Genomic DNA, 61,144 nt, shown 5'->3' on the forward strand with positions numbered 1-61,144 from the left:
AAAACTTATTTCTTCCTAAAAGTTTGATTAAATAATCCGGCTTTTTAAAATAAAGACTTTTGACTTTTCAAAAACTTGGACAAACAAAATATAGGAGCTAGAGCTTGTTTAGATGGGCTTATAACTTATAGTTTGGACGGTATTTGACTTATTTTTGTTGTTTTAGCTTAAAACTAACTATTTAAAAATACTTTTTTAGTTAATCTAAATATTACAAAATTTTATTTGAAAGTTATTTTGGCTTAAAAACATCTAAAATAAGTTCATTCAAACAAATTCATATAGTATGTGCATGTAGTTGATTGGAGAAAACAAATATGTAATATATTAGTCGATCATTTTAAACATACATATAATGGGGTCAAAGAGGCATCGTCTTTATTATAATTTGTTTTGTTTATATACATAGGATTATAGTACATTATCAATTCTGACCTAATTAATGTGTCCTTAAAATTAGGGTTTCAATTAATCTTCATTAAAGCAAGAATCTAGCTATAAAAGTCTTAACTAGGGAAGACAAGTGCTTAAATGCTGCACATGGGATTGGATGGGATGTAGAAGTTTCCAGTGAATGATCTTGTTCATGTACATTGTAAAGGAATTAAACAAAAGGGGAGGGGGGGGGGGGGGGGTAAAAGAAGACCTTGTTCATGCAATGTTTGCCTCTTTAGATCCATTGTTTGTTAATTCGACATAGTGCTTGGTTTCCTTGAAAATATAATTTTTCATAAAGTTATCTATTGTACATAACAAGATTAATTAATTTGTGAAATCGATGAGATTGATGTTTCAATCTTTCTTCTAAGAATGATTGATATTTCTATCACTCTTCCAAGTAGTAATCAACTTCATAAGTAGGAGTAATTAATAATCTTTTGATTGAAGCCAATCCTTTACAATGATTAAGAAACACAATATCAGTGTAGTAAAACGAAATTCACTTTAGGTAGAGTGATCCAAAATACTTCATAAAGATAAATTGAAGTACCCGATGCAAAACGAAGATTACTTATTTAAATGGGTCAACTAGTGATTAAAAAAAAGTTAGCAAATGACAACCCAGGCTTGGCCGCATAGCATTTAAATCTTGTGAAGATGAGTCTCATCCAAGCAACAAAATTTTCTAAAAAAGAAAGTTTATTGTCACAAAAGTGATCAATTATGAGAAGGAACTAGTTGTATATATATTTTTTATTTAGCGTTTGATATTTAATTTGAATAGTGATTAATTCAGATTTATATCGTGTAAGACGGCTTATTAAAAGGAAAAAAAATTGACTAAAAAATTTTTCATTCTTAAAATTTAAATTTGAAGATTTTAATTAAGCGCAAGTTAACAAATTGGAAGAAAGTGGGTCTTACTGATCCAACCATCATCATTTTTGGTTAGATTTTTTTTTTTAAAGAATATTAACACATATATATTGATAGTATAAAGAATTATTATGTTATTATTATTGTTTTATCAATTCTAACAAATTACATTTTAATTCAAAATTATGAATTATAGTAGAAATACTTTTCAAATAAAAAAATGTTATAGAGATATATTTGTAAACTATTTCAAAAATAATATGTACAATATTTTTTAATTGTCAGTGTATAAAATTTACAGAATTTTCTTAAAATTATGTGAGCACCTTTACATATATTTGATATAGATTTTAGTGATATACAATGCCAATGTAAAATGAATTTCCTCTTTCTTTCCATTTACAGTTTTCTTTTTGGATAACTTAATTGTGTAATTTTCGAATCATCGAACTCCTTGCATCGAATTAAAATTGTGTTTCCTCAAAAGGACATTTGCTCGATTAATAATATAGCAACAAGCTCCTGGTATTACGCCTCAAGTTAAGCACCTTAGTAATTTCTAATTGTCCATCAATTTTTTTCTCTTTAGAAATAATGACCTATGCATGTGTTCTGTAGGGTCACATTAAAGTTTATTGAACAGAAATAATACCTTAATTATTTCTTTGTACAGGTGCGTATGGCATTTTCTAAAGCCAAGTGCTATATTTTTTTGGACACCATGGTTAAATTATTTTTAACTACAGAAGACGGACCTAATCTAGTTTTTTCTGCTATTCCAATTAAATGCGTTCGTATAATATTCGAAACTTGGCTAAACAATCATAACATAAGGCATAATTCACTTGTTTGTACACGCAAATGCATGTTGAATTGGTCAATCAAGAATAGGTACCCAGAAAAAGAAAAAATTATTTTTGTTATAGAAAAAAGAGGAAAACCTTGGAAGAGAAAGCATAGATTAGTCAATGTAGATTCCAAAATGTGCTTCGTTGTTTGACCATCGCTTATTAAACAAGCATAATCCATGTTCCTCGCACAGATCTCCATATATATATTGTGTTGAATTCATTATCTATTTGGGGGTCTCAAAGAAAACTTAAATATTATGGTAAAATATTACTCCCTTCATTCACTTTTACTTGTCTATTATTTTTAAAAATAGATTTTCACTTTACCTTTAACATTATTTATTTATTCTCAAAATCATTTTTAAGACTTAATATTAATTATGAATTAATTTGAATAGTATGGTAAATGGTTATGTCTATTATTGTTTTTTAAAGGGTAACTTACACAAATTTCACTATTTTAAGAGCTAATGACTTAGATTCACGTTATAAGTTTCCAATATTACATTTTTTAAAATCATATTTTGGGTCTTAGATACATGGATTTGCCTCTTTCAGATACATGTATCCGAGATACACATATCAATTAATGTATCTAATTGAAAGTCATCAATTAAGGCGTGTGTCTAATTAAGGATATAATTGAAAATCATTAATTAAGGAGAAAATCACACTTGTAAAAAATTTAAAGGACATGACATATTTTTAATCAGATATACACTGATAAAAAACTAGATACATATAATCTTAACTCAATAATGTGTCAGACTCATCAATAATGTGGCAGCAATATTGTGGCAGATCATGCATAAATCTCTAGTAAATGCGTATATTTATTCAGATACGTATACACTTAATTAGATACACTGATAAAAATTATATACATATAATCTTAACTCAATATTATGTCAGATACATCGATAATCCAACTTGATCCAAAAAGTCCCTTTCTCATCTTCTTCCTCATTAAGGTTATCACAATTATTGCATAAACTTTCGTTCCATTTGCAGTAAATTACATACTATCTTTCTCTTTTATTCGTTAAAGTTGTTGCATTTTTGAATTCTCAAATCTGAGCGGATAGAAATATCGAGAATCATAGTGATAATTTTGATGTGTTTTTTCTAGCAACAATAAATGAATATTCTTCTCGTTTGGAGAGTCACTAACCGTGAAAGAAAACTAAAAAAGTTTTAAATCAATGGAGTTTTACCTTAGTTTTTAAAAATTACAAGACAAAACAAATTGAAATCTATCATAGATAACACATACCTCAAATTATTGTGTTGTTGTTTCAGATTTCAATTTTAAGCATTTAATGGTGGAATTGGAGATGGTTTAATTGTGCAGATAACTAATTTAGGCTAATTTTTAGGATATTTGTATCTAAATATATCTTCCTCAATATATGAACTAAACTCTTATTAGTGGTAATATATGTAATTATTTAAAAGAATAGGTAAGATTAGTATATACAACAGTGATGTATGTCTAATAAGATAATTTAGCCTCTTTTTTTTTCAATGAGCATTTCAAATCTAAATATGACAAGTAAAGTGAAAGAGAGAGTATTACAGGCAATGGGGCTTTAAAAAGAAGAAAAACTTTTCTCAAATCAACAAGCGAATATGAAGCTTCTAAAGGAAATGGTTATAAGCGAATTATAAATTTATCAATAAAATATCTAACAATGATTAAGTCTGAATAAAGCAACCATTGAAGAAAAAATTGAGATTTAGCAATAACTGGAAAGCCATTCCTCTCGTGTATCTTACATAAGTTTCAAGTGGGAAAAAAATCAATAAAAATGCAATATATGTAATGTATCAAAATTATATAAATAGTGTATCATATGTATATATAATGTATAATCATGTATCGAATATATATTGTTGGTTTATTTTTTCATTCCGGGCAAACTCAAATCTCTTCTAAACATTGTCAAATAATAGATATGAGCTCTCTCGATATTTCAAATCTTTTGATATATTATTCACTTGCAACGATTAGTGTTTGTGGCACATTGAATTTAAAATCAAGTATCGAAAAAGCTTTAACGACTATGGAGACTTTCAATCCACACCAACTTAAAATCTCCATTTAACAGTTCCAAATTTTTAGATACGATATCATCTCAATATTTTGAATTTTTTGATATATTATTCACTCGAAACACACATTTACAGCACGTCGAGTTTCAAAATCTAATTTTGAAGAAGCCTTTAATGAGTGAAACAACAATAAAAAAGGAAGAAGAAGAAGTAAGGAAAGAAGGAACGAAGGAAGAAAAAGAAGTAGCGAAGTGAGAAGCAGAGAGATGCACTTCGCCTCGAATAACCATTTTCGGTGATTAATGAAAATTGGATTATTTTGAATAAGATATTTTGATCCAATGGACATTTTGTCTAATTTTCTCTTTCAAGTGACTGTGGACTTTCCCGTTGATCCAGTATTGGTCCAATCCCCTTTCTTATATGAGTATTTTCACACAGATAGCCACTTTTGTGGCCTTTCATTTAGAAAATTAAACAAACCATATCAAGGGAACAAACCAAGTGGGCCGGTTTGGTCAGAAAATGAAAAAGTGAGGGCCCAAAAATCCTAACCACTACAATGGGCCGATAAGAGGGGATCGCGCCTAGCTGCTTTTTGTTCTTTTCTATTTCTACTCCTTTTTTCAATGTTAATTTTACGAGGCAAACGCTTACACATAATCTATTGTCTGTTTGTTCAAGATATTAGAGCTCAAGAACGTAAGGTGTCCCTGCTTTTTCAGGGTAAGAAGGGGTAGAGAAAATGTCTCGAGCCAATGTTCGAATACCAGACGCTAAGGCGCTGAAGCAATCCATGCCATACTCTTAGAAAAAGCTCGAACGATTTTCAGCAAGAGGGTACATGTACCCAAAATCGACACAGGTGGGTAGGTAGAGAATACCAGAGGTCCGGCTGGGTACTAACCAGACCAGGCCATGAGAATAAGAGGGTCCTTTCGAACAAAATCAAGACAAAGCAAAGAGGTCTTCGGATTGACTTATAAATTACTCCCTCTATTTCATATTTGTTGAATTTGTAAGGCAATGTACACATATTAAGAAAAACATTCAAGAATATATTTTGAACCATACTTTCTACTATTGTCCTTTGTAAAATCATAAATATAACTTTACAAGTAGTGTGATTTATCTCCTAAAAAATATAAAACTTTAATAAAGAAAGGGCAAATATGGAAAAAGTTTCAAAGATCTTGAACTTTGAATAATTCAATTACTTTGAACAATGAAAAATCCCTCAAAAATTCAATTAATATTGAATAGAGGGAGTACTTATAAGCTGTTTTCAGTTTTTTTGAGTGTTTGGCTGATAAACTTAAAGTCATTTTGTGCTTAAAATAAGCCCCTATAAGTAATTGAGTTTGTTTGTTTGAACTTATTTTAAACAACTTATAAGTTGAAAACAGCTTATAAGTCAAGAAAAATAAGTTGGGCTGCACCTATTTTTTTTAAAGCTATAAACAGTTTTCAACTTAAAAGTTACTTAAAAGAAGCTCATCCAAACAAGCTCTTAATCGCGGAGAATATTATAGTTATGATCGTGGAGTATAGTAATAGTAATAATAGTGTTTCAATTTTATTGTATTTGTGCGCTAGTTAAAGTAGTATAATGTTTGATTAAAGCTTATTAATAATTATAAGAAATCTCATGAGTTAAATGAAAATATCATCTGACAATCATTACTAATGTAAACTTGAAGAAGTGGGTCTCGAATTCAAAGTTGGTATTACTGGAAAAGTTTAACATTTACGATATGAATGAAGATTGATAATTAAATTATTTTTGTTTAAAAAAATATTCTCAATTTTTGAACACACGTGTCTGAAACTTCAATATTTGTTCAAAATTCAAATATATATTATTGAAATTTAGCTAAATTTTAGACGTGTATGTCAGAAATTGCATTACCAAGTTAAACTTCTAACGCGTAATTTGAAGTGGCTAAACATATAAAATTGTATAAATTTAAACCGTGGATTAAATGAGGTCCCAAATTCGTGTATGTATGAACTTTAGTTATATAGTTAGATTTAGATAATTTAGTTCTTTATTTATACTTGCCAAGTTTAATCTTCATGTTACAGTGTAGTGCACATGATTTTCTTTTGGAAATGAAATAGATATAATTCTCTAATGTCTCTTTAAGAATTTTCGGTAAAAAGAATTAGAACTACTTTCCTTAATATACCAGATGCCTAACCAATGTCATAAGGAAAATGTAAGCTTCTTTTCCTGAATGAGAAAAACAGTAACGAAAAGGAATGTTCATTTCCACGAGAAAGAAAAGCTGGTCACATTATTAATTAGTGAATAATAATTACAAGACAATACTCTTAATTAAGGCCAAACAAAATCAACACAAATTTTGGGAAGTTGTTCAAATTCCTCAACTAATTTGAAGTCACCGTTGAAATTAGTTGAGGAATTGTTGAATACCCTTTTGTTGGAATCTCCTTTGGCAGCCACAACACCACAAGAATTAGCAACTGAAGAAGAAGAAGAAGAAGGTGATGTTAAATAATCTGTATTTTCATGTCTAAGAAGCTCAGCTAACAAAAGTACAAGAGAAGCCATTTGATATCAATTTTTTTTTTCCTAATAAGAGATGTTTTCAAGATTTGGCTTTGTTTGAGACGATGAATTCAGGGCACACAATTCCTCATTTATAAGCAGGCAAAAGTAGGTGAAAAGTGGGCGGCCCAACGAAACTAACTTTTTATACTATTAATTATTCTCTCTCCATCTATCTTTATTTGTGTATTATATTAAATTAGTTATCCAATAAAAGATAATTTATCTTCTTGTAACAATTTTAAATTTAATATGTTTAAAGAATAATGTAATAATATTATTTTTATTATAAATTATTTTCTCAGGTGCATGTCAAATTAATAATGAACCGTTTTCTGTTGGGCAAAAGAGAACAACCGGTTTGACTTAAAATATTGTGTGATATTAATACAAGAAAACAAGGGGCAAACAAAAGCAGTTAGCTCAACACTGGGGCCTTGTGGGGGAGAGGGTGTATACCAAAAGAATTTAATTGTATTCGATATTTATATTAATTTAATAAAGATATGATATGTATTTTTAATATGTGGTTATTATTTAATTATAATTAATTTAATAATATATATTTGTCTTTAAATTATATTTATTTATATAAACTAATTATAATTTAGCACAAAATTAAATAAAAAGATTCAAACTATAAGCGTGGCAGTATATTGTTGACTACTTGCAACGACAAAATGAAAGTTTATAAATTTGAAATTTTGATAATTTAAAGTTATTATCTGTTAAATTAATAATTTATATACATATTTTAATAATTCTTAATATAAAATTAAATTAAAATGAAAACTAATAAATTCGACAAATGTGCTAGCTCCGACCTGTTGTTTTCTTATTTTTGTCAACAGTTTTGAGACTCCGGTTTTCATTTATGGACCGACAGCTGTTTCTGAAAAGCAAGTAAAAAACCACCAGCCTCTGCCGCTTGTTCTATTTTCAGTTATTTTTGTTGTAATTTTTACTTGTTTTTTTTTTAATACCATTTTCTTCGGCCAATTCGGGGAGGATCAGACATCGTTTTTGACTCAATTAAGCCTAATTGGGATTCCAAAAAAGTAAGCTTTACTTGGATTAATTTTGCAGATTTAATAACAAATATATAGCATGTTTAATAAATAAACAAACAATATCCCCCACTAAATATGGGATACATGTCGAGTCAAAAGTCAATTCTCTTCTCTTGAATACTTTCGAATTCTTCTATATTGAATTTTCTAATCTTTCGTTGATTATACAATTTCCTGCGGTTAACACGATTCTTCCTATTATTTTCTATTACATAATCGAATTCTCTTCGTATTTCTTCGATCATTAAAGTACAGATTGTTATAGAGATGAACACATCCATACTAGCTAGTATACCTAGAGGATTCCATCAATATTATAAATAAGAATTTGGCTAAAATAGGAAAGAAAGGTGTATAATAAGAATATGGCTACAAACTCAAAGAATTAAATTATGTATTCAGCCAAAAAATTTAAAGTAAAGTGTATATAAAAAATAAAATTAAGAAAAAAAAGGCGCGCGAGAGAGAGACTGGTTGATTTGGCTTGTTCTGTTAATGTGAGCAATTTTTTAGAAGAATTCCAGTTGAAGACGTTTGAGCCGAAGAATTATTGAAAACAGTCTTTCTTTTCCATGATAAAATTTGCATATGCTTTATCCTTTTCGCCCCGACTTATTCTGTTTAAAGAATCGTCGTTACTCTCTTGTATTTCACATCCTCCTTGAAAGATTTCCCGGCTAGTAGTCAATCTCTTTCGTCTCAATTTATTCATCTTTAATTTCAGAAGATATTTTTGGATATTTTGAACTGATAACTGTTGTGGCTTCAAACAAATAAAAGATTTTATATCTATATTCATACCAAATTATAAATTGAAAACAGAGGGGTACCTAATCCTCTGAACCAAGTAGTTCATTGATAAAATGAATTCCACTGTTAACCCTTATGAACTATAGAATTTGTATTCCAAAAGCTGCATAATTAAGCTCTCGTAAATTGATTTCATGTTACTCTGAAGCTACCATGACTCACCACAAAAATCTTGAGGAGCAACAATTCCATCATCTTTTCCATATAACCGAGAAAATCCTCAAATTAGGGGCCGGCAGTTGTGAACTCACATCGACACCTTATACTTCCCCACTTCACACTAGACCTTCGTCTACACTAGGGTTTGAACACTTAATAAACTAACGCGCATATCACCCACAATGCTCTTGTCATTAATAATACATCTCAGAATCAAATATATAATCAAAAGGTGTTTCTTTTCAAACATTGAAGTAAAAGAGAATCCTATCACAAAACTAGCCTTGATGAAAGGTCCATAATCATCAAAACCACAATAGGTGGGAGAAATGAAGCCGAACAAGTTTGCTAAGATGGTAAAAAACTCTCCAACAAGATACCTTCCCGTTTCTAATCTGATCGGACAGACACAAGAGGAAAGTAACCTCAAAAAGCTGTTGATATGAGAAAGCTCGAGATCTACAATTGGTTCAAGCAAATACCACTTTATTCCCAGACAACCTGGATGGCAATTAAAACAATCAGCAGCATATTCAAACGGGAAGAAAGAAGAGGATTACAAAGAAAAGAAAATTGACATTGTTCAAACAATCTCTCTGTAGTAATCCCAAATTACATTATAGAAACAAGAGTTTACCCTCAAAGAAAGGACTAGTTGAAGTGAAGATTTATATGGTTAAACCACCACTAGTAATAAGATTATATAGGCATTGAGTGCAACTACTCATTATTCAAATAAGGCACAGAAACGAAAAACCTGAGAACCGCAAGCAGTTTGATACAACCACCAAAAATATTCCACAAGGCCACAGGCGAAAGTGCAGACCTTAAGAATGAACACTGTAGCTACTTAGTTCAAGCAATAATCACTTTCAAAATCAAGTTACACAAGAACCTGAGGGAAGGAAGAGGGGAACAAGTACATGGACGCATATAGGAAGTGATCCACAAGACTCCTACTCAACATGCTCTTAACATGTGCATTTACAACTATTTGTCATACCTACTATAGCTCCAGCCCACAATTAGTGTCCACTGCATCAGCCCACAGGCAGTGCTCATTCACACATTCAGCAGGCTGCCCCAGCAACACACGACCCACAACAAAGCTGCTGTGCCTATAAGGTTGCTCAAACAAACTTACTAGAATTTCTAGTTCAGCCAGAGTGCTCTACAAATAGTTAGAAGTCCCTCAATTCAAGTATAAGTCCATCTATATGGGGAAAAAGGTACCAAATCCATCTTATTGCATATAGGTGTCTTGTAAAATCTTATTTGAAGCAATTTCATGTCACATCCTTTAAAGCACAAATATCCACAAGATGAATGTTTCAGAGATGTGAATTTTAAGATGAATGTGTTGGTCATAAAAGATTAGCTATCAGATATGTTCATATCTGCCAGAAGGTGCAAGTAGGCATATGGAGGACAAAGTGACAGAATCTTGCTTGAGATGGATAATCAACAAGTTAGGTAGGCTTCGACACTGTTTCTTAGATGTGAAAACGTGATGATTGAAGGTATTATAAGAGGAAGAGTTCGACATGAAGTCACATGGAAAGGAGTTGTCTTAGAAAATTTAGAATATCTAGGAGTCTAGGTAGATCTAGCAAAAAATAGAAAATAATGGAAGTTGAAAATCCATATAGGTGATACAATCTGAAGATTATGCTTACTAAAAGACTCTTAGTATGTTAAAAAATAGAGATGCAACGACTAGAGTATATTAGAGAACTCTAGTATTAGATTGGCTTCAGTAAGACATAGAGATATATTTACCCAAACAGCGCATTTATGTAATTAAAGTTTCATAAAGCCAACTCCAACTAACATGGGATTCACGTGTAGCTGAAATTTCTTGTCAAATCTTGTAACTAGGCACTTCTTTTTCCATAAATAGGGGGTGAAGTAGTTGAAAGCAAGCAGGAGTCTTTTATTATCTTTCTCAAAAAGTGTTTTGTAGTCTTACTCAAAAAAAAAAGTCTTGTATAGTTGTTACCCCTATGCAACGTCCACTTTTATCATGAAGTGTCCTGTTCTCCCCAATACAGACCCCCCCCCTACAGTGAGATCGACACCAAGGTGTTTCAACTTTCAATTTTCCCAAGGCTCTCCAGTCTTCTATAATCTCATTTACAAATTTAATGATTCAATTTCTTCCTTTTAAGAGACTTCACACTCTTGGAGGCAAACGAGTATGAAAATATCCTCAGATACTAAACAAATAAATAGGCAATTATATGGCTTAAAAGTCAATCAAGTCTAGTTCACAAACCCACATTATAGCAAATTCATGAAAAAGAAGAAAATATCAATGTTATCAAGAAGATTACTTATTTAGCTCTAACAAATGGTTCTTAGGACAAATGATAAAGGGTCTATACAATCCACTTCGAACTATATGTATGGGATATGGATGGTCAATTTTTACACCCTCTTCAAAAGAAACAACATTATACACGAGAAATCATTGTACTAAGAATTGCACGTGTGAAAATCATTAAGAAAGTAAGTGAATTAGAGGCATACCATAAGAAACAATCACTCTAAAACTACAAAGGCAGAAAATTAATATAGCAAATATTCTTAAAACTAGAAGGGCGGGAGATTAATATAGAGAGTAAGAATTATCATGCAAGTGCAGTATCAGATTACCCTATGCAGCTTCAGTGCTAATCTCCTTTTCCTCTACTTCATTTGCAGCAGCATTAGCCTCCGCACCTTGTGCATCCTCTGTAGGAGGCTGAACCTGTTCATCTTCTGGCAATGGCTCCTCAACATAGTCATTCTCAAATGCATCTGGAGGGACCTCGTAAATTCTAACTTGAGGTTTGGTTGGGTCCTTAACAAGCACATATTTCCCTTCATTCAACTTCATACACAAGTCCACAATACTTTTCACAATACCCCACATGTTTGATGTGTTCAAATTAATTTGTGTAGCAAAGTCCTTAGGCTTATATCCTACAACAGCTAATATCACATGGTTAAAATGATCCCTAGGATGAACTCTTGATACATAACCCAACTTCATCATATCAGCATTAGCTAACAGTGCTTGTGCAGTCCATTTCGCAAGTTTATTAGCATTGTTCTTCAACTCAGTAGCTAACACTGCACCCCTTTGTGTCTCCAACTTCTGCCTCCAATCAACCCCAGAGTACTTTGGATCAAACTCATTCAAGGCATTCAGAGTCAGGAATGATCTCTGATTGTTCACTTCAGCCACACTCTGCACTTCACATCGTGCCACCAAATATGTATCATCATCCAACTTCCACCTCCTGTATCTGTAACCCACTGATGCCACCTCTTCGCCTTCAGTTGCAAACGGGTTTGGTTCATCATAACTCAACTTCTTGCCATCTCTAATCAGAACCTGTTGAGAGAAATTCTGATTTATATAAGCAGCCTCAACGCTTAAAGAATAAGCTGAATTGATATCATCCTTCACATCGGGCAATGGTTCTTGCGAAGTTTCATGCACAGAAAGCAAATCTAGCTGTGACCCATCACGCTTGTCAAAAAACAACTTATTCCCAACACGCTGAACTACAATATCCCATGAGTAAACAGACCTAGGAGCACACATCAAAGTAGACAAGATTGTATCTGTCGCAAAAACAGTAGCTTTATCCTCATTAGCCAAACGGCGGATAACAGGATCATCAGTAGTAGTAATTTTGAAGAAATTCCTGTTCTTGAACCTCTCCAGACGACGTTCGTTCTTTGGAGTAATACGATCGTAGGACCGGTCGTAAAACTCAAGGCCACCGCAGATTAGCAGGTCTTCAGGCTCTGGAACGGAGAACGAAAGCTTTGAGAAGGTAGAAAAGGGGATCTGATCAAGCATATTCCATTCGGGCTGAATATCAACTGATGACTTGAACACCGCAGATTCTCTTCTCTGGCCAGCATTGGTGCCTGAACGATTGAGATTATACAATCTGTCCCGACGGGCTCTTTCTTTCTCTTGCTCACGCTTTTTGGCCTCGACTTCCTCGTCGCGGCGCTGGGGAAGCTGAGAACGGTTATGATGAGGATTGAACCGCCACCTAGGGTTAAATTTCGGACGATGTTGTCCATGGTGATGGGACTTAGCAGCAGTATCGACGAGACGGAAAGATGAATCTTCGTCGGCGGCGAGTGTAGCGAAGGAGTCATCACCTGAGAAGTCGAAAGCGGAATCAGTAGGGTTTTGCTTGGAGTTGGATCCAGGTCGGTTTGAGATAGACCGAGTCCAGTCAGCGATCCGGCCGAGCTTGTCGGAGCGGGAGAAAGGAGCAAAAGGGGCGTTAGAGATTTGGTTTGTAACGGAGACAGAGGAATCCGGTGGACCCCATCCGTCGGAATTGAACGGTACGGAGCCAAGATCAAAACCTACCATTGTTGATGTGGATAATAACTTTCCGGCGGCTTTCTGGATTATGAAGAAACGAAGCAGAGAGTAGAACTATGAAGAAAGTTGATAAAACCCTAGCTCTAAAAGAGGCTTATATAACTTTGAGAGACAGGTCCCTAATGAATATGTAAAGTTCGATATAGCCCTTGATTTTACATGATTTCCAACTTGCTTTGTGTTTTGTTTATGGAGGAGGATTTGGTTTCACTAACAAAACTTATACTAATAATGAATTAATAATCACTAAAAAACATTATATGTTTGTTAAGAAAATGTTTAGTTTATCAAATAAAAAAAAGAAGATATATCGTGTGTAATTATTTATGTATAATTTTTTCTTATTATTAACCTAAATAAAAATATGAAATTAAAGTTATTTTGATATTCCATATATTTTATTCCCGTAGAGTTCATTCACATGCATTATTATTGGTAGGCTTTGAAACGCCATAAAATATATCAAAATTGCAATAAAAATTATATGATATAATCCAAATTGCAACATAAATTATTTATGTATACCAAAAACGATTTGCCTATTAAATGTAGTAGTATTAAAATATACTTTGTCTTGTATTAGAGTATTTTTCTAATTTCAATAAATAAATTGTTCCTGAAAGTAATAGCAGAGGTGGATCTATATAAGAGAATACGGATTCTCAAAAACTAAGTAAACTTTTTCCAATTCTTATAATTATATTGAAAATTTATTAAAAAAAAATATGTAAGTGTTTTAAGCTAAGAACTCAATAATAAGTAAGATGATTGATTCAGTGGCAAAAACCATTCTGTTCCAATGACGTCCAATTCCTAGGAGGCCTTATAGCTAACCCCAGGTGATCAGACTGCGGGATTGACTCCTCTATGGGTAACTTTTACTTCTTAAACTCATTTTTATTTTTTAAAAATATTTTAGACATCAATAAATTTAAAACTTTAAATTCACCTCTATGATAGAGAACTTTGTATCTTGTTTTGAGCCATCAATAAATAACAAAATAGATTGAGATTATATGTAATTGATTGGAAAAAATAGTCAACTTCATATTTAGGAAAAATTGTCTATGAAGCTATTGTGGTCTGATTTATTTGTCGTCCTACCATAATATCTACCATCTAATGATTATTTTTCATAGTTAATTTATTAGGCGGTGATTTTATATTAATCGAGCTATAAAGATGAGTATCGAATATTATTAAAGCCAACTGAAGTGTGTATAGTCCAGCTGAACATTAGTTGAAAAATAGTTAGTTATAACTAACTCGACACTCAACTCACACTGTTAGGAGTGAGTTTGTTATTAGGAGTTAGTTAGAGCAAAGTTAGAGAAAGTTGTTACTTACAACAGCTAATAGAATGAATTATACAAATAGTTCTTACTAGCAGCTTCAGCCATTAATGAAATGAACTACTTTTTCTTCTCTAATCAAATTCTCTCTAAGATTAATGTAGCTTAGCTTGTTCTATGAAGTTTCATGGATAAATACTAACATGGTATCAGAGCAACGATCATGAAGAACTAATCTACGAAGAAGAAAAAAAAGAAAAAAAAAAGACAGAAGTTAATGTTGTGAAGCTCTGAAAAAAAGGCTTTTACAGTCGAGCATCAATGGCAGAAAATGAAGTAACAAAATTGAATCATAATCATACTCTTTTTCTCCAGACATCTGATACACCTGGAGTTGTTCTTATTTCAACTAAACTGATAGGACCAGAAAATTATGCATTATAGAGTCGGTCGATGAAATTAGCTCTCAAAGGGAAAGAAAAGCTTGAATTCGTTACTGGATCACGTGCAAAAGGAGATTACAAAGGAATGTTAGAGGAATAATAGGAAAAATACAATGCAATAATGTTATCTTGGATTGCAAACACTATTCAAAGTGAGTTATTGCCAGAAATCATGTATGCTTCAAATGCGACAAAAGTGTGGATAGATTTTGAAGAGAGATTTTACAGGTCAGATCTCACAAGGACTTACCATTTATGGTCTGAAATTGCATCTTTGAAATAAGGTATTGACTCTGCTACTTCATATTTCTCAAAATTAAAGAATTTGTGGTCTGAATTAGATGTGATGATTCCATCATCTAGATGTAATTGTAAAAGTTCAGCTCTCTATGTGGAGTATTTGAAGTCTCACGGATTACTTCAATTTTTGATGGGATTGAATGAAAGTTTTGAAAATATTAGAAGCAGTATTTTAGCTAGAAAACCTATAGTAACTGTGAATGAGGCATATGATGTGGCAGCACAAGAAGAAAGCAAAAGAGCACTGGGAGTTATAGACAAAACAAGGGATGCATTGATACTTCTTGCAAGTAGATCTCAGAAATACAAGTCAAATCCTAAGAAATTTGTACCACCTGGTACAGTTTGTGATCATTGTGGGTTCAAAGATCATTTTAAGGCTAATTGTTATAGGTTGGTTAGTTATCCACCAAATTTCAAAAGTTGCAGATGGTTTTAAGCATAATTTCAAACCTGTAAATGCACATCTTACAAATAATGCTAATGATTTTATCAATTCTAGAAGATGTACAGAGAATCAGATGTCACCAACATATATGTCACTAACTCAGTATCAGAATCTAGTTGATAAACAGGATAAAACAAGAACATTAGATTGTGTTGCTAACATATGAAGTATCATTTTCTTGATCTTCAAATCTAGTGAGGTTTATGAGTAGATAGTTGATAGTGAAGCTACTCATCATATAACACCTAATGAAGTTTTACTAACTACCATTAGAAGACTAAAAGATAGTGATTCTAGTGGTGTACAAGCCCTAACAGGTAGCAGATGTGATATCAGTGGCACAAAAACCACAAGCATCTTTGAAGGCAATGAACTTAAGAATGTCTTATATGTTCCAAACTTCAAGTTCAATCTACTGACTGTCTCCAAACTAACCAAGGAACTTTCTTGTTCAGTTTTATTTTTCCCTGATTTCTATGTATATCAGAAACTCTTCAATGGCTAGATATTGGGGATTGGTAGGAAGAAAAAAGGTCTGTACATACTAAAGAAATCAATGAAGTCCACAATAAATAGCGTAATTACTGAGAATAAAAATGTAGATGCAAAGCTATGGCACTTGAGGCTAGGACATGCATCACTGGGAGTATTACAGCATATTCAATCATTAAAGCACTTCTCAAATAAAAGTGTTCAACATAATTGTGTGATATGCCCTTTAGCAAAGCAATGTAGATTGAAATTCCCAGTTAGTAGCACTAATACATCTAGACCTTTTGAATTGATTCATGTTGATGTATGGAGTCCATATAACAAGCCTACTTATAATAGGAAGAACTATTTTGTGACTATAGTAGATGATCATAGCAGGTACACATGGATATGCTGGACCAGTTCTAAAAATAAAGTCATTGTAGTGCTGAAAGATTTCATTGTTTTAATAAATACTCAATTTGCCTTGTTTGTAAAAACACCGAGATCTGATAATTGATCAGAATTTTTCAACTCTTCAATTACTGATTTACTTGCATCTCATGAAATTATACACCAAAGTAGTTGTGTTTATACTCCTCGACAGAATGGGACAGTGAAGAAAAAACATAGACACATTCTAGGGGTAGCTAGAGCAATAAGATTTCGGAATTTATTGCCTATGCATTTCTGGAAGGAATGTGTTAGAACTACAGTATATTTGATCAATAAACTTTCCAGTGATGTGCTTGGAGGAAAGATACCTTATGAGATGCTACATAAGAAATCACTTAGTCTTGATCATTTGAGAGTGTTTAATTGCTTATGCTATGCAACTAGACTTCCAAAAGGGGATAAATTTAAACCTAGAGCTAGAAATATAGTGTTTTTAGGATATTCAGAAACTCAAAAGTGGTATAGACTTTATGATTGAATTGACAAAGTTTTCTTTGTAAGCAGAGATGTCTCATTTAGAGAACATGTTTTTCCTTATCATAAAGAAAGCTCAGAAGTTTATCTTGACATTTTCAGTTAGTTACTTCAACGGACTCAAATCCTTCCTCTAGCTGTGATAAGCCTATTGTGTTGGATCAGTCAATAGAGGTGGCTAATGATGGAGATCCTCACCTTGAATGCAATATTGACCATAGTTCAACCACTAGTATTTTTTCTGATACAACCATTGAAGAATCAAATCATGCAAAATATTCAAATAAAATATGTTTAGAAGAGGCACCACCGGTGGATCATGATTCTATTCCATTGGAGGTCCAGGCAGCAAAGCATACTAGACAGCATACCAAGCCAACCAGGAGAACTAAGCAGCCCACTTGGCTCAATGATTATATCACTACTTCATAATCTTCTAAACCATCTGCTAGTTGTTCGAATCCTATTTCAGATTACATAGGCTACTCTCATTTGTCCTCACCTTACCAAGCTTACTTAAAGTGCTTTTTCTTTATTAGACAAATGAATTACAACAATGACAAATGAGATATATGCCTTAGAAAGTAATCACACTTGGAAAGTAGTTGACTTACCCCATGACAAGCAAGTTATTGGTTCAAAATGGATTTTTAAAATAAAATACAAATTAGATGACACGTAGATAAGTACAAAACTAGACTAGTAGCTAAGGGCTATGATCAGAAAGAAGGTTTGGATTATCATGAGACATTCTCTCCAAAAATGGTGACAGTAAGAACTGTTATCTGTATTGCAGCTTCCAATGATTGGCCTTTGAGGCAAATGGATGTTAAAAATATTTTCCTACAAGGTGATCTTAATGAAGATGTTTATATGTCTTTACCTCGGGATTTCACAAGCAGGGGGAGACAAGGGTGTGTAAGCTTGTGAAATCTTTATATGGTTTGAATCAAGCTTCCATACAATGGAACATAAAGTTATCCACAGCCTTGATAGAAGTAGGGTATACACATAGCTCACATGATCATTCTTCGTTCACCAAATATGTAGACAAGGATATTGTAATAATCTTGGTATATGTTGGTGATTTGCTGATCACAGAAAATAGTCAACAGATGATAGATGAAGCTCAAAGGACTTTACATAGAAAGTTCAAAGTAAAATATTCAGGAAAACTCAGATATTTTCTAGGAATTGAAGTGTTGAGATCAGAAAAAAAATCTTACTTAATCAAAGATAGTATACATTAGAGTTGCTTTCCATAGTAGGATTTAGTGGTGCCGAACCAACTTCTACTCCTACGGAGATAAATATGAAACTCACTACAGTAGAGTATGATTCAGTAGTTGGTAAAACTGATGATCCCATTTTGGATGATATTCACAGTTATCAACAACTAATTGGAAAGTTGATTTATTTGACAATAATTAGGCCCAACATATATTTTGCAGTCCAAGTTCTTAGATAAGTCATGCAAAAGCCAAAAAGATCACACTAGGATGCAACTTTAAGAGTCCTTAGATACTTGAAGAAATCACCAGGACAAAGAGTGTTACTAAAGATAGGTTCAATCACTACACTAATAGCCTTTTGTGATTCAGACTGGGCAGACTGTCCTAACACCAGAAGATCAGTGATAGGTTATGTGATACAACTTGTTGAATCATTAATCTCATGGAAATTCAAGAAGCAGCATACAGTAAATAGAAGATCAGCAGAAGCTGAATATAGAAGCATGGCAGAAGCAGTAGCAGAGATCATTTGGTTAGTAGGATTGCTCAAAGAACTCAAAGTGGAGGTCACTACTCCAGTTAGACTTTGTTGTGATAGTAAAACAACTATGCAGATTGCCTCTAATCCAATCTTTTATGAAATAACTAATCACATAGAAATTGATTGTCATTTTGTGAGGAAAAAAATCAAAGATGGTTTGATCAAGACAAAATATGTTGGGACCAAGTTTCAGTTAGTAGATTTGCTTACAAAGCGACTGGGACTAGCATAACATCAGATTTTTATTGCCAAGCTAGGAGTTCTTAATGTCTTTCATCCTAGCTTGAGAGGGAGTATTAAATCCAATTGAAGTGTGTATAGTCCCGATGGACATTAGCTGAAAAATGGTTAGTTATAACTAACTCGACACCCAACTCACACTGTTAGAAGTGAGTTTGTTATTAGGAATTAGTTAGAGCAAAGTTAGTTAGAGTAAGTTGTTACTTACAATAATTTACAGAATGAATTGTATAAATAGCTCTTACTAACACTTTTAACCATTAATGAAATGAATCACCTCTTCTTCTTTTCTAATCAAATTCTCTCTAACATCGATGTAGCTTAGCTTGTTCTATGAAGTTTCGTGGATAGATTCTAACAAATATGAGATGAGCAACTAAAAATATTGTAATAGCAAGCCCAATTGGGTCAAAGTTGAACCTTCGGTTAAGATATATTTGTTTTTTTCTTTTTGGAGAAATGCATTATATATTATTTTTTTTATTTTAATTTATTTGTCTGATTCTAACTTGAGACAAAGTTTAAAAAATAAAAAAAGATTTTGAATCCCGTGATTTTAAACTACATATGTGTAAAGTTGAAAATCAAGAGTTATGAAAAAAAACTTATTAAAGTGGACTAAAAATAAAAAGTAATAGAAATAAATTTAAATGAAGAAAGTATATAGATTTGGTTTCTTGTTTGTAAATTTTACCTAAATCTCATAGTGATTCTTCCCCATTACACTCTATCACTACTCTTTTAAAAATTATCCAAAATCCATTCTTTTTTGTCACTTTCGAATATAGCACGTATGTTATGATACATCACGTAAAATGATGTATGCGGCATCCTGATACATCACGTAAATAATGTATCCGACCGATACACTGCGTAAAGTGATATATTTGACGTTCTGATACATCATGTAAAGTGATGTATTCGACTGATACATCGCGTACAATGATATATCAAAGAATAGGAGAGAGTAGAAATTTTTGTAATTTTTTCAAATGATAGAAAATTTTAGAGAATATAATAAAATAAATTGTGTATTTAGATAATTTTTTCTTCTTGTTTTTATCAATTTATTTGGTTTGCCATAACAAAGACCCGGACACAATGTCCAAATATAAAGCCCAACTAGCGACATATGGGTTGAATCCATTTGAATTGTTGGGCCATGTTCCTTTTTGGGTCCAACAAAATAAAAATTGCAATTATCATTATTTTATCATCAATCTTGGGTGAAAAAGGTGGATAGTGCTAAGCTACGAGAAAATAGCCAAATGCCCCCTCAATTTATTACCGAATTTTCAATTACACACTTATATTTTATGGGGGTCTTATTATCCTCCCGATTTTTTTTTAAAAAACAGAATATATCACCCTAAAACTAGACAATCATATTCTTAATATGTAGTGATGTACACTCGCTGTCAGTTGTCATTTTAAATTTTTTATATTTATTTTTCTCTCTTTGTCCAATTTTTCATTACTTACAAAGAGATCTTTATTCTTATTTTATGTTTTTCTCTCTTTTGTTTTTCATTCTCTTCTTCATTTTTATTTTTTTATCACTTTATACCATCCTTCGAGCACCTTAACGAGTTTAATTACCCGTCTCTTTTAATTTTTTTTATTTTGTTCCTTCTGTGTCTTCATCACACCAAATTTACAATACTTTATTTACAAGTTGCCGATGGTTAAATTCTTGGGCCTTCACCAAACAATAATACAAATTGAAGATAAGATCTGAAGTTGATGAATGTTACTGACCCAAAATTTATATAGAATAACGAAAAGAAAAGAGAAAAAAATTGCATTGAATTTTTTTTTCGGCGTAGATTAATGGTGTTGATTTTGATCTAATATGAGATTGATTAAATAAAATAAAAATGGATGAAGACCCATATCATATACCCCATAACTCATTTTTAGCTTACTTTATGAAATTTTTGATCAAAAAAATTGTTTTTCAATCATGGTGGTTTTAATTGACTAAATTTCTTTGATAACTTTTTTTAAAAAAAGACTTTAGTAATTAAATGAATTTTATGATGGAAGGTGTTCAATAAATTTATTCTTTTTTTATTTGTTTTCTATTCTTTCTTCTTCTGATTTTTTTGTCTCTTTTCTGTGCAATTTTTTTTGGAGCATAGAAACTAATGACGATTTGATTTTTTCGATAACATGAGTAATTATTTCAATAATTATTTGATGATTTTAATAGTGATTTGTAGTGTTAGTTGTGGATAATGGTAAGGCTAATCACGAAGAAATTATTACAAGATGATGAATTGATAGGGCTGTTGTTGTGGTGGTGGTTCAAGGTGGAGGAGATGGTAGTGGTGAGTGTTGAGTTGAGGAGAAAGAGAGGACAAAAAGAAAAAAAGACCGGAAGGAGAAGAAAATAAAAGAAAAAAGTAAAAAAAAATATGTTTAACAAAAAGTCAAATATTCTTATAAAAATATTTTATAAAAAATTAAAAGTAAGATGAAAAATAAGGACAAAAGGAAAAAATAAAGTTTTAAGATTTATTTTTGGTCTTCACTCTCTCAAAAAGAGTGAAATACACTCATCTTGCCACATAAACATTTAGGGAGGTGATAATTTTAATTTTAAATAGTTCAAAAAGATGATAGGACCCCCGTGAAGATTGAGTGTGTAGTTGAAAATCTGGTTATAGTTCGGAGAGGCTTTTGGCTATTTTCTCGCTAAGTTACAAGTGCATTACATAACTAATCAAATTTCATATGATTTGAAAACTATAGTCTCAAGTATATTCTCATGTCCAAAACTTAGCATTGTCTTTAGCAAATCAGAATCCTAGACACAAGTTGATATATAATTCAAGCTGCTACGTTATATTATGTGTGTTTATTAATCTTTTTATTTTCTGGCCTTGGTCTATAAGAACCTAATAGACTTTTGATCCACATTATTATAATATAAATATAATCAACCAACTAAGAAAATGGCGTAACGTTTTTGTGGAAATTCTCATTCCATGGCTTTCTCTAATTTCTTCTTTTCTGGTTTTATGTTTTTTCTGCATAAATGTGTATAGTAAGTACATAAATGTTTCTCGTATAACTATTTTGTAGTACAACTTAACCAAAACCGTCACCCTTTACCAATATCCTTTTTCTTTTTCCCTTTTTAGGTACATAAATAATTCCTCTTAATTACTATATCTCCTAATACATTTAGAGCCTCTTTTGATATAGAGTATGAAGATAATACCATTTATTTATAAATAAATTTTATATATATATATATATATATAAATTAATTAAAAACATTTATAACTAACAAGAAATAGTTAATTTTCAGTATATATGTAACAACTTGTTTAATATACAAACTAACTGATTTTATTTATGAAATTGGTGATAGTAAAATCAAGTAAAAAAGTTCTCCTTTTTTCCCTTTACATCATTTAATCTAAAGTCACTAAATTAAAAGTGTTAAGTACCATTCTGCAAAAGAGAAGAAAATTGATTACACAATACTTAGAAAAGGCAATCTATACGTATAAAAGTGGAATGTGTAGAAGAGAAAAGATTATCAAAAAGAAATCTTATTAGATGCTCATTTTAGAACCACAAATACTAATTGTACATATAATTTCACCACCAAAACACGAAAAGCGGAATTAAAATAAGAGTATAATATTAACTTATCAAGTAAACAATCGATTAGAGAGTGAAAACCTGAAAAGACCACTATAGGAGAGATAAAGTCGGAATTTTAATTTTATGGGTTTTGAATTTTATAACGATAATTTCAATTATTAATAACTAAGCTCTAAACTCAATATTTTTATATATTTAATAAACTTCTTAATACAATTTTACTTTTTGAGAAAAGTTACTAGGTTCAACCGAATCCGTACCTAACTTCTAGGTCCAGCAAGTGGTGGAGCCATCTTGTGATTAGGGGGTTCATTATAACCCCATTCGATAGAAAATTATACTATTTATAAATGATTAAAATAATTTTTTATGTATGTATAATTGATGTTGAATCCACTTCGATTAATTCATGCGTCTACTTCTTTAAATTTTGAACGCACATAATCAAAATCTTGGCTCCGCCACTAGTCCAGGCCCAACCATGAGTGCACTATAAGCTAGCAGCTACAGCAACAAACTGCTTTAATTTCTCAGAGATAATCTTTGCAGCAGCTCCGTAGCCTGACGACGACGTTGCACTTTCTCCCATCTAACCGTACATATAAAACAAACACATCATATATGTATCAATCCGGCCACAAACAAATAAATACTTCACATGTTCAAAAAAAGTGGTGTTTTTAGTTTGGTTAATTACACAGTCATAAGAAACTACTTATTTTTAGAAAAGAAGGAGTGTTTTTATCAACTAATTAAATGCCTTGGAAAAAAAAGTGATTCTTCACTGGTGTAAAACTCCATGCATTATAGCAAGAGTAATTTAAAAAGAATATAAGGTCAATTCCTTCTTGAATTTTCACCTCTCTTTTCTCACTCTCATTCTTTCCAAATCTATCTTCATTTTCTTAATGTAGTTGGTTGTTTCTTCCAGTTGATCTGGCAGTCACAAATATCCCTGCAAACCCCAAACAATCCTCATAAGTACTATTTAAATAATGAAAAAATTGTACAATCACCGTTTGAAAAGTTAGAAGAATTAACCTAAATAGTTACTCATAAGTTAGAAGAATTAACCTAAATAGTTACTCATGAGTCATGAGTCAGCTATTTGTGGGAAATTCCTTTTAAAATAGTGCATGTATGAAATAGAGTATATTATAGGAGGAATTGAAATTAAATTAGATGGGAAAGAAAATAACCCTAAATTTTTTCTGACGAGGCACAAGAGAATTAACTTTGAAGTAGACATCTTTCATTTGATTTATTCTGTTTTTCTCAATTGTCTTTCTATCAACTGCTTTACATGATGATGGGGAACTAGGTCATTTGTTAGACTGTTGTTCCATATTCTATATTGCTCCACAACAAACTTGACAAATCTCAGTCTTTAGATCCAGATTTAATTTTTTCGAACTATTGTTACAGATGAATTAGAAGAGTGGAAATTTGGTGGTTCTTGGTGGAAAAATAAATAAATGAAGGAGATGGATGGTTCCGGTGGTAATAAAGAGGGGTGGACGACGATAAATGATGGATGTGTGGTGGTGGAAGGTGTAGTTGATGGAAGAGAGAAAAAGTGAAGAAGAAGAAGAAGGAAAAACATTATATTATATAAAAAAACTTTTTCTATCGCTCAGATGTCCGTGCAATACATATCATGTGCCAAATCAGCAAAAAATGTCAAAATAACACATTTGGGCCTGACATAAGGTGTCTAAAATGAACAAAGTTTAGTTAAGGTGTCGAAGTGAAAGTTGGTGCCAACTTTAAAGGGCCACCGATGGATTCAGCCTGTATTCTATAGGAGGACTATTAATTAATTAATTTGTACAGCTCTGAAACAGTACTCATGAGGAAGCTAGATTAAAGTTGTGGAATAAATTAAAGGAAAGAAAAAGGCTATAGCTGTAGTAGAAAACGACATGACTATAGGAGACGGTTTGATTTTATTTATTTTAAGTACTTGGTTTTAATTCATAAAAATAAAAATAAGCAAAAGGTTATAACTTATAAGCTTCAGGCTTTAGGTGTTTTGGCATATAGATTTGAAAAATATTTTTCAATTTTTTCATGTTTAATTAAATAAAATATTTTTAAAATTAGAAAAATAACTTTCAGCGTATTTTTTTTTTGATTTATATAAACATGTTTCTACAAATTATATAAAATATATTGATTTATTATTTTTTTAAAATAAATAAATAAGAGAATATATGTGAGATGAAAACGTTGATAAAATTGTAGTGCTGGTCCCCAAAATGAGACTATTTTTGACCATTCTGCATAAATGGGAATCCAAGTCTGCATAAAACTCAAGCCAATATCGGCCGGATTATGAAATTGGTCCATATAATATGATTTATTCTACATTTCAGAAAAAAATTAAGTGTACTTACGCTTGAGGGAAAAAAAAGGTCCCTTTTATGCGTGTGAGAGAAATTAAGCCATGATATATATATATATATATATATATATATATATATATATATATATATATATATATATATATATATATATATATATATATATTAAACCTAGCTAAAGTGTAGAATTATATAGCTGGATATTAAATGTCAAATAGTTAGTTGTAGTTAGTTGTAATTACCTACACTATTAAGAGTCCGTTATGAATTAGTTACTGAAGCTAGCAATTGTCACTATATAAATAAACCTTCAATCTGGCTTTAGCAAGATACACAAAAAAATATCTTTTTCCTCTTCTTCTGAGAATTCTCTGTAATGTTGTTCAATGTTGTTGAAGCTCAGTTGAGCTGCCTTTTAGTTGTTAATTGTCAGATTCTAACATGATATCAAAGCTCAGATTGTGAAAGATCAGATCTGCATAGAAGAAGACAAAAACAAAATTGGAAAGCTGTGAAGAAAGTTTCTAAAACAAGGATCAATAGCAGTAAATGAAATTACAGCCCTAAATCACAATCATTCTTTGTTCTTTCGAGCATCAGGTGCACCTGGAGTTGTGCTCGTCCCAATTAGAATGACAGGATTAGAAAATTATGCTATGTGAAGTAGATCGATGAAACTGCTTTCAGAGGAAAAGCAAAACTCGAATTCATTGAGGGATCATGTGTGAAATCAGTATTAAAAGGAATATTGGAAGAGCAATGGGAAAAATGTAACGCGATAGTGTTATCTTGGATTGTGAGCACTATTACGAGTGAATTTCTACTAGAAATTATGTATGCCTCGAATGCAAAAACAGTTTGAGCAGAATTTGAGGAAAGGTTTAATAGGTCAGATCTCACCAGGACTTATCATCTGTGGCCCAAAATTGCAACTCTAAAACAAGATATTGACTCTGTTACTTCATCCTATTCGAAACTGAAAGGCCTATGGTATGAATTAGATGTAATAATTCCATCACTGGGATGTAGCTGTGCGGATTCAGCTTCCTATATGGAGCATCCGAAGTCACAAAGACTACTTCAATTCTTAATGGAATTGAATGAAAGTTTTGAAAACATTAGAAGCAGTCTTGGCTAGAAAGACCATTGTAACTGTTAATGAAACATATGTTGTAGGAGCACAAAAAGAGAGTCAAAGATCATTAGGAGTTATAGATAAGGGTAGAGATGCTTAAACACTTTTAGCTGGAAGAACTCGAAGATACTGTCCAAGGCCAAAAACATTGGTGCCACCTGAAACAATTTGTGATCACTATGGTTTGAAAGGTTACTTTAAGACTATAGATTGATTGTATATCCACCAGACTTCAAAAGCAAGAGAAGAGGAGCTGATGAGTTTAAACATTATTTCAAGCATGCAATTGCAAATCTCACAAGAAATGCCGAAGACTCCACCAATGGAGGAAGATTCATAGAAAATCATATGTCACCAGATCAATATCAGGATTTAGTAAGCAAGATGGATAAAGTATGAACTTCAGATTGCATTACTAACATGTCAGGTATTACATCCTTACTGTCTAAAACAAGTAAGATCTATGAATGAATAATTGATAGTGGAGTTACACATCACATTACACTTAATGAGGAGTTATTAGCTACTATTAGGATAAAGGATAATGACACTAATGGAGTACAAGTGCCAATAGGAAATAGATGTGATATCAAAGGCATGAAGAATGCAAATATTTTAGAAGGTTATGAACTTAAGAATGTCTTGCATGTACTAGACTTCAAGTTTAGTTTATTGTCAGTCTCCAAACTAATCAAGGAACTCTTGTGCTCAATTTTCTTTTTTTTCTTGATTTCTATATATTTTAGGGACTCTTCAATGACAAGGTGTTGGAAATTGGTAGGGAGAAGAAAGGTTTGTACATATTAAAAGAACAAGTAAAGTCCATAATACATGCAATGATTATTGAGAATAGGAATACAGATGCAAGGTTATGGCACTTGAGACTAGGACATGCATCAACTAGAGCAATACAATATATTCAGTCATTAAAACACCTATCAGACAAGAATGTACAATACAATTGCGAGATCTATCCTCTAACTAAACAATGTAGATTGAAGTTTCCTATTAGTGACAATAAAATACTTAAAAGTCTTTAAGCTTGTTCATATTGATGTCTGGGGATCATATAAAAGACTTACTCATGATAGAAAGAATTATTTTGTTAATATTATGGATGATCATAGTATGTACACTTGGATATGTCTGATTCATTCTAAGAGTGAAGTCATTATAGTGCTCAAAGATTTCATTGCTTTAATAAACAATGAATTTGACTTGCCTATGAAAAATTTTAAGGTCTGATAATGGTTCAAAATTTTTCAATTCTTCAATAACTGATTTACTTGCATCTCGTGGTATTGTACATCAAAGTAGTTGTGCTTACACCTCCCCCCTCCCACAAAATAATGGGACAAAGGAGAGAAAACATAAGACACGATTTCAAAGTGACTAGGACAATGAGATTTCAAAGTTCACTTCCAATTGGGAGAGTGTATTAGAACTGTTGTATACATGATTAATAAGTTCCTTATTGAAATACTTGGATGAAGAATACCTTATGAGATGCTACATCACAAAACACCTAAACTTGATCATCTAAGAGTATTTGATTCCTTATGTTATGCAAGCTGATTATCAAAAAGGGATAAGTTTGCACCTAGAGCCAGGAAGACAGTGTTTCTAGGATACTCTGAGACTCAAAAGGGATACAAATTATATGATCTGACTGAGAAAGTCTTCTTTGCGAGTAGAGATGTCACCTTCAAAAAATATAGTTTCCCTTATCAGGAGGGATATTTACTTGATAAGCATGACATGTTTGAATTGACCAACTCAGTGCATATTGTTCCTCCAACTAGAAATGAAGAATATATAATGTTGGGACAACCAGTTGAAGTAAACTATGATGATAGACCATTCCCTCCAGCAATAGAACAACCTCATGAGTATATTATTAACCCTAGCCTTAACAACATTGTTGCGAATGATGTTGCACCTGAAGTTGATAGGATTGATAATCCACAGTCTCAAAGTGATTCATAGGATACTCCAATGGGACAAGATCTACTACAAGCCACAAAAGTAAATGTCCAATTGGAAGGTCAAGCCAAGCTCAAGCCTACTAAGCAACCTATATGGTTTAGTGACTACATTACTACTACTAAATCATCTGCTAGTTGTTCCTATCATATCTTAGATGACATCCACTACTCTCACTTGACACCTCCTTACCAAGCCTACGGAAGTGTATTTTTTTCTCCAGTAGAGCCCAAGTCATTCAAAGAAGCTTCTCAGGATGATAGATGACCATGAAAACAAACCATTGGTTCAAAATAGGTTTTTAAGATCAAACACAAGGTAGATGAGATTGTGAATAAGTACAAAACAAGATTGGTGGCCAAGGGTTATATCCAAAAGGAAGGATTGGATTATCATGAGATTTCTCTTCTGTTGCAAAGATGATGACAGTAAAAGCAATCATTAGCATTGCAGCCTCAAAATATTGGTCATTGCACCAAATGGATGTTAACAATGCTTTCTTGCTAGATGATTTGTATGAAGAAGTTTATATGACTTTATCAAAAGGTTTTCACAGACGAAGGATAGAGTATGTAATTTTTTGAAATCTCTATATGGCCTGAAACAAGCTTTTCGACAAGAGATATCAAATTGTCCACGCTTTGTTGGAAGCAAAGTATAATCAAAGTTCATATGATCATTCCTTATTTACCAAATCATCCGGAATTGAATATTGATGATCTTGATATATTTTGATGATTTACTGATCACACGATGTAGTCAACAACTGATTGATTATGCTCAAAAGACCCTTTATAGTAGGTTCAAAGTGAAAGACTTGGGACAAATCAAATACTTTTTGGAAATTGAGGCATTAAATTTAGAAAAAGGGCATCCTATTTAATCAAATAAAGTACACTTTGGAGCTGCTGTCAAAAGTGAGATTAGGTGGAGCTAAGCCAACATCTACTCCCATGGAGATTAATATGAAGCTCACTACAGTAGAATATGACTCAGTGGTTGGGAATATTGATGATCCTCTTCTAGAATATATTCACAGTTATCAACGGTTAGTTGGGAAGCTGATTTATTTGAATCACCAGACCTGATATATATTTTGCTGTTCAGGTTCTTAGTCAATTTATGCAACACCTCAAAAGGTCACATTGGCAGCACCGAGAGTCCTCAAATACTTAAAGAAAGCACCTAGGCAAGGGGTGTTGCTGAAGATAGGATCAATTATAAATCTAACAGCCTTCTGTGATTTAGAATGGGGCAGCTTGTCTCAATACTAGAAGATCAGTTACAGGATATGTAATCCAACTTGGTGAGTCTCTAATCTTATGAAAATTAAAAAAACAACACACAGTGAGCAGAAATTCAGCAGAAGAAGAGTATAGGAGTATGGCAGGAGCGGTGGAAGAAATCATTTGGTTGGTTGGATTGCTCAAAGATCTAATGGTGGACATCATCATACCAGTTAGACGTTGCTCTGACAGCAAAGCAGCCGTGCAAATTGCCTCCAATCCAATTTTTTCATGAAAGAACCAAACATATCGAAATAGATTGTCATTTTGTGAGAGAAAAGCTCAAGGATAGTTTGATTAATCCAGAGTATGTTGGGATCAAATCTCAATTAGCAGACTTGCTTACAAAAGGCTTGGGGATAGTACAACACCAGTTTCTTTTTTCCAAGCAAGGAGTTCTTGATGTCTTCCATCCTTGCTTGAGGGGAGTATTAAATCTAGCTAAAGTGTAGAATTATATAGCTGGATATTAGCTGTCAAATAGTTAGTTGTAACTAACTATAATGTTAAGAGTCTGTTATGAATTAGTTACTGAATCTAACAACAGTCACTGTATAAATATCCCTTCAGTGTGGCTTTAGCAAGATACACACAAAAAATATCTTTTCCCTCTTCGTTAGAAAACTCTCTGTAGTGTTGTTCAATGTTGTTGAAGCTCAGTTGAGCTGCCTTTTAGCTGTAAATTGACAGATTCTAACAATATAATACGATTAAATAAAGACTTGCTTGTAAATCAAGTAGTGAGAAAGAATGACGGGCATTTTCTCATGAAATTTCACGATCACTCAATATGAACTTAGGAATAAAGTTTTTCCATTTAATAATTGACTATTGAAGGATCTTTCCTTTTCACCTTTACTTTAATGGTTCATATTTAATAATTGTCCCACAACAATTCTGTAAAATCTTAAATATTGGGTTCGTTTCGCATTCTTGTGCCCCACAATCTTGTTAATTTGTTGAGATGATCCCTTGCTTAATTATTGGTGAAACCAGCCAGTAATATGCCATACAGTTGGAATTTTGGGACACACAAAGGCACTTGGTAGATATTCACTACTACCCCCTCCGATATATGTGGGCGACTTAACACCTTCCGACACGTTCGGGCTGTTACCTATGTTATGTTATTATATTATATTGTGTTGTGAGTTTAAATATAACGTTTAATTTAAATATTTTTACTTAAATTATATTGTATCGTAAAATTCATCGTTAGATTACTATATGTAAAGTCTTATTTTATGTAACAATTCATTTGATGTGATTGGATCGTTACCTTATTATTCTTATCAAATTTGTCTTTAATAATCATATTTTAGTTTTTTACCTTACCTTTTTATAGTAGCTTTCTATCTTGCTTGTACCATATGTATTTTTTCTTGTAACAGTTCAAATTGTTGATGTGAGACATTATATTATGTAATGACGGAAAATAATACAATCAATTCAAACATTGCATTCATTATAACAATACAATTTGTTGGTGTAATATACCACAAATACAATAATTACAACTGAAAATAAAATGATAAAAATGAATAAAAAATATATTCAGGCTAAGACGCGGATATCTCGCTTTCTTTAAGGAGATTCAAGCCCACTGCGACATAATCTACACCGATTCGGCAATATATCTCTTGACTTGTCCCCTCCATGATACAACAACCTAACAATGTCGTATAACTCAAACAACTCTGAATTAGTTGAAGAGTCCAAAGCTCCACAAAAAGAACACCACCTTCCTTCAACATATAATTATTCTCTTTTGTATAGTGAATTAGTTGAAAACTTATAATATTTTTATTTCTCTCAACTCTCTCTTTCTATGCACTAACTTCACTACACACTACAATATTTTTTTACACTTCTCATTTTTCTTGCATTCACTTCTCAAAGGAAGAAATACCACTATTTATAAGTGAAGAATTCTTTCTTGTCTTCAATAAAAATAAAATAGACAATAATGTAGGTAAATGAATGGAGGAATTACGCCTTGGAGGTTACATGAGTTACAAAGCATAATAAGGTAGAACATAACTTAGTGGGTACATAAGTTACACCAAAAACAATTGACCACATTCTTATCAATTTATATCCACTAAAATAATGCACTTTAATATTAAAATTTAATATTAAAATGTCATGCTCCAACACAATTTGATACAAACAACACAATATTATTCTTACGGTATATTGCATTATAAAACAATACATAACAATCCTCCGACGTATTCTAATGTCATGTAAACATTAACATTTCTTCTATTCACATGTTTGATCTTACATATTTCAATCTTTCTCAAAACTTACACAACTACTGGAAAAATAAAACAAACAGTAGCTACGTACGTCATGCTTATTCATCAAACGGAAAAATTAAGAAAGAATAAAACAAGTACTAAAAATACCATAACAGGGTTTCATTTCCACAGTGGGGGAAAAAAAAATTCAAATATGTTCATGTATATATTTTTTTCACGTGATGTATATTGCTCTAAACATATATTGCAGGTCACAAGTACTTGTTTATTTTCATCAATCCTTAAAAGTAATATTGAAAAGAAATATTTTAACAAGTCCACTATCCAAAACAAGTTAATTATGACGTACGTACATATTTTTATAAGTATTATTTAGGGTTGGCCTTCCCTGTTGTTTTGGGTGGGGTGCGGGCCTTGACTTTAAAAGAGCAAGATATGGATAACTTTGTGGTTACCATATATATTGTGGAATCTTTTCATGTGACTGAGACCCTCATTGTCATTGATGTCTATCTAAACTTTGTACAGCATCTTTGTGAAAGTTATGAAAAAAATTATTACTATCGTAATTTATACTCACCTCAATTAATTTTATAAACTATTTATAATTTTTATATTAATAAATATCAGATAATTATATTCATCAATTTAAATATATATGTCCTGATATTTAAACTTATGACCTAATAATTGTCATCTACTTCATTATATCATCACTAAGTCATACACTTAAAGGCCATTGTATAAATTATACTCTCTCTATATATACAGAGAGATTGTTACACAACAGCAACGCGAAGACAATATTTTCACTAAAAGTTAAAGTATAATTTATATACCTCAAAAGGATTCAACATATGTAATATTTATGCATACAAATATTATTTTAAACTTATTTTGTTATGGAGATATTCAAAATAAAAAAAAAGTACAAGAAGTTACAATTTTCTCGTATCAATTTGATGATAATATATTCTAGAATATTAATTAAAATTTACATTATTTAACTCTCCAAAAAAAATATGACAAATAATTTAAAACGAAGGCGGTAAAAGAAGGGGAAAAAAAAGGACAGATAAGTGTAAAGTCGAAAATCTTAGAACAAAGGCTGGGTGAAGGATTTTTCTTTACTTTTTTGCAACCCGCTAACGTGTTGTTATCTTATATATCCTTTACCCACACTCTCCCAAAAATTCATATTCATCCAAAGTTGAAAGTTATTTCCTCCCTTTACCATCCCCAGGAAAATTTCGACAAGGATTAATTTAATTTAGTCTGTTAAGTTGATTAATTTCAAATTCAGTCAAGTGATAATTAACGTTGGCAAAACTTTGTAATTTTGACCATATAAAAAAGACAACAACTACATACAAAGATATACATATAATTTGAGATTAAATTTGATTGAGAACAAACAAAAAAATAAAAATTTTTATATTATCAAGTCGACTAAAAACCTGCCAGCTCCAATTTTAGCTTCATAGTATCGGCAAAGACAAGTTGTCTGGACTAATTAGCTAGGATACATGAAATTACTGATTTAAAATAAATTTGTTTACATCTTAAAATTCAAAATATACCACATAAATCAAGGACGAGGATTATTATTTATTTTGGACCTTCGACCTTCTGAGCCTCATTGAAGTGGTGAGATTTTTTATGATGATAGAAATTACAGATCTTGTTCACATTAATATATTAATGTTGGTGCACTTTAATTTTAATTTCCCCACAAGTCGTGTTAAGCTAGCACGCTTTAACATTGTGTAATGGTTGATGATATCAGCATTGACACGCAATTCCATTGCGTAATTGGAGTGAGATCAGATCACCAATATATATTTATATGTAGTATTCTATATAGGATTCTATTTTATGGGAGGGGAGCAAAAGGGGGTCGGTCCCTGAATGAGAGGAAAAACAAAGACGACATGTCATGTTTCTCACAATTAAAAACCATTGGAATTAGCTCCAAACTTGGTCGCTGATTTGTGTCTATTTTGCTGCTAGGTAAATACAATTTATCATTAATTCGTTGCTAAATAGAATTAACGATAAATTTTATTATTTAGCTATAAAATTTATTCGTTTTTTAATTTAACTTATTTAAAATAATGTATATTATATCATGATAACATATTAAAGTTGTGTGATATAATTGAAGTGAGAATATATTTCAATTATATATACCTCATTTTTAATGAAATAGTAAGTGCACGTTGCAAATTAGAGAAACCTTTTTTTATTAAAAAAAAAAAAAGTAAAAGCAAATGTGAATTAGTATTAATTTTCATCATGAAATAATGACTCCACCTTAATCATGTTCACTCATTTTTCTAGAGACAACGAGATAAGGTGATATACTCAGCTCCAATGTTTGCACTCATCCGTCAATGTTAGTTGACACTTTTTATTTTTTACGATGTTTAAAAAATTATAAAGATGATTAATTTTATACTTATATTAATGAACATCAAGATAATTTATAAAAAATATGTTTAATAACATAAAATATAAATATCATTGGAATAGATACAAAGTCATTAATAAAACTCTTGAATTATTATTTTTTGGAACTTCCAAATTTGTTTAAGTTTTCAAAAAGTATCATTTGTAGAGATAAAATAATAATAAAATAATTAATTTTATCTTCATATAGTAATTGAGTACTTTGAAACATGTATTTTTAATAAGATGACCAAGTAATATGAAATGGATAGAGTAAATTAAATTTATTTTGTTCACACCTTAGGTTATAAAAACATGTGTGAACGGAGGGAGCAAATTAAATCATCTTATTAGTTGCTTTCACCTTGAAATAAGATGATTTAATGATTTAAATTTGTTTTTATTGACACTTGACACTTCACAATTATTTCTTATAATGACCCATGTAAATATTTTTTACATTATTAATACATAAACTTAAATATTGTAAATATTAGTATAAAGTGTTCACGAAAAATGAAATATCAAACCTAATCCAAGAAAATCAAACCACAGGATGTTCACGATTTGGATTAAAATCGATCCAAATTGAAAAATCAAATCAAACTGGTCAAATAAATCAATTTTTTATTTGGTCTGATTTGGTTTATATTTTTAAAAATCGATAATATTTGGTTTGGTTTTAATTTTGTTAAAAGAAAACCAAAGAAATAATTGAACCGAACCGATAAATTATATACATATTTTTTTATATTAATATATACATAATGTATTATTTTTTATGAACACTTTTTATGCAAAAAATGCAGCACACTAATTTAAAATAGTAATATATGCTGCATCTTTTGTTTGTACAACAATATCATTAGCTAACGTATTATTCAGTAAGTTTATATTATTTAGTACATTAAATTAACTAATAATATAAGCAGAAAGTTAAACATAGTTAAAATTCTTGTATAAGAATTATAAGATCCAAAATGGCACGAAGATAATTATTATTTTTTGAATGAATTATTGTCTTTTTTTCTCTTTTGAATGAATCGTTTCTTTTATTTTTGTGTATGATTAATAACCGAATAACCAAACCAAACCAAACGGAAATCGATAATAACCAAACCGATGAATGTATATTTTATTTTGTTTGATTTGGTTTTAATTATAATTTTAAAATCGATTAAATTGATTTGATTTTGATTTTGATCAATAACTGACTCAAATCGATCCGTGAACCCCTAACCACGACTAGTGTTAATTTATTTATTTATTCGTTGTGTCGTGTGCTTTTAGAGTAGTTGAATAATATGTTTTGTTTTGCCAAATTTCACATGACTCATCACTATCACTGATCTACCGGGCTAATTTTTTTAGTTTGTCGTGGAGAACTACACGCCTAATTGGCTATGTATTATTCAGATATCTATTGAGAAATTCTTTAATTAATTACTCGTAAAATAACATATAGGGAAGTCTCTGATATATTCTGAATAACAAAAATGACTTATTCCTTTTCAGTTGACCTAGAAGTCTTTAATTAATTACTCGTACAATAAGTATAGGTAAACTTAAAATATTGTTTAAAATGTAGAAAAAGATGATCCAATATGAAAAGAATTTCATAATTAGGCAGATATTGGCACAGTATATTGGATGCTTTCCCATTAGTTCAGACATGGTCAAGAAAAAAGTGACATGTGGGACCAAAAATGAGAAATAGTGAGAACCCTACCATACGATTTTATCATCTTTTTTTATCTCCAGATAATCATATCTTCTTGTATTCTCCTGCACTTATTGCCTTTCGCTTTCAACTTATAACTCAACTTTAATTAGATTCCTCTTTCTCTGTTTCAAGTCTCCAACAAATTACTATTATATATGTGTGTATATATATTATAGTAGCGCTATCGAATTAATTATTTCTTATAGTCGTCGATCTTGTTATTTTCCAAGTTTGTTGGAGAGATGGAGCAGCAGTACTGTTGTAACAAAACTAGTTCCTCATCATCATGTAAAGCAGCTGATAGAAAGACAATTGAGAAAAACAGAAGAAATCAAATGAAGGATCTCTATATGAAGCTCAATTCACTTGTGCATCGTGATCAACATTCTAAGGTTTCTTTTCTATTTTTTCTAGTATTCGATCTACTATACATGTTATTTGTCGAACTCATGTGGTGGAGCCATAAATTTAGGTAAGGGTGTGCAAATTTTCTTCTGTTTATATCAAGGGTGCGCAAAATTAAAAATACCTATACTCTTAATAAGTAACATTTAATCTTTGTATACCGCATGATTAATTTTCATAGAAGAGTGTTTTTTTTTTGGAACCCAAGGATAGCCACTACAATTTCTTCCACAACCTCTGTCCTTCAGGTGAGTACTTTGTGAGCACTGGGTAAACCCTCAACTGTGTAATAACCTACAAACCACACAGGTGATGTAAACCGCATTATGCAAGCACTATGCGATAGGCTCGATTCGGAAGGCATTAAAGGGGATCGATCCCGGATCATCCGTGTGGATAACTACCCTTCAAACCAACTGAGCCATCCTTTCAAACCACCCTTCACCTAAGGTGGCTATGCCCATGTCTAACTTGATCTCCTCTTCCCAAAAGATAAATCTGATTTGGCGCTTGTTCGGGTTCATATATTGAGATCTACTAGATATCCTCATCATATTACTTGTCGAAACAAGACTAATTGTTAGAATGATAAATCATTATAAGTCATGTTTTCTTTTTTGATACAAATTAAATGAAAAATATGAAACTGCACTTGCTCAATACTAACATTAATCTTCTTTAACAAAATTATTACTATTTTTTTTCAAACGAGGTATATATTTGGAATTTAATTTGTCCATTTGTTATAAATATTATTTCTCTGTTCATCTATATATACTGAAAAAACAAATAATTCGATTTGAAGCCCAAAGTTGATCATACCAATCAAATGTCTATTGTATTTGAACCGTATAAAATAGTAACACACCTATAAGCAGTGTGGCATCCGGAACCTTCAAATCTCTGACCACTAACATATACTAATTAACAAAATGTTGAGGTAGTTATTTGGGGTTTAATTTGCAGGAATTTTCTTCACTGCCAGATCAACTGGAAGAAGCAGCGAATTACATAAAGAAAATGCAGATAGATTTGGAGAAAATGAGACTGAGAAAAGAAAGCTTAACAGCAGCTGATCGTACTTTAAATTCAAATTCAAACTCAAGCAGTAATAATAATGGAAGAATATTGGAAAGGGCTTTGCCATTACCACATATTGAAATTCATAGTGTGAATTCAGCTCTAGAAATTCTTCTAATTACTGGATTAGATAATCAATTCATGTTCAACCATATCATCCGTATGCTTCATGAAGAGGGAGTACAAGTTATTAATGCAAGTTATACTCTCGTAGGTGACACCATCTTCCATTCCATACATTCTAAGGTACAACCTTTTTTCCCCCTACTTTAATTTAGTCCAACAATGGGTTAGCGTGTTCAACAGAATCCAATAATCTTGTGCCTGAGAAAAAAGAGTATGTATATCTAAAAATTAATCATATCCATATGTATATCTAAAATTAATCATATCCATACGTACATAATTCAGAACTCAATATACCTTTCAACTAAAAATTAAGAGCGTACGTCTAAATTCATAATTTGGCTCGTCGTATTTAGTTTGTGGATTGATGTGTTTGTTTTATAATGTTTTATAATGTATGGTTAGGAGGGAGAAAGTACAACGTCGTCAGGAAACGGAGCTGCTTTAAGGATTATTTCAGAGAAATTAAAGCAGTTTGTGGGTGCAGCTGCTACCTAGCAATCAACCAACTAATGTTTTATTTTTTGGGGCACGTGTTAAATTATGTAAGATAGATGCTTTAGTACTTCGAAGGACAAAGTTTATTTCCTCCATGATGATTGAAGTTAGAATCTTGGATTTTCAGTTAGTTTCTTTCTCATGTTTGGTTGATCAAATATTTTTTTTAGAAAATAAGCTTATTAAAAATAAGAAAAATAACTTCTATCTTCGGTCCTCACCCACCCAACATCTCTGATCCCCACCATATCACCCTCAACACCTTCGAATCCCCATTCTCTATCCTATTCTGTCCACATAGAATGTTTTGTTGGATTACATATAAGCTCTTGAGGAAAAAAAAATTCTTTTTTGATTACTTACCAAATATTAAAAAATAAATAAGAAATTCACTTATTTTTTTGTAAAACATTTTTCGTGGAGAATATTTTCAAACCTAACAAACACACCGTGTTCAAAATGTTCTCACACTACTTTCTTGAACTTGTGTTGGGGGTGCTTATTTACAGTAATAAACAGAGCTTGTTACTTATATGGTGTTTCCAAATGTGGTAGATTTGACATAAACAAATAATATATATTTTTTTTTCTAATAAGTAATTTAAATTTTAGATAAGATGATCACAGTTTAGACTGAATTTCTGAATTCAACTTTCTTACTATCTATCACTTAGTAGTATGTTAGTGTAGATAAATTAAAATCCTGTGAAGATATTTTTTTAAGGTAAATAAGAAAAATAAAATAAAATAATATATATATCACGAAAAGAACTTAATATGCATCATTATATATGAGTGGCAGAGCATCTTAATTGTTTGTTAGGAATTTTATCGGGATAAGTATATGAGTAATTTATTACAATCATTTGATTTTACAAGTGATCTTTTCAGCCTAATAAAAAAAATTCCTACTTGATATAAAATAAACTAAATCTAGCAATTTGAGACGGAGAGAATCTGAGAGAAGAAAGAACAAAAGAGAATTATCGTATGTATATTTTATACTAATATATTTTCTGTGTGTATCTTCTATATCAATTATGTCTCTATATATAGGCATAATTTAGTGGGCTGCCCATTTTCAGTGTCATACGATAATTCTCTTTTGTTCTTTTTTCTCTCAGATTCTCTCCGTCTCAAATTGCTAAATTTAGTTTATTTTATAACACGTTATCAGCACGAGGCTCCGGCTATTGTTTCAAGGTAACAAAAAGTGGTAAGAATTTTATTTAAATTTATTTTCATAAAATGGCAAATATTTCAAAAATTGAATTTACTACTCTTAATATTTCTGGAAAAGACTACTCCTCATGGGCACTAAATGTCGAAATTCATTTAGAATCAATGGTTCTGACAGACACCATTAAAGATGATAACCAGGCATTTAGTCAAGACCGTGTAAAAGTTATGATTTTCCTCCGCCACCATCTTGACGAGGGTCTTAAATTACAATATCTGACATTAAAAGATCCTTTGAAATTGTGGAAAAATTTAAAAGAAAGGTATGACCACCTGAAGTTGGTCATGCTTCCACAAGCACGTCATGACTGGTTAAATCTGAGACTAATGGACTTTAAAAATATAACTGAATATAATTCTGCTTTATTTCGAATTATAGCTCAGTTAACTTTATGCGGAGATGAAATCACATAACAAGATAAACTTGAAAAAACATACTCCACATTTCCACCCGCGAATATGCTCCTACAGCAGCAATATCGCGAAAAAGGCTTTACAAAATATTCTGAATTATTATCTCACTTACTTATTGCTGAACGTCATAATGAATTATTAATGAAAAATCATGATAGTCGGTCCGTTGGTTCTTTGCCACTCCCTGAAGTGAATCAGGCAAATTCTAACCAACGAGAAAGAGGCCATGGCCCCAGTCGTGGTCGTGGTCGTAGTCAAAGAAGAAATTTTAATCATGATGCTCGGCTGGCATCGAGAAATAACCAGCAATATAAAAGGCAGGGTAAAAAGCCAGAAGCTTTACCGAAGAATAATTCAGAAATAATATGTCATAGATATGGAGGTGTGGGGCGCTAGTCGCAGATTTGCCGATCGTCAAAACGTCTCGTTCAGCTATATCATGCATCGTTAAAGAGGGCAGAAAATAATCCAGAGACAAATTTTATCTCTGAGGACAATATTGAGCCCATGCATCTGGATGTAGCTGATTTCTTTAATTTTCCAGAAGTAAATATGAATGTTGATAAGCCCGATAATATTTAAACAATTCTCTTTGTTGTTGTATGTATTAAATATTATGTTTGTATTTTTCTAGATCTATGTAATAAAATAAAATTTTGTATAATAAATTATGTATTAATTATAATATTTACTTTCTTTCTTTGTGAAGAAAATATGGAAATACCTCAAATCTTGTTTGGATCAATGATAAATCACGAGGATATTTGTGTAATTGATATTGGAACAACCCATGCTATATTTAAAGACAAAAAATATTTTTTCAATTTACTTAGAAGAAAAGCTAATGTTACTACAATTTCTGGTAATTCAAAAATGATAGAAGGCTCCGGAAGAGCTACTATAATTCTGCCTAAGGGAACAAAAATTGTTATAGAAGATGCATTATTTTCTTCTAAATTCCCAAGAAACTTGTTAAGTTTTAAAGATATCCGCAGAAATGGATATCATGTTGAGACATTAAATGAAATGAATATTGAATATCTTGGTATAACCAAGAGTGTCTCAGACCAAAAATATATTTTGGAAAAATTACCAACTCTGTCATCTGGCCTATATTATGCAAAAAATTAGTGCAATTGAAGCAAATATGATCGTAAACCAGAAGTTTACTAATCCAAATATATTTGTGCTATGGCATGATCGAATAGGTCATCCTGGATCAATAATGATGAGACGAATTCTTGAAAATTCAACTGGACATCCGTTAAAGAACCAGAAGATTCTTACAAATGATGAATTTTTATGTGTTGCTTGTTATCAAGGCAAATTAATTGCCAGACCATCGACCCTGAAGGTTGGCATCGAATCTCTTGGCTTTTTAGAGCGTATACATGGAGATATATATGGACCTATTCATCCACCTAGTAGATTGTTTAGATATTTTATGGTTCTAATAGATGCATCATCTAGATGGTCTCATGTGTGCTTATTATCATCTCGCAACCTAGCGTTTGCGAAGTTGTTAGCACAAATAATAAGATTGAGGGCGCAATTCCCAGATTATCCAATTAAGGCCATTCGCCTTGATAATGCTGGAAAATTTACATCCCAAGCATTTAATGATTATTGCTTATCAATTGGGATAAAAATTGAACATCCTGTTGCTCATGTTCATACTCAAAATGGCCTTGCAGAGTCATTTATAAAGCTCCTACAATTGATAGCAAGACCTCTACTAATGAAAACAAAATTGCCAATTACTGTTTGGGGTCATGCTATTTTACATGCAGCAGCACTTGTACGTCTAAGACCGACACATTATAATAAATACTCTCCGTCACAATTAGTATTTGGTCATAAACCAAATATAGCCCATTTAAGATTTTTTGGTTGTGCAGTATACATGCCTGTAGCACCACCACAACGTACAAAAATGGGTCCTCAACGAAGGTTGGACATATATGTTGGGTTTGACTCACCCTCCATAATTCGATACCTTGAACCGTTGACTGGAGATTTATTCACTGCTCGATTTGCAGATTGTCGGTTTGATGAAACAATTTTCCCGCCATTAGGGGGAGAGAAAAAGGAATCCGAAAAAGAAAAAGAAATTGCGTGGAAAGTTTCATCACTATCACATTTTGATCCACGTACTCGCACATGTGAACAAGAGGTCCAGAAGATCATCCACTTGCAGAAAATAACAAATCAAATGCCAGATGCATTTACTGATTTAAAACGGATAACTAAGTCACATATCCCTGCAGTGAATGTACCTATCCAGATTGATGTCCCAAAAGGACCATCTAAAAGTATTATAGCTTCTGAATCCCAAACACGCCAGAAGCGTGGTAGACCGTTGGGTTCAAAGGATAAAAATCCTAGAAAGAGAAGCGTGAGAAACAATAAAGATGATACTACAATAGAACCTCCTGAAGAAAGTCAAGATTTGAGTAATCCTGATATTCCTGAAGAAATCAGTGAACCCGAGACTCAAGTGAATGAAAAACTTTCAATAAGTTCTTTCGATGATGAGATAAAATTAGATCGATCTAAAATCACGGTTGATAATGTTTTTGCATATAATGTTGCACTTAACCTCATGCAAGATAGTGAAAGTCTTGAGCCTAAATCCGTCGAAGAATGTCGACGTAGATGTGATTGGCCAGAATGACAAAAGGCAATTCAATCAGAATTAGACTCACTTGCTAAACGTGAGATTTTTGGACCTGTAGTCCAAAATCCTGAAGGTGTAAAACCAGTTGGCTATAAATGAGTTTTTGTTAGAAAACGAAATGAGAGAAATAAAATTGTAAGATATAAGGCACGCCTTGTTGCACAAGGATTCTCTCAAAGATTCGGAGTCAACTATGAAGAAACATATTCACCAGTTATGGATGGAATAACTTTTCGATATCTCATCAGTTTAGCTATACATAAAAATCTTGAAATACATCTAATGGATGTAGTTACAGCTTACCTTTATGGTTCACTTGATAATGAAATTTCCATGAAAATTCCAAATGGATTAAAATTGCCTGAAGCATGTAAAAAGTCTCCGAAAATGTACTCAATAAAACTACAAAGATCATTATATGGTTTAAAACAATCAGGGCGTATGTGGTATAATCGCCTCAGTGAGTACTTGATAAATGAAGGCTATATAAATGATGTCATTTGTCCATGTGTTTTTATTAAGAAAACAAAATCAGAGTTTGTTATACTCGCCGTTTATGTTGATGATATAAATCTCATTGGAACCCCTGAAGAGGTCCAAAAGGCAATTGAATATCTAAAGAAAGAATTTGAAATGAAAGACCTTGAAAAGACAAAACTTTGTCTAGGTCTGCAAATTGAACATTTAGCAGACGGAGTTTTTGTCCATCAATCTGCCTACACTGAGAAAATCTTAAAAAGATTTTACATAGACAAAGCACATCCATTAAGTACTCCAATGGTTGTTCGATCACTTGAAGTTGAAAAGGATCAGTTTCGACCTCCAGAAGAGGATGAAGAAACTCTTGGTTCTGAAGTACCATATCTCAGTGTTATTGGCGCACTTATGTACCTTGCTAACGCAACTAGGCCTGATATAACATTTTCTGTCAATTTGCTAGCAAGGTATAGTTCATCCCCAACGCGAAGGCATTGGAACAGTATCAAACATATTTTGCGATACCTGAAGGGTACTATTGATATAAGTTTGTTTTATACTAACAAAGGATGCGCAGACCTTATTGGTTATGCAGATGCAGGTTATTTATCAGACCCACATAAAGCTCGATCTCAAACAGATTATCTATTTACACACGGAGGAACTGCTATATCATGGCGATCTACAAAACAGTCCATTGTTGCTAATTCTTCAAATCATGCTGAAATAATAGCAATTCATGAAGCAAGTAGAGAATGTGTGTGGTTGAGATCGATGATACAGTTCATCAAAGAAAGATGTGGTTTGGAAAATAATGTTAAAATACCCACAATTATATTCGAAGACAATGCCGCGTGCATAGCTCAATTGAAAGGTGACTTCATAAAAGGAGACAGAACGAAACACATTTCACCAAAATTATTCTTCACACATGATCTTCAGAAAAATGGTGAAATTGATGTACAACAAGTTCGTTCAAGTGATAATCTTGCAGATTTATTCACAAGGGCATTACTAACATCAACTTTTGAGAAGCTAAGGCATAAGGTTGGAATGCGCCGTCTCCAAAATATCAAATGAAGTTTTCATCAGGGGGAGTAAAATACGCGCTGCACTCTTTTTCCCTTAACCACGATTTTTGTCCCATTGGGTTTTCCTGGCAAGATTTTTAATGAGGCGGCAATCAAGGCGTATTACCAGATTTGTGTACTCTTTTTCCTTCATTAGGCTTTTCCCACTGGGTTTTTTCCTAGTAAGGTTTTAACGAGGCACAACATCAGAATAACTATGTATCTTATTTCTTGTAAAGTATTTTTATAGCGGCACATTACACGTGGACATCTAAGGGGGAGTGTTAAGTAGAATATGTGGAATGTCCACTAAACAAAATTATTTAAATAAGTGGGGCCCACTGAAAATGGACAGCCCACTAAATTATGCATATATATATATAGAGGCATAATTGATATGGAAGATACACATAGAAAACATATTAGTACAAAATATACATACGATAATTCTCTTTTGTTCTTTCTTCTCTCAGATTCTCTCCGTCTCAAATTGCTAGATTTAGTTTATTTTATAACACTACTTTATTTGTTTTCACCTTACTAATTAAATACCTACAAAGTATATATGCCTTCCAATTCTTATTGATCCAGTGACAGCAACATTTGGACGTGGCATCGATTGAAAGGTAATGTTAGTGACATATCACGTCATCTGGAAAATACTACATATAGCATGATTTCTTTGATCCATAGAGTTAAAATTTTAAAAAATAAGTAAATAGTCATAAATTAAAAATTATAACTTATAATTTTTTGTTTATAAACCATAAGCTATAAACTCATTCAAACAAGCTCATAGTGTCGCGGTGTTTCAAACATCTTGAAATTGAAATATAGTCTTAATAATTTCATGATCAACATAAATTCAATAAGAATTTAAATGTATACAACTACATATTTCATTACTAACGAGGCTCCGAATGTACTTGGATAACTAGCTGAAAAAACTTGAGAGTGGGGTCCGGTATAGCAAATAGGGGTGAACAAAATAGATCCTTAAATTGAATCAAATCGAAAAAGAAATATTTAACTAGTGATTTGGTTCGACTTAATTTGGTATTGAAATTTTTTTAACTATATTTGGGTTTTGATTTTAACTAAAAAAAGTCAATCCAATACCAAATCAATCCGACATGATATATATATAAAAAAAAAATACATTTATTTTATACATAAAAGTATTTACTTTGATATAATTTATAAATATTTGTAATACTTTTTAATAGTTTTTATCTTTTAACATACTATTTCAAGTTTGAGAGTTGGAATTTTATTTAGTTTAGTAAAAATTATAGTCCATAGATATTAGTAACTCTAATAAAGCTCAAACAAAATAAAATCAATACTAATGCTAACAAAAAAATCAATTCATCACTAAGAATGACAATAATGTTGAATATTTGCTCTTTAGTATTATATTAGTTTAGACAATTAAAATACATAACCTAATTTTAGTTTTTCTTTAATGTTTAGTCATGCAATTAATACAACTTATTAAACTTATTTTAAGATGATTTAGCGTTCGTTTGGATTGGTTTATAAGTTGTTTTCAACTATTTTGAGTATTTGGCTGACCCACTTTAAAGTCATTTTGTGCTTAAAATAAGCCCCCAAAAAAATTGGGTATGTTTGACTTTGGATATCTAAAGCAGCTTATAAACACCCAAAAAATAGGGTTATCCCAACTTATTTTTTTGGCTGTGTTAGAATTATAATCATTTTTATTATGACTTATTAATTCACAATATTTACTTAATGCGATTTTAGTATTATTATTATTATTTATTTATTAAATATTATGATTTCATCACTCATATCATATTTTGTATTACTTTTTTAGGAAACATGGTGAAAAAACTAGGATTCTACTTGGTTAGGTTACAAGATAAGAGACAATATATTGGCTACTCGACATTTGTTATACATGTTTATCTTTATCTAGAGAAAGAAGTAAATAGAGATGAAAGAGTTGCAAAATTGTAATTGCAAATGAACAAATAGATTAGGCAAAATAACACATAGTTTTGTTGGGCTTAAATGAAGTATAACCCAAAATGTGGATGAACCCATAGGTCGCCCGGGCTTTTATCGTTGGGACATTGTATCTAGCTAATCCGTTAGGTCCAATCTCGGGTATATGGCAATTTGCACAAGTAGGATCATTTTTTCGTTGCTATTTAACTTTTCATCCTATCAATCAATTCGGTTCGATTTTATGTATTATCAATTTTTAATTTTTAAATATACTAAACAAATATTTAACTCAATAAGATATTTTTTTATCAATTTTTTGCCCCTGGTGGTTCGATTTTCGATTTAACCAATAAGAAAATGCACAAAAAATAAATATATGACTTCTCCGACAAGTTGGCGTGACAGGATAATAATGTAATTTTTATAAAATACTCATAAAATAGAAATAGTAATAACTAACATTAAAAAAATTATACAAGTGCAACACAAATAAAATAATTTATTTCTTGTGAACTCAAAGTCAACGTGGAGTGTGAATTGAATGCGAAAGGGTAAACACACTAACTAGTAGGTAATGATATTAATATTTAACATTTATATAGGGTAAAGTAGTAAATTGATACAGTTTTAATGGATTATCAATTTATTCAATAACCCGATATTAAAAAATCAAAATCAAACCAATAATCCGATAATTTTTTTTTATAAAACCATTAAAAATCTGTAACCCAATAACAATAAATCAATATTTTTTTCTTAATTCGATTTTTGCACACCCCTATTAAAAGATCAACATAAGATTTAGAATGTACTAGCCACAAGTCATGATTAATCATCAGAAGTTTATTATTACTTGTGTTGTAACTTTAGAACAAATATGGTGGATCAGCCCGTTTTTGACGGTATAAATTCTGGCGAAGCACTAGATTTTAGTATAAATTATGTTATAAGTTTGGAACAAATTCCCAGCGGATCATCAAAAGTTTTTGACAGATTTTACTGAAACGGTTTTACTTAGATGCAACCTAAATCGTCAAAAACCATAAATCAAGCTCAACAAAAGCCAATAATGATGTCTTTCAATCAAATAAATAATGGATCTTAGATTTTCTACTCCACATATTAAAGGAATAAAATCAGTTATAAATGATCATATGTTTGAAATTTTGATATTAATAACTGTAAAATTGCATATTTGATATGTTTTATGTCTCTTACACGTTTACTCTATCTTTTTTTTTGTTGTTGTTGTGTACAAAATGTGACCTGCTCATAATAGTGGAATATCTCTTAAATGGAAAGTATATGACTCATTTATTAGCCACTTTACAATGACATTTCACCTTCTGTTTCCTTTCCTTTCATAAAGCCTCCATTTCCAAAGGTTAGATCTATGCAAAGAACACATGCATTTGCACACACACGGAAAAGGAAAAAGGGGTGGGAAGCATAAGAGTCTGAATCTTTTAGTTAGACTTTAGTATGTACTTAATCAATGAGGGTAGAAAGAGCGCACTGTAGTTTGGATGCACTGCCTGTTTGTGATTTGATATAATGTCCGGGCATGTTCTATGCTTTGATAAATAAGGCATATGCTTTGCGGCTCCAAATTTTTACCAAAAATAAATTATGTGTTAATTTTTTCATAGAAAAAATTTAATTATTTATGATAAAAAGTACATTTTCTTAAAAAAATAAATTATATTATTTATTCTCTTTAATTCCATTCAAATAGAAGAAATCAATAAAATATTCTTTTGTCTTTTTACATTCTCTTTGCTAACACTCACATTAAGGAGATAGAGACATTGTACTGGGAGATTTGGCGTACTCTCATTGTCTTCGAGACTTTGGGTACTGAAGGTGTTTTGAGGTTGAGGAGGTTAGACGTGTTGTTAGCAGAATGAGGAGGGGAGAGCGACAGGGCCTGATGAGATTTCGGTGAACTTTTGAAAGAGCATTAATAAAGCAGATTTGGAGTGGTTGACTAAGTTATTTAATGTTATTTTAAAGACTTCTAAGATGCCTGATGAATAGAGGTGGAGTACTATGGTTCCATTGTACAAGAATAAGGGTGATATCCAAAACTATAATAATTACAAGGGTATCAAATTACTAAGCCACACTATGAAGATTTGGAAGAGAGTGGTGGAGATGAGGGTGAGGAGAGAAGTGTCAATCTTAGAGAACCAGTTCGGATTCATGTGGGACGGTCGACTACTGAAGCAATCCATCTTATGTGGAGACTGGTGGAGAAATTTAGAGAAAGAAAAAGGGATCTCCATATGGTGTTCATTGACCTTGAAAAGGCTTATGACAAAGTTCCGAGGGATGTTCTCTAGAGGTGTCTGGAGGCTAAAGGTGTCCCGATAGTGTATATTAGGACGATAAAGCACATGTATGCTGGAGCCAAGACTCGGGTTAGGACGGTGGGAAGTGACTCAGAGCATTTTTCTGTTGAGGTGGGACTACACTAGGGATCGATGTTGAGCCCTTTTCTTTTTGCCTTAGTGATGGATGAGCTGACACGGTCTATTCAGGAGGAGGTTCCATGGTGTATACTATTTGCGGATGATATAGTTTTGATTGATGAGACTCGGAACAGAGTTAATTATAGGTTGGAGGTTTGGAGACAAACGCTGGAGTCCAAAGGGTTCAGATTGAATAGGACCAAAACAGAATACTTAGAGTGCAAATTTAGTGATGTGGTGGATGAAAAGGGTAGGGAAGTGAGGCTTGCCACCCAACCTATCCCCAAGACAGAAAATTTTAAATATCTTGGATCCATCATCTAGAGTAGTTGGGACATCGATGATGATGTCACGCACAGCATTGGGGGAGCATGGTTGAAATAGAGAATCTTGTGTGATAAGAAGGTAACGCCTAAACTTAAAGGTAAGTTCTACAGAATGATTATTAGACCAGCGTTCTTATATGGAGTGGAGTACTGCGAATAAAGAACTCTCATGTTTAGAAAATGCATGTTGCAGAGATGAGGATACTGAGATGGATGTGTGGACACACTAGGAATGATGTTATTCGGGAGAAGGTGAAAGTGGCATCTGTGGTCGACAAGATGAGAGAAGCGAGACTAAGATGGTTTGAGCATGTGTAGATGAGCGGTGTCGACGCCCCAGTTAGAAGGTACGAACGGTTGGATTTGGGGGCTATGCGGAGAGATAAGCGTAGAGCGAAAAAGTATTGGAGAGAGGTGATTAGACAAGACATAGTGGTACTCCATATCACCGAAGACATGACCTTCAATAGAAAAAACTGGAGGTCGCGGATTAGGGTAGAAGGCTAGTATGGATAGAATGGTTACCGTGTGTCGATTAAGGGTGGTCATAGGTCTAGACATGCCTTTATAATTGTGTTGCTATTGCCTTTGATTACTGTAGTACTTTGCTATAGTTATTGTGTTTGTCTTGTAAATTTTGCATTACATTTTATTTTTATTTTTATTTCTATTTTTACTATTTTATTATTAGTATTTTTTATTTTTTATTTTTTTATTTTTCTTTATGCTATATATTTTTTTTCTCTCGTACTTGGAACTGTGACTTTCAAGCTGAGAATCTTTTAGAAATAATCTATCTATCTCCATGAAATAGTGGTAAGATCTGCGTATATCCTACACTCACTAGACCCCACTTGTGGATTGCACTGAATTGTTGTTGTTGTTTTTCTTTTTTGTGAATGTAACTCAGCTAATTGACATAAAACGTTCAACATGCATACAAATCCTCCAATCATAAAATAAACAACAGTTTTTTTATACCCTCCTTCAGCCCGTTCATGGATCAGTTTGGAACGGTTATTGATCAAAATCAAAATCAAACTAATTTAATCAATTTTAAAATTATTAAAATCAAACAAAATAAAATACACCCATTTGTTTGGTTATTATTGGTTTCAATTTGATTCGGTTATTCGATTAATAACTATACAGAAAAATAAAAGAAACAATTCATTCAAAATATAAAAAAAAGACAATAATTCCTTAAAAAAAATTATTTTTGTGCCATTTTGGATCTTATAATTCTTATACAAGAATTTTAATTATTTTTAACTTTCTTCTTATATTGTTAGTTAATCCAATGTACTAAACAATATAAACTTACTGAATAACGAAATCACTGGTGCTCGATCTAGTGGTATTTTTATGGGGATTCTATTTATCGCTGTAGGATCCCTATTCAAGATCACTGCAGTTCCTTTTCGGGCGGCTGTAGAACGGCCACCTATAGGTGGTAGGGTAGGGTGGGTGGTACCGCTCTGCGGCCAATCTTCCTAACCGCGCACAGGCCGGGCTTAGAGCGCGTGAAACTCATCACTACCTCGTAAAGGCGTTGAGACCATAGCATGTTACACGAAAGCGTCGCTTTCTCTGTAGTGTTGTCACACAGTTGTCCGCCTAGAAGAGCAACTCGCTCTGTAGTGTTGTCACACAAGATAAGCACGACGCCCGCCTGCTGGCCGGGCGAATCGAAGTTATCTTCCGGTCAACTGTCCACCCAGTCAAGTGCAAAAAACACAGTAGAATCACGCAACGCACGCTGCTGGTGTGCTTCCTGCTCGCGAGGAAAGAAAGAAGAGCGACAGGGTTCAGTTCAGATTTGACTGTTTGCAGCATGGGAGCAGATTCCCCAAAAAATCCCTGGGAACAATGAAAAAAAAAAGATATCTCGATAACGAAAACTGCATAAGCTAATGATATAATTGTACAAACAAAAGACGCATCATATCTTACTATTGTCAATTAATGTGCTACATTTTTTGCATAAAAAAATGTTCATAAAAAATAATGCATTAGGTATATATTATTATTAAAAACAATATGTATATAATTTGTCGGTTCAATTATTTCTTTGATTTTCCTTGAACTAAACCAAAACCAAATCAAATATTGTCGATTTTTAAAAATGTAAAATCAAATCAAATAAAAAATCAATTTGATTTGATTTTTCAATTTGAATCGATTTTTATCCAAATCGTGAACACTCCTACCCTCCTTTATGTATAATGAAATTCTATCACTATCGATTGAATTTCTTTAGTTTAATTGAATATTAAGCACTCAAGATCGAAAAACAAAGTTCTCACTCTTGTGTTAATTTTATGTATATAATGTTTAAGATTAATTCTTGGATAACAAAAAGCACAAATTTAACTTGTCTCAGACATGCAGTTGCAGAGAGTTTTTGATAGAATTAAGAATTGCAAAATTAGCCCATAAAATTATGATTTTCACAAGGGATGGAATTCGAAAGTTTTTCCCATAATTTTCCAATAAATAAGACGATGTGGACTCTGCAAACAACAGGTGCACATGTTTTGTTTCAAAACCGATTCCAACACCAGTGGGAGTGTGTTTATGCAAACCAATTCATTGTCTGCTTCAAGATGAGACATGTTTTGTCAATGTTTCTCGTGATTTTTCAACAATACGACAGCTTCTAGAATACTCTGTAGCTCTCGAGATTTTTTTAAGAAAATTAGTGAGTTTACACAGAAGGAAGGGACCACATCTCCAAAATCCTCCAGGATCTTTCAAAGCCCGACTAAATTCGAATCGCGCACTGCAAGACCCATTTGGGTTGGCGCTCCCAATATAATTTTCTTCATACCTAGGGCTCGAATTCGAGACCTTTGATTAAGAGTGAAGCAGTTTCACCACTGCACCACAACTCATATTGGTCTTTTAAAGCTTCAATTCACATGAACCATGATATCAAAAATATCCACCATAGCTAACATGTGAACGCCAATAGTAATACACAAAACATATATATATTTCACTACTTTTTCCACTTCAAACTGTCAAAAAGGAATCAAGTTGCATCTGTACATATTCTAATCACATTACCAATATCACGGAAACCATGCAAACGATGGTTCATTGAACGTTATAAAACTAGTCTCATGCACACATACAATAATCTAGTTGAACGATGGTTCATTACTAGTTCACATGAACCATGATATCAAAAATATCCAGCCACTGGTTTTTGATATATTCTTCAATACAAGATTCATGTGCACATACGATAATCTAGTTGTATTTACTTTCGTTATTTAAATAGAAAAGAAATGAATTAACGATGCTTCCATGAACAGGTCGATACACGTATAACATGCAAGTGCAACATTAGTAAAGTTCAGTACCAACTTTGTGGTCCTTATAGACATTCTGGAGACACAACAACAGGGTTAATAAATGAGAAGATATTTAATTTCCATTCAAGATGTAGAGGAGTAGATGGGCTTACATACCTATAAGAAAGGAAAACCAAGTCTCTGCAAGTTGATGCAATAAGTAGCAAGTAATTTAATGTGCAGCATGGCAATCAAATTATCTTCTTTCCTTTTAAAATGTACGGAACCATTGGCCCCGGCTTTCTTCTCTGACCTGCAACCTGCAAAGCAAAAGTCTGGCAACACATGAAGGATGCAAGAGGGTGTTGGCATAGTTGGAAACAGATGTTAAATGCAAGCAAATAAGACAAGTGATGCACCTCAGCAGCACCAATTCATCTTCACATGTCTACTATTCAATTGTGTAACAAGTGTGTCCTGTGTCCATTACAACAATCTCAAATATGCAAAATATGCAAGATAGTCCCTAAAAATGTATTCATCCAAGCCTTCAGCAGATACAGATATAATGAGTCACTAAGTAATGCAGCGGTAACCAATCAGCTCCTCCAAATCAACATTGTTAACTCTAATATTGATAAATGATACCAGTTTTTACATTCAGATAAGCACCCTGTAGCAGTGATCCAGTTAATACTACCGATAACAACATTCAAAAGAAGGGTGGACAAACACATGTCAACAATTAACAAGCAGCATTAGCTATGTCACTAGCAATCAGCAGCGGCGGCCTGTAGGTGTCAAGCTTCAACAAAATACAAATCCGAAAATCACAAACCTTATCATTGACTCAAAAATCACCTGAAGCAAAAAGCAGACAATGCATTTCGAGGATCTTAAGCAAGCAATATTATGAACGTAGTAGAAAACTTCAGAAGTAATGTGTAATGCAAGTAAAAGCACTATATGTTTATTAGCATGGTTGTCTTGGCTTAAGAAGTATATAATATACCACTTAAAAAGAGTAGAAACTATTCCATTCAGCTTAACCTAGCCTTGCAGATGGCGTATTTTGTCTGATGATCATATTTTTATTCCACTTAAAAGCACTGGCAATGGTTGTCTGATGATCATATTTTGTGTACCTATCATGCAAAATTACAAAGGCCTTACCAAGCCTTGCAAATGGCACTTGCATTCAAGAACTAATGATCATACTTTGTGTACCAAATAGGTAAAATTACAGAGACCACCTCAATGCACACCTACAGTCTAATAATTCACATTCTCTTGATGATGGAATAGAGATATACAACAGTATTAAACCAAAAGAAGTTTAATTACACAGAGACCTGGTAAAACTACAAAAGTCAGATCATCCAGAAAACTCAAGCGAACTTAGGTTTCGGCATGGGCATTGAGGAAACATTTTGATGTAATGAAGTATTTTGATGTACATGACCAAGCTTTTGGATCCAATGATGAAGCCCTTTCTTGTGATCTAGACACATCGTCTTCTGAACAAGATTCAGAGTTCCATCATGAGCGACTGATGATTCAAACTGCTCCAGTACCTTCACAATCTGCCAAAACTCAGGTCTCTTTTCTGGTTGCAAAGCCCAACACAGTTCAATTAAACCTCTCATGGCTGGAGGGCAGTCCCCATGGATAGGTGGTCTCATATTCTGAAAGGTCCCAAAAACAAGTGCTTTTAGGATAAAATATACTCCTAATTCACAGTTTATGAAGAAGCATCAAAGAGGAGTTTTGTTGGGATGGACGGTGGAGGTCTGAGGGCACATGGGTTGCTATCACATCAAAGTGTTCAGCCATGCAGAAATAAAAGTTATTTATGCCATTATCCAAATGTACAAGTCCAGAGATAACTGATTATATCATGACAGCACAAGATCACAAGAGTTCCAGAAATATTTATGTGAATAAGAAAGTACCAAATGTTGGATCATACCTTGTTTACAACAGCAAAAGCAGCCTGTACTGGTGTCATATCTTCATAAGGAATGGTTCCAGACACCATTTCCCATAGAATGAGTCCAAAGCCATATACATCAACCTTTCTTCCATATGATTTTCTCTTAATCATCTCTGGTGCCATCCAACGGTAAGTGCCTGGATCATCAGCCAGGAGATCACAGTATGCCTCCTCACAAGCAATTCCAAAGTCAGCGATTTTCAGGTGAAAATCCTCATCGATAAGTATATTCTCTGGTTTGAGGTCCCGATGAATTATGCCTTGCGAGTGAATGTATTCCATTCCACGAGCAATATCCATGGCAAGTGCAATCAATTTGTCCAGGGTTAGGGACTTATGTTCAAGCTTATGCAGGTGTGCTCTCAAAGAACCCTCCGATATATACTCGGTAACAACACAAAAAACTGGTGGTTGTTTGCATGCACCTACGAACTGCATTAAAGGGGTCATGTGAACCAATCACAAAGAAATTTTATAAGGACAACAAGTTACCACAATCGCCCTATTGTCTAAAAACGGAGATTCTAGTTATAGAGGCAAATGATGGAACTAACTGGTCCATGAATCTTTTATAGGCAGGATAATCAGATACAGTTAAATATATGCAACAGCAGAGTTCCATGTACTTATATGAAATGAACCAAATAAGAAAATTAATTCATACCTTTATAACATTTGGATGGTGGAGACGAGGCAAGAGAGTAACTTCTCTAATAAACTGGTTCTCCAATCGAGTTCCTAAAGCTCCAATTTCGTCATCATCTGGTACTCTTATAATTTTCACTGCAACAGCTTCATCCTTGTATTTCCCATGGTAAAGCTGACTGTGTGCACCGTGTGCAAATCTTAGCCCAAGAAAGAGCTTAGAAAGATCAATTGTATATTCATCTGCTGTTTCCACAGAACTAACCCTACCAACACCATGATCAAAGTACCTACTCCATGCTGAATCCTTCCGACTCTTTGATTTGTCATGGAACTTGAATGATGTGAAATTCCGAAGGGGGCTTGTATTTGCTGGGGATCTTGAACCAGGAGATCTTAACATAGGTGATTTCGATCCCCGGGGATCTTTGTAAAACGACTTACTCACAATTTTCTTCTCATGTTCCTTCCTTTGTGGACGTGGAGTCGAGAATCTCTTCTGACTAGATCGAGCTTCCTTAAAGGTATCCGGGACTGATGTTTCTGGATGAGGTGACACAGTCCTCTGCTTGTTTGTAGTTGGGTTGCGCTGAAGTGGCACAACAGTTGGCTCAGGTCTTGAATTAAAAGAACCTGTTCCAGGTCTAGTTTTTGCACCAGCAATTCTTCCTGACTGAATAGTACTAATAGGAATAGAGGTCAATCTTGCAGAATCCAACCTATGACAAACTGTATGAGAAAACTTTGTTCTCCTAATCCAAGAATTAACTTCATCATCCATTTCTTCAATCAGCTTAGAACACCTGATAACCAATAAAAAATCTGTTCTTTTCCTCCTCCTTCAGCACAGAAAAAGGTTCAAATTCAAGAACTCTCTTCAAATTTGCCAAGTTTTCTATTGACAATTTCTTCAAGTCCATCAAAGGGTGGTAGTAAATCAAGAAATCAAACACCAACCTTCATACCCATATGCAGATAAACCATAAATGATCAATCAACTTTTTCAACACAATAACTAAAGCAGGAAAAATCCCAATATCTCTGTCAACTAAACCAAAGATCAAAACTTTTTAACCTCTAACAAACAACAGTTCATCAGCAAAACCATTCAAACTTGTAGACCTGCCAAATGCCCACCATCAGACAGAAAACCAAACTGTTACCTCAAAAAGCAAAACAACCCCTCTTCAGCTCCAAAGTCAAACACCCCATCATCTTCTCTCAAAACCTGGAAGATCCCATAACAAGATTATAAAATATGAATATAAGTTTTTATTCACAAAATTTTAAAAAAAAACACCAAAATAAAATAACATTAAAAAGCATACTCAATTGGCTTAAAGATAAAGAAATACCCATCATGATAAACCCCATTACCCCACCAACTCAGGTAATCATTTCCCCGAATACAAATCACAAATCGATAAGTAATCAAGAAAGAAGGAAAAAAAACACCCATTTCCTTAAAAATACCCTTCCTATAAAACCAAGATCCGTGTACCAACACACTTACCCAAAGGGTGTTTTCTTAAAGAACCAATCTTTGATACAAACTCTTCTATTCTTCTTCTTTTTTCACGTTTCTCTCTCTCTTCTCTCTCTCTCTCTCTCTTAAGCCATTAATAAATGTAATAGAGGGAAGAGAGAAGAAAAATCATCACACTCCATTTAACACTAATATCCTTTTTCATATAAAACTACTACTGGGTGGCAGGGCGGAGCTAGAGGGTCGCGTGTGGGTTCGATCAAACGTATTATTTTTTTGCTTCAATAATACATATTAAAAAAATTATTAAATAAATATAAATATTAAATTTAGAATTTAATTATTAATAATTAATATAGTTATTAAAAAATTCAGAATATTAAAATTGAAATTTTGATTTTGCCTATAATGAATTATATCTAAATAAAATAAAAAAATATTGTGCAATAGATAAGTTACTTTTTCTTTAATCAATCAGATATTTTAAATTCAAGCTTTGAATAAAAAAAAAATTCTTCATAAAAAGGTTTTTATCCGAATGAAATTAAATATAATTGAGTTTTAATATAAATATGGATGATTGAAAATAAAAAGTGCAAAATTAGACGTAGGTGCTTTGTGTGACCAATTGTTTCACGTAGAAGATTCAAGTGAACCCATTTTTGTTGCTGACTACAAAAAAAATTGGTGGAGGGTGGGGCCCATTAGAAGATAGTCAATAAAAGACAGAGAAATAAGAAATGGGAATAAAGCAATTTAATTGGGAAGAATACAATGTAACTATCAGAGAATTGAGGAAACGGAATAAAGGAAAGAACTCAGATATTTAATCTTTTAAAATATTTTTCTTTTTGTCTTTGTGCTATTTTTTTAATATAGATACGGTTAAAGGGTACGGTATCACGGATATGGAGGATTGTGGTTGGGTGAGTTGGCAGTAAATTTTTTATATAATATAATATAGGGAAAAGGGTTTAAAATGTTATTAAATTATTTAAAATGAATAAAAATATTTTTTATTTATAGTTTGGTTTTAAAATATTTTATCGTTAATTTTTTGATTTAAAAATGTTTTTATTGTTATTTAATGGGTTAAAAATGTCCTTTTCAATTAAATATATTATTTTATTTTATTAACACATTTTTTACCTAATAATATTTTTTTTATTAACAAATGTTTATTCTACTTCAATTAGAAAAAAGTTTAAAACATTATTTATTTTATTATAATTACTTGTTATCGTTATTTGAATAAAAATTAATGATGTATTTATTATGATATTATAAATATGACATATATTATCCGTTAAGGTATAGAGTACATGAAATTATTCCTTTTTAATTGATAAAATGAGATTACGAAGAATAAAATAATTTTTTATATTTTTATTACTTAAAGTGATTTAAAAAGAAAGAAAACAAGAATAGGGTTTCTTAAAAGTAATATTTTTTTATGAGGAACAAGATTTATTTTTTCTTAAAAAATATATTTATTCGGAAAAGGGTATTTTTGACCCATTTTGTAATAATAGGGACATTTTTGACCCATTAAATAATAATAATGACATTTATGGATCAAAGTATTAACGGTTAAGACATTTTTGGACCAAACTATAAATGAAAGATATTTTTGTTCATTTCAAATAGTTTAAGGACATTGTTGACCCTTTTTCCTATAATATATAATTTTATTTTTCATTTTTTTAAAAAAATAAATAATTTTAATCATCGAGTTATTAATTTTGATGGTTACATTGTTCAACTTAAATGTATTTGACCATTAATGTGTGGGTGGGGAAATTAGTTTTGTAGACAACATATAGTTTTTTAAAAAATAAAACTATAATCTTTTTATTAGTGTTTTTTTAACTTTACATATAAAAGATTGTATTTATACACGTAAAATATTTGAAAAACCTTTTCTTGTATTTACTTTGTAAATGGACTAGAAACCTTAATTCCTCAAATTGTGTGATTGTGATCCTTGAAATTAAAGAAATTATGAATTCTTGATAACTTACAATGAATAGACAAAAATAGTTTTTTCAGATTTTTCATTTGTAAAAATAATAAAAATTATAATAAAGCCATGAAATTAAAAAGAAATTATAAGTGACTTCGAAAATTGATTTCCCTTGAGTTAACATAAGCTAACGTTGCCGGTGTGTTCATTATTATTAAATAAAATAAGATTGAAGAAAAAAATTCAAGTCCTTATTCTTTTTGTATAAAAGTAATTCTCTGTCATACTCATGATCGAAATTAAGGGACGCAGGAAATTAATTCATATAATATAAAGTTTTATTAGCATTTGGAAGGAAAAATTGGTGAAAGTCTCTGCTCTCTTGATTGGTATCCACTTGGAGGCATATTCATAGTATATTCTATGATTTCTCTTCTGTTTCAAATTTAGTTGATATATAACTTAAATTGATTGTGACAAATTTATTTAAAATATTCTTAGAAAGATGATAATTTTTATATTGTCATAATAAATAAAAGATATAAAAAAATTATTAGATACTAAAAAATATATATAATAACAAACAAGACAATTTAAATTTAATAAAAATAGTATAACTTACATAAATTTTATAGTGTTAAGAGTCAATTATATTCTATTCCTATACATTTTTAAATTACAAAAATTCTTTATTTGTTGGAAAACTCGGATACATGAGTATCTTCCCTGATACATAGTGATGTCTTTAACGCTATTGAGATAAAAAAGGAAAATTAATGAAAAAATTGTTAATTGAATATTGTGTTACGTTTTAAAAGGAAAAAGTAAATAAAGAAAGCATAAATTATGGGAGAACTTTATTGACAATGGGATTCAAACCCTGACAAATTGAAATATGTTGGTACAATTCAAAATTCTTCTTCCATTCTTCCAAAAAAACTCTCAAATTTGAATCAAAATTGTCTACAATTGTACTGATGTAGCATGAACCTGTCGATCTTGTTGAGACATTCCGAAATCTGAAAAAGTGACGAAATCTAAAAAAGTGATGTAAGGTATGAACCATACAAAAGTGATGAAATTATTGTTGGTCAAAATACGAGAGTTGGTGGTAGCTCCAGTAAGAGCTTTGAGTCGAGATCCATGGATGGCGCCATTGTTGAAAGTGAAAAAAGTCATGGGAGTTGGTACAGAGCAAAGAAGAATGTGTAGAAGGATTTCGTCATCACGTTTTTTTTGTTTTTAACAAATCAGATTGTTTTTTTTTGTTGTTGTTGTTTATCTTTTTGTGATACGTATAGATTCAGATTTTTAATGTATCTAGTTGTTTTTCTTTCTTAAATTAATGTATCGTGCCTTCTCAAAATTTCAGGGGTCTCAATGACCATTGGCATAGGCGATGAGGTAAAGTTTGAGACTTTCTCAAAATCATGAGATCAATAACTACAAATGACGTTCTCAAGTGATAAAAGACTTGGATCCCGTGAAATTTGTGGAGTCCGTGGGATGACATATGACATGATATTTGTTTGTGACAGTTGATATGTCATAGTTGATGCCTGAGTGAATTTATATGTGAAGCCTCTTGAATTTTGAAGAAAATTACCTTGAAATACCAGAAGAAATGAAACAATTGTAAATCTCATCTCCGGCAACACTAGCAAAGAGATTTGGAATCAGAGTTGAGCGTATCTTCTCTTGGTAGCATTATATGAAATTTCACAAATAAAGTGAAATTGGGTTTACGGTAGACTAAAAGCCAAAATGTATAGTTGCAGGGGAAAAAAATATATAAAACGCTACTATTAGTAACGTATTCCTAAAACGTTATTATTAGTAACGTATTCCTACTTTTAACGGCGTTGGCAGTTAAATTTTTTGTGCGTTAATTTTTTGAAATAAAATATGTCCTAACACATTACTGCCAACAACGTTTATACTAGTTTTATAAAGTTTCAAAAAAAATGTACTATTATTATAAATTGATTTAAATAATAGCTTGTTTTGATAAAAAAAAAATGCTCTTTTGCAACATTTTAAACCCCACCATGTTGTTAGGGAGGTACAAAACCCAACATTTGAGCAGGACAATTCGAAATTGTTATTTGTGAGAGGGAGAATTCAAAATTGATAACCCGCAAATACAATTTAACCAATGGATCGTAGTGTAATAGTTGAGATTCTTTCATTATTAATCGAGCCTCTCGGAGTGCAAGAGAATTGATTGTGAATGCCGTTTTAAAAAATTAATCATACAATATTGCACAAATTTATATTTAATCGGACTTCAATGTGAGTATTGAACAGAAAAATTAAAAAAAGAAGAGAAAATTCAAAATTGATAGTTAGGTGGTATTTATTTAATATTCTCTACATACCAAACTGCTATTATTTTTTTCATGTAATGTCCTAGTTCCATATTTGGAACGTTAGTTTGGTGAATTAGTTATTGACATGTCATGGACTGTCATAAATTGATCATTGAGATGGTGATTACTTCTTTCGTGTATTTTATATTTTAATTGAATTAACTATCTATAAATTTGTATTTATGTTAGTCAACAACTCCTAATACATTAGTAGTATCTTAACATTATTGCATTGAAAAATATATCCTTAACGTAACCCCATCCATTATTTTCGTTTAGTCAACTAAATCGTGAATCATCAAAAAATAATATCAACAAAGCATTGTACTTTATTTTGTCCAATATGTGAACATTTAAATATAGGAAACTGCTACCTCATATATGAAAATTGTCCAAAATCATATAAATGAATTAATTTTTCTTTTCCACAATTATTAATACAGTTCTAAAAAACTCTCTCGCACATCTAAGATTAGCTAGACATCCGAATTAGAAGCTTGGATTATCACTCAATTTTTGAATAATTGATCATTCAGCTTTATTTTATTTTCCAAAAATCACTTAACTTTGGGTACTTGGCCTCCATAATCACTTAACTTGTTGACATAGCAAGCTTTCATGTATTGAAAAGTTGTTAGGGTTGGTTGAAATATTGTTAGAGATAGTAATTGGTTGTTATAAAGTT

At 31.9% G+C, this 61,144-nt stretch overlaps 3 protein-coding genes across 3 annotated transcripts; 1 reads left to right on the forward strand and 2 right to left on the reverse strand.

The window, feature by feature from the left end:
* Positions 1 to 9,004: 9,004 nt before the first annotated feature.
* LOC129872211 (eukaryotic translation initiation factor 3 subunit D-like) lies at positions 9,005 to 13,306 on the reverse strand. The gene is made up of 2 exons (XM_055947111.1): positions 11,487 to 13,306; positions 9,005 to 9,332 (listed from the first exon to the last, which is right to left on the reverse strand). Exon 1 carries the CDS (start codon positions 13,216 to 13,218, stop codon positions 11,488 to 11,490), a length of 1,731 nt encoding a protein of 576 aa, XP_055803086.1. The 5' UTR covers positions 13,219 to 13,306; the 3' UTR covers positions 9,005 to 9,332; position 11,487.
* Positions 13,307 to 36,112: 22,806 nt separating this feature from the next.
* LOC129873615 (transcription factor bHLH162-like) lies at positions 36,113 to 38,179 on the forward strand. The gene is made up of 3 exons (XM_055948744.1): positions 36,113 to 36,339; positions 37,319 to 37,678; positions 37,964 to 38,179. Exons 1-3 carry the CDS (start codon positions 36,190 to 36,192, stop codon positions 38,054 to 38,056), a joined length of 603 nt encoding a protein of 200 aa, XP_055804719.1. The 5' UTR covers positions 36,113 to 36,189; the 3' UTR covers positions 38,057 to 38,179.
* Positions 38,180 to 53,172: 14,993 nt separating this feature from the next.
* On the reverse strand, positions 53,173 to 56,317 carry LOC129872391 (serine/threonine/tyrosine-protein kinase HT1). The gene is made up of 4 exons (XM_055947382.1): positions 56,155 to 56,317; positions 54,661 to 55,869; positions 53,973 to 54,428; positions 53,173 to 53,688 (listed from the first exon to the last, which is right to left on the reverse strand). The coding sequence occupies exons 2-4, from the start codon at positions 55,420 to 55,422 to the stop codon at positions 53,392 to 53,394; spliced, it is 1,515 nt and encodes a 504-aa protein (XP_055803357.1). The 5' UTR covers positions 55,423 to 55,869; positions 56,155 to 56,317; the 3' UTR covers positions 53,173 to 53,391.
* Between the last annotated feature and the right edge of the window lie 4,827 nt (positions 56,318 to 61,144).

Source organism: Solanum dulcamara, chromosome 11 (genome assembly GCF_947179165.1).
Source record: "Solanum dulcamara chromosome 11, daSolDulc1.2, whole genome shotgun sequence".
NCBI classification, from domain to species: domain Eukaryota; kingdom Viridiplantae; phylum Streptophyta; class Magnoliopsida; order Solanales; family Solanaceae; genus Solanum; species Solanum dulcamara.

Bases quoted from the DNA above. Each gene is read 5' to 3' on its own strand.
- LOC129872211 (XM_055947111.1), bottom strand. From the start codon at position 13,218: ATGGTAGGTTTTGATCTTGGCTCCGTACCGTTCAATTCCGACGGATGG.
- LOC129873615 (XM_055948744.1), top strand. From the start codon at position 36,190: ATGGAGCAGCAGTACTGTTGTAACAAAACTAGTTCCTCATCATCATGT. The intron at 36,340-37,318 runs GTTTCTTTTCTA...TTTAATTTGCAG, and splicing joins ATCGTGATCAACATTCTAAG to GAATTTTCTTCACTGCCAGA. The intron at 37,679-37,963 runs GTACAACCTTTT...ATGTATGGTTAG, and splicing joins TCCATTCCATACATTCTAAG to GAGGGAGAAAGTACAACGTC.
- LOC129872391 (XM_055947382.1), bottom strand. From the start codon at position 55,422: ATGGATGATGAAGTTAATTCTTGGATTAGGAGAACAAAGTTTTCTCAT. The intron at 54,429-54,660 runs GTATGAATTAAT...CCTTTAATGCAG, and splicing joins ACCATCCAAATGTTATAAAG to TTCGTAGGTGCATGCAAACA. The intron at 53,689-53,972 runs GTATGATCCAAC...GGGACCTTTCAG, and splicing joins CTTTTGCTGTTGTAAACAAG to AATATGAGACCACCTATCCA.